The sequence below is a fragment of the Malania oleifera genome, chromosome 9, assembly GCF_029873635.1.
Source record: "Malania oleifera isolate guangnan ecotype guangnan chromosome 9, ASM2987363v1, whole genome shotgun sequence".
NCBI classification, from domain to species: domain Eukaryota; kingdom Viridiplantae; phylum Streptophyta; class Magnoliopsida; order Santalales; family Ximeniaceae; genus Malania; species Malania oleifera.
This window is the reverse complement of record NC_080425.1, coordinates 69,964,551-70,036,639: the sequence shown is the minus strand read 5'-3', so window position 1 is coordinate 70,036,639 and position 72,089 is coordinate 69,964,551. Positions and strand designations below refer to the sequence as shown.

The 72,089-nt window shown below is 34.3% G+C and overlaps 3 protein-coding genes across 5 annotated transcripts; all 3 read left to right on the top strand.

The window, feature by feature from the left end:
• The first annotated feature begins 15,127 nt into the window (after positions 1 to 15,127).
• On the top strand, positions 15,128 to 46,075 carry LOC131164081 (uncharacterized). Of its 3 annotated transcripts, none has more exons than XM_058121037.1 (11): positions 15,128 to 15,283; positions 21,099 to 21,182; positions 38,795 to 38,900; positions 42,057 to 42,274; positions 42,356 to 42,607; positions 42,717 to 42,793; positions 42,894 to 43,132; positions 43,205 to 43,254; positions 44,872 to 44,928; positions 45,274 to 45,332; positions 45,411 to 46,075. In XM_058121037.1, exons 2-11 carry the CDS (start codon positions 21,102 to 21,104, stop codon positions 45,457 to 45,459), a joined length of 1,188 nt encoding a protein of 395 aa, XP_057977020.1. In that variant the 5' UTR covers positions 15,128 to 15,283; positions 21,099 to 21,101; the 3' UTR covers positions 45,460 to 46,075. The 3 variants fall into 3 exon arrangements, with proteins under 3 accessions (XP_057977020.1, XP_057977021.1, XP_057977022.1); XM_058121038.1 differs by having other exon boundaries at positions 44,872 to 44,932; positions 45,411 to 45,500; XM_058121039.1 differs by lacking the exon at positions 21,099 to 21,182.
• Positions 46,076 to 48,663: 2,588 nt separating this feature from the next.
• LOC131164550 (uncharacterized) lies at positions 48,664 to 51,144 on the top strand. Its single transcript, XM_058121824.1, has 3 exons — positions 48,664 to 48,910; positions 49,092 to 49,207; positions 50,294 to 51,144. Exons 1-3 carry the CDS (start codon positions 48,803 to 48,805, stop codon positions 50,790 to 50,792), a joined length of 723 nt encoding a protein of 240 aa, XP_057977807.1. The 5' UTR covers positions 48,664 to 48,802; the 3' UTR covers positions 50,793 to 51,144.
• A 9,259-nt stretch (positions 51,145 to 60,403) lies between these two features.
• On the top strand, positions 60,404 to 68,992 carry LOC131163494 (protein neprosin-like; the record flags this gene model as incomplete). Its single annotated transcript, XM_058120090.1, has 9 exons — positions 60,404 to 60,427; positions 61,539 to 61,580; positions 62,756 to 62,857; positions 62,949 to 63,077; positions 63,551 to 63,706; positions 63,801 to 63,854; positions 63,951 to 64,088; positions 64,219 to 64,576; positions 68,799 to 68,992. Coding segments are annotated over 9 exons (1,197 nt in total), but the record flags the coding sequence as incomplete, so codon positions are not given.
• Between the last annotated feature and the right edge of the window lie 3,097 nt (positions 68,993 to 72,089).

The window sequence follows — 72,089 nt, the reverse complement described above, 5'->3', positions numbered from 1 at the left end:
AAGGAAGAGAATGATTAGTGAGTGAAAGAATTTGTGGTGGAGAGAGAATTTTTGAATAAGTTCTCACTCACCCACTCTTTTCGATCTCATTTCTTAAATATAGTTATTGTGTTCGTAGTACGCGGTAAAAGAAGAAAGTAAGTAAATTTTGATTATGTTAGTTTTTTTTTTATTTAAAATTCATACCCGAGTTTATTTTATAAATAAATTTCAATCATGTTAATTAGTTCCACAAAATTTCCATGAGTTTATTTTTACGCGTATTTGATGATACCAGTTCTATCTTTAATATACTTGCATCTATTTTTGGGTTAAGAAATGTTCTAATCCCCTCGAGTAAATTTTCAGCATTTCTTTCTATTCAAAAATAAAATTATATATATTTTTAACACAAAAAATTGTGTGGCATGAGTTTATTTTTACGTTACATTTTTTATGTAAATATGAGTAAAGATGAGATTTTCACGATATTATTTTAAATTGTATAAATTATAATAAGATGATTTTAAAACCCCTTATGGCAACGAAAGTTCAAAGTTACAGATGTTCGGTACCGCAGCTTAAAGTTTATACAGATCAGAGTGCACCCACACTGTTTACAGAGTGGTTATTTATGTTAGTGGATTTCTCCTGAGTGCACACCTGATTCCGAACCAGGACTTAATAAAAAAAATTTCACTTAAAGTTTACGTACGTTGATTTAGTTTGGTCGGCCAGCCAGCTAAGTCCAGTCTTCGGACCGCACAACCCAGTCATGGGGGTAAATATGACTTACGACAAACAGGCCTAAGGGTGGTTTTTATAATATATGTTTATACATATTTAATTACGTGTACAAAGTTACTGATAATTTGAAGGAAAAATATAAATTTACGTGAAAAGGATCATTTTAGTGCTTAAATGACGATATAAGGAAAACGTATAAGAAAAAGTATATGTATGTTTATCATTAATTATTTTTACAGTTTTAAAGTTAAAAGTTTAATTTAACAAGTTATAGTATATAATTATAAAATTTTACTGTTGTAATTGATGACAAAAGTTTTATACAGAAAATTTTAAATTTATATTTATTCTAAAAGAAATTTTGAAGTTATAGTATTAAATATTATTTTATGAAATTTTTTAAAAAACTCATTTTGACCACACACTAATAATAATCTTATTTACTTACTGAGCGTCGTCTCACTCCAATCATATTTTTATTTTAGATAACTCTGAAAAGCATGTTGAAAATCAAGTTTAACAAGCATGCGAATGGGGATAGAAAAAATAAAAATTTGTTTAGAAATATTAGTATGGTTTCTGATATTTATATTTGTGTAATCTTTCTTCTTTTGAAATAAACGATTGTAATATGGATAATTAACGCTCTGGTTTAATAAAAATTGGGTTTATTTTGCTTACGCTGTAAATCAATAGTAAAAAGTTAATATCCCAAGTCTCTCGGGGTCGGGGTGTTACAAAATTAGTTAATAAAAAATTAGTTAATGGACTGCCTAAGACTAAATTTGTGAAAGATAAAATTTGTGATACATGCCAACTAGGAAAACAAGCAAAGACAAGCTTTAAGAAGAAGAAAGAGATCTCCACTACAAATGTTGCACTTAGACTTATTTGGACCAAATCAAATTCAGAGTTTAGGAGGAAAATCATACGCCTTTATCATGGTTGATGATTTTTCAAGATATACATCGGTACTATTCTTAGGTCACAAAGATGAAGCATGTGAACAATTTATAAACTTAGGCAAGAAAATTCAAAATGAAAAGGGATATACGATCACTAAAATTAGAAGTGATAAAGATAGAGAATTTAAGAATCAAGGCATGGAAGACTATTGTAATTCATTAGGAATTGCCTATAATTTTTAAGCTCCTAGAACACCGCAACAGAATGGTGCAGTTGAAAGGAAAAATAATTCCATACAAGAAATGACCAGAACTATGCATAATGAACATAAACTACCTAAGTACGTCTGGGCTAAGGCAGTGAATACTACCTGCTATGTGCTAAATAGAGTTCTGATTAGACCATCACTTAATAAGACTCCGTATGAGTTATGGAATGGCCATAGACCAAACATATCATATTTTCATGTTTTTGACTATAAATGTTTTGTGCTTAGAGACAATGAACATCTAGGAAAGTTCGATGAGAAATTTGATGAAGGTATTTTTCTAGGGTATGCCTTAGATAGTAAAGCCTATAAAGTATATAACAAACGAACATTGACGGTTATAAAATTTATTCATGTTGTGTTCGATGAGTCAAATCCCTTCTCCAAAAGAACTGATGAAGATGAACTTGAAATCAACAAAGAATTTGAAGAACTATCCATTGAGAATGATTCAGAAAAGAGGAACGAACTTAAGAAACCATCCACTGAAACTAATCAAACTGAAAATGAGGTTAATCAACTACCTAGAGAATGGAAGTGCCTAGAGAATGGAAGTATATAAAGAATAATCCCATAGAACAAATAATAGGTGAACCATTACGTGGAGTAGCCACTCAATCCTCACTTAGGAATATGATTTGTCACACGACATTTCTATCTCAAGAAGAACCTAAGAATATGAGTGAAACTATAGAGGATGAATCATGGGCAAGAAGAGTTAAATCAGTCTGAGAGAAATAAAGTATGGACACTAGTTCCCAGACTTGGGGATAAATCAATCATTGGAACCAAATGGATATATAAGAATAAGAAAGATGAACATGGAGTACTTGTGAGAAATAAGGCTAAATTAGTAGCTCGGGGATATAATCAAGAAGAGGGTATATATTTTGAAGAAACATTTGTACTTGTAGTTAGAATGGAAGTCATTCGAATGCTTTTAACACATGTAACTTTTAAGGATTTTAAGTTATATCAAATGGATGTCAAGAGTGCATTCTTAAATGACTATATAAATGAAGAAGTGTATGTAGAACAACTCCCAGGTTTTGAAAACCACAAGAGTCCAAATCATGTTTATAAATTAACAAAAGCCTTGTATGGTTTAAAGCAAGCTCCTAAAGTTTGGTATGAAAGGCTAAGCAGTTTTCTATTAGAAAATGGATTCATAAGAGGAAAGATAGATACAACTACGTTCATAAAGTCTAAGAAATATGACATTCTCCTCGTTCAAGTATATGTAGACGACATCATATTTGGCGCTATGAATAAAGAATTGTGTGATGAATTTGCCAATACCATGCAAAATGAATTTGAGATGAGCATGATGGGTGAACTAAATTTCTTCCTAGGACTTCAGATCAAACAAGCAAAGCATGGAATATTCATAAATCAATCGAAGTATATTCGAGACCTACTTAAAAAGTTTAATATGGAAGATGGAAAAATACTAGGTACACCTATGAGCACTTCATTGAAATTAGATAAAGATGAATAAGGTATACTAGTAGATGTCAAACTTTTTTGTAGAATGATTGGTAGCTTATTATATGACTACCAGTAGACCTGATATAATGTTTAGCGTATGTTTGTGCGCAAGATTTCAGTCTGCACCAAAAGAGTCACATTTGTTAGTTGTTAAACGAATACTTAGATACCTAATAGAAACTGTGGAAATTGGATTATGGTATCCTAAGTACACATCTTTTGAGATTATCAGTTATTCATATGCTGATTTTGCAAGTAGCAAAGTGGATAGGAAGAGCACGAGTGGTACTAGTCTTTTCTTAGGACATTCCTTAGTCACTTGGTTTTCCAAGAAGCAAAATTTAGTTGCTCTTTCCACAGCTGAGGCTGAATATATAGCGGCAGGAAGTTGTTATGCTCAAACGCTATACATAAAGAAACAACTAAAGGATTTTGGATTAAGTTATGAAACAATCCCTATCAGATGCGACAATACGAGTGTAATAAACATTTCAAAGAATCCCATATTACTTTCACGAACTAAACATATAGAAACAAGACATCATTTTCTTCGTGACCATGTACAAAAAGGGGATGTAACACTTAAGTTTGTATGACTTTAGGACTCATGCATTTCATGAACATTTTTAGGGGAATTATATGGATTTAGAAACCTATTTAAAAACCCCCATAAAAAGTTTTATAAAAGGATAAATAAAGAGAGCAAATCATATTTTGAATTGAGTTTGAAAAATCAGAAGAATAAAAGCTCAAAAGACTGAAGTTTCTGTTCAGAAGCCTGAAGTGGCAACTTCAGATGACTGAACTTTAAGTTCGGCTGACTGAAGAATTACTTCAAACGTCTAAAGAATAAGCTCAGTCATCTGAAGATTTATTGGTGAAAAATAGAAACTGACAGAAACACCTCAGATGACTGAACTTTGACTTCGGTCGTCTGAACTAGATGCTTCAGTCATCTAACCATGTATCCAGGTAATTTTTTTGAAGGATAAAAATGACTTCAATCATCTGAACTTCCTAGAAAGATTAAAATTTTAATTTTTTATTGAGAAAACACGTGAGCTATCTTATAATCCAACGGTCAAGATTGGTTTTAGGGGTTAAACACCTATTTATACTACATATCTAAACCCTAGTATGAAAAAGAGAAAAGAGAAAAGAGAAAAGAGAAACATGAAAAGCTAAGACACACAAGAAGAGAAGAACACATCTTATTGAGAAACTTGAGCTGATTGTGATACAATTGCCTGTACTCCAACCTGTATTCATCTTCTTTGAGCAAATCTACTCAGAAAAGTAAAAGGGATCTCTATTATACATTTTTGTTCAACTTGGTATTGAGGTTTGATTAATCTATTTAGTTTTATCAAGAGATTCTCATATCAACATCTATTTTTTGAACATCTTTAGAGAAGTTTGATATTAAGTTTTATCATTCATATAAAGATTGATTTTGACACGTTCATTATTTTAGAAAGGTTTTAGCTATTGGTTGAATCAAGAGTATATTTATTTTTCATAGAACTTATAATTGCAAAATTTATTTTTGAATATTTGATAAGAGGTTGATTTCGTGTGTGCATATAGCAAATCATTTTTGAGAAGATTACCACTTGAGAAGAGCTTTCGGTATTGATTAAATATTGTTGGTTCAAGTGAGTTTGCATTCAAATAGTTGATTTTTTCAATATAACAAATATACTTATTTGAAGTTCCTTAGTGTTTATAACTATACACATATTGAAGGATATTTTCTGAAAATCATATAGTAAGTGTGTTGATCCTTGGTATTCTCATCATATAGATACATATATATACATTAAGTCAAATATTTCCAAGATCACATTGAGATTGAAATACTTAGAGAAATATTGTTTTGACAAAGTGTGTTTCACATCTTTGCAATCTTCAAAGTTCTTTTTTTAATTAAAGATTTAACCTAAATTCTCCAAAGCATTGAGTTATACAAATATTTTTGAGAGATTTAATAAAAAAGGGTTTTGTGTGTTGAAGCATATCATACATAAACGATTGTATCATTTTATACATTCTGGGCTTCAAATTTCATCATATGGTAAATGTATTAGGATTTTGAATTGTATTTACCAGCTTTGTTTGGAAGCAATTTTGAGTGTTTTACAGATTTCATTGTATTTACGATTCGGTGTGTGAACCTACGCTTGAAGAGAGAGCTATATCTCTTGTAAGCAGCGGAGTAGGAGGGAGTTGTACCTCTTGTAAGGAGCGGATTGTAAGGGAAGCTCCGTCCCAATTTAAGGAGCAGGGATCATAGTGAAAACCTTGAGTGGTTGTTGAAGGCGAGGATGCAAGCCGAGTTAGCTGAACCTTGTAAAAATTGTGTTTGTCTTCTCTCTTCCCTTTACTCTTTACTTTCCGCACTACATTTGATTTATTTGTATTGCATGTGTAGGTTAAATAACGTTGTACACAATTAATTGGGTAAAAAGAACTCATTAGTAAAATAATTTTAATTTTGTAATAAATCCCTGAAATTGATTAATTAAATATACAAATAGGGATTAAGTGGTAAATATGTTTAAAGAATTTTAAAATACCCAATTCACCCCCCTCTTGGGATTACATTTAATTCAACAGATTATTTGAGTTGATTGTTAAGGATAAATTGTACATTTGAATTCAATCAGGTCATTTTTATACAGATATCCTTTTGGGAAATGTTCTATTTTCAAACAACGTACTGCCAAATTTTTTTCCCAAAACCATATTTGTATTTGAATGATAATTACTTTTTTTTGCCTATATACTTAAATATTTATCTAGGCCCTTCTTGTTGTTTCCAAAAGGGGGAGAAGTAGGCAAATGTTTGTCATCATAAAAAATGTGGAGATTGTTGACCCTATGGATCATACCTTATTTTGATTATGATAAATACTTTGGTATTTAATGGTTTTTGAGTGTGTGTGCAAGTTTTCATTGACAAGATCGTATGATGACATATGATGACTTAAAGGCAAAAGAAGACCCAAAAGATTTACTTGTTGTAATTGTATAATAAGTTTAATTTGGGTATGTAATAGTTATATAGGAGCGGTTTATAATAATTAATGCATGACATGCATATAGGAACTAAAGCTCAAGACCGTAGTTTGACATTAGGGATCACCCTTTGGTCGACTGATGCCAGGTTTTTTGGCGTACTTAGAAAAGCCTTAGAAAGACCTTAGGTTCCTAAACAAATGCACAAACAATCCCCATATCACTTACATAATCAAAGGATCAATTGGTTTAAAAATGGACTAAACAGGCAAAATTTTTGAGAGGTCAAGAGACCGAACCTGTCGTGTTCAAAACACCTTGGGCGCCCGAACCACTAAGAAGTCAGCAGGTTGACCAGGTTTTGGGTGACCTAACCTGTAATAAACGTATCACCCTCGAGCGACCGAACCCATGTCAGAGGGTTTTTTCACCAACCTGGGCACCCAAACCTTCACGTTCAAAAAGGCCTTGGGTGATTGAACTTGCTGGTTCGGTTAACCGAACTCAACTTCGGGCACCCAAACCGCGGAAAGAAAGTTTCTGTCTTTGGTTTAGCCAACCGACCTTGACTTCGGGCACCCGAATCTTTAAAAGTTGAATTTTTGACTGAGTCTATTTGGGCACCCAAACCTCAGACCAGGCACCCGAATCTTGCAGGTTAAATTATTTTTTTCCGAGTTAAATTTAATTAAACAGGGTTAATTTTCCTAAACCATTTTAAAATAATTTTAAGAATACCCTACATGTCTCCACAGTTATAATTTTGTTATTCTTTATATATAGGGGCTCATTTGCAAAATTAAGGAGAAATTAGCAGCATAATTAGTGAAAAATTCTCTTAATCTCAAAATCCTATTTTGCCTATAATACTACCATATACTCTCAAACCTTCATTTCCTTGATACATCCTATCCTTGTGAGAGTGTTATATTGTGTTATTGATTAATATAATTTGCTCATACTCCCATTTTTTTGGTTGTTTATTTGATATTGCTTTTGGGGAGTTAAGCAAAGAGTTATCCCACATATTTTACTTGATAAATCTTGTGTTGGGAAAAACTCACTAGCTTGAGGATCTTAACATTTTCATTGCAAGATTTCTTAAAGCTTTATTTGTTTTGTGTGTGCAAAATATTTTACAAAGTTAGATTTCAAACAACTCTTGTTCTAAATACATTTGAGAAAATACTTTTGAATTCGTTTGAATATTATTGCTAGCATCTTTGAAACCCTAATTTGACATTGAGATTTAGTGTATATGGTTTTCAAAGAATAGCTTGTTTGATACACTCTTGTGCTTAATTGTTTATAGACATAACCTTGAGTGTTGGTTGCACACATAGGGCACCGAGCTTATAGTTCTTACATCATTGAGGTGCATTGATTATATTGTGCATAGTGGTAGATATTTGCTTGTGTAAGAAGCATTTCCGTGTACACAAAACTTTAGACACATTGGTTGTATTCCAAGCACCTAAAGAGGGAGACTAGCCCTGTTGAATAGTCCCGAATTGGCTTAGACCCTTTTAGGAAAGTTAGGTGCACCATCCTGATAAGACGTGTTGGTTGAGGTCAGCCTCTTGAATTGACCTGGTTGTAATCAATGCCGCTCTACCTGTTAAGTGAGTCGTAGTGGAATCCTTGTGTTGGTGTAGCCAAGGCGGGGACGTAGGTAGTATTGGCCGAACCCTGATAACATATTGTGTGTGCATTGTTTATCTTTCTACAATTTACATTCCTGCACATATATTTTATAGTTGGTGAATGCTACACATGATTTTAATTTCCGCACGTTATATTTATCTGCGCATTTGGAACTGCATAGACAGACCCTAGGTTGTGAATGTACTACTGCTATTTAGGTCAAACTTAGTAAAAAGTTTTAAATTCCAATTCACCCCCCTCTTGGGAATACACCAAAACTAACATTGATCTTTAGGACAAGGTTTATATACGACTACCACCAAGCTATGCTTATGCTTCTCCAAAAGTTATCATCTTCGTTAAGACCTTTATGGATTGAAACAAACACCTCATGTTTGGTTTTCAAAGTTTAGTTCAACCATTGATCAATTTGGGTACTCCTCCAGTTCTCACAACTCTGCTCTCTTTGTTCATAAAACTAACAGTAGCATGGTTCTTCTTTTATTATATGTCAATGACATGATTATTACAGGTGATGATACTGAAGTCATATCTAGTCTTAAATGTTATTTGCACCAACATTTTGAAATGAAGGATTTGGGAGTTTTGACGTACTTTCCAGGGCTAAAAGTATCTTCGTCCTCTAGTGGCTTTTATCTTTCTCAATCTAAATATGCTTCTGACCTTATTTCCCGTGTTGGTTTGACTGATAACATGACAATGTCTACTCCTCTTAAGAAAAATATTTGGTTTACTCCAATGGATGGAATGCCAATTGAAGATCCTACTTAGCATGAATCCTGTTATTTTAACTGAGAATGTCGTTGCTTATAGCCTTTTAACAATAGCTACACATTGGTTGAGACTCACACGACAGTTGATACTTGGGATTTGCATACCTCACTGTCATATGCCATGATATTTTATATGTTATTTATTTGGTAAGCCCGTTTATGGCTGCTCCCCGTACTACCCATTATACTATTGTTCTTCGGATTATTCGCTATGTTAAGAATACTTTTTCCATGGACTTCACTTTTCTTCTGCTTTATCACTTGATCTTATGGGGTATGTTGATTGGGCTGGAGATCCTACGGATCGTCGATTCACTACTGGTTACTATTTATTCCTTGGTACCTTTTTAATTTCTTGGCAAAGTAAGAAACAAACGGTTGTAGCTAGGTCTAGTATAGAAGTTGAGTATTGGGCTTTGCAGTTGCTGCTTACAAGCTTTTATGGCCTTGATGGGTGTTTGAAGATATGGGTCTTGTTCAAAATTCCACCTCCCATATTTATTCTGATAATATGAGTGTCATTCATATTGCTCACAATGATGTTCTCCATGAACGAACAAAACATATTGAGATTGACTGCCATTTTGTTCGTCAACATCTTGTTTGTGGTCTTTTGAAGCTTATCTTTATGTTCTATTGATCAGACTATTGGCATTTTTACCAAGTCTCACTTTCCTGAACATTTTTAGGACTTGCTATCCAAACTCAAACCATCTTGAGTTTGAGGAAGGAAGGGGCGGTGTAAGCCTTAATTATAGGAGTGATTGTAGTGGGGATTCGATTATATTGTACAATGATTTTTTCTTTCTTTGTATAGCCTCCTTATGCATAAATACCCCTTCTATGGTGATAATATACATCCAATTTTCTCCCATTCTTCTTGATCTAGCAATAGGAAAAGAAAGCTCATCTCCTAGCAACACTAACAATAGATATCTTTGATTTCCCATCATTTTTAAGCACTCTAATCAAATTCAACTCAAAATTATATTACAAATACATTCTAACATATGACACTTTAGGGTTTAAATTGGCATACATATTTATTGGTTTTGCTAATACGTGATTTCCCTATGCCCTATGCATTAAAGGCAATGGAGATTGATATAATTCAAACTCCAGTGGCTGCCTTGTTGAAGGGCTTGTTGCTTTTTTTAAAACGAAGTTTTTTGGTGCTGCAGATTGGATCCAGGGGAAGCGAAGAACATCAAATTATATTTATTTTGTTAAATAGAAATCCTTTTAGAAATCTTCATAATAGTATTAATTAGGGAGATATGAAATATATTTTGCTCATTTTTTGGATTCGAGATGTTGTACTGTCATTTAATATCCATTATTTTGAATATTTCTTTTTCTATTCATATTTTTTTTCCTCTCTTCTTCATCAAAAATTTAAATTTCAGGAGCTTAAAATTCCACAATTGTACCTTATTAATATGTATTGGATCCTCTCAAATATTCGCAATTACAATTTATAACCACGAGTCAGATCATTATAGTGGATAATTTTAATCTATCTAATAATTATTCAAATATCAAATTTCTTAATATTCTTATTCATTTCTTATTAGCTCATGCGATCATTTGTCCTCACTCCATAGCAGGACTATTTGTTAGTTCATTACGAAGTCCCCATATTAATATTTTTAAGTTAAATATGCAAAAAAAAAAAAAAATGCTCAATTTTGACTCTATTACTTGGAAAGACTGTAAAAGGTTTGAGTTTGGTGAAGTAAGTTAGAAATTAAGAAGCTCATGAACTTTGAAAAATGTCCATTGAACAACTTAAAGGCTGTTAATTGGTACTACTGTAAAAAATTATGAAAATGCAAATTAAGAAAAATAAAAATAAAAACTAAGAACAGAAACTAAAAATAAAAAATTAGTAGCTTATTTAGTTAATATTTATAAAGTAAAAACAAATTTAAAACTTAATTAAAAAATATTTACTTTTGTCTTTAAATAAAATAGTGTTATAAAAATATGCTTAAAATAATAGAATTGCAAAAAAATACAAATTAAAAATACAATAATAAAAATAAAATTATTATATTATTATAGTTATTTTACTTAATTGTTATATTTTGAAATTTTACTTTACAATAACAATCTTTTTAGACATAACAATTGAAAAATAATAAAAATATTTGTAATTGACTTTTATTATTTTTAAAATTTTGAGATATATATTAATTATATTAAATTCAGATGATCATTTTATTTTAATTTTAATTGAAAAGTATGTATAAAATGAATGATTTAATTTAAAAAAAAAAATTATTTCTTGATGTGAAAATTTATGACAACATATTGCTAAAATAACTAAAAATCATAAAATTTAGTTTTCGATTTTTTCACAAACAACTTAAAACCAACAATATAAACAATAATTTGTCAACATAAATAAATGTTGACTTTTTGAATCTGATCCCTGTTTTGATGCTGACAAAGCATATGTATCTTACCTGTGCATTGAGCTTATGAACATGGTCAATTCTTTGCACGCATGGATGGTAAAGATACAGTTGACGCCATAAGGAACCCAATGCTTAAACCGTATGATGACATTTGGAGAAGCAAAAGGAATGAAGACCACTATTGTCAATTGTATTTGCATTTAATTTTGTTGGTTTGTAATAATTTCATTTCAAATAGGTCTGTAATAATCATTGCATGTCATGCATATAGGTTTTGCAAGCTCAACATGACCATAGACTGACCATAGGGAACCGAATGTCATTAAGACACCCTTCAGTCGACCTTCGGTCGATCAACACTAGGTTTTTTAGGTTAAATTAAAATAACATTGGCCTTAGAAAGACCTTAGGTCCCAACATCTGTCGACCGACGCTAGACTTTTTAGGTTAAATTAAAATAGCATTGGCCTTAGAAAGACCTTAGATCCTAACATCGGTTGATTGACGCTAGGATTTTTAGGCTAAATTAAAATAGCATTGGCCTTAGAAAGACCTTCGGTCCCAACATTTATGCACAAATAAGTCCCTATTCACATTCACAATCAGGGGATCAACTTAAAATGAAATTAAATATAATAGGCAATATTTGTGAGAGGTCGGGCGACCGAACCCCAAGTGTTCAAAACACCTTAGGCTCTCGAACCGTTGGGAAGTCAGCAGTTTGACTTGGCTTTGGGCGACTGAACAAGAAGTGAACCTACCATCCAGGGGCGATCGAACCCTTTAAAGGGAACTTTTCACCAACTCGAGCCACCAAATATTTGAGTTCAAAATAGGCCCCGGGCGACTGAACTTAGCTTCGGGCACCCAAACTGTGGATATAATGTTTCTGACTTTTGTTCAGCCAACTGAACCTAGACTTGAGCTACCAAACCTTTTAAAATGCCTTTTAGAGTTGAGTCTATCCGGGCGACCGAACCATAGTTCAGCCACCTGAATCATCTCGGGTTACTTAATATTTGACCGTGGTTAAAAAGAATTAAACATGGTTAATTCTATAAATTGATTTAAAACAAATCTAATAATATCCTACATGTCCTAAACGGTCATAATTTGACCTTGGTCTATATATATGGGTTCATTTGTGTGGATTAGAAATTAATTAAGAAAATTATTAGCAAAAAATTCTCTCTATTTTCAAAATCCTACCTTACCCAAATACTCTCAAATCCTCATTCCTTTGATACATCTGAGTAGTATGAGAGCTTATTGATTATGCTTGTGATTACTAGATATTGCTAATACTCCCATAGTATTGATTGATTACTTGATATTCATTTTGGAGAGTTTGGCTAAGGTTTATCTCACATATTTGAATTTTATGAATCTTGTGTTGGGATAAACTAGTAAGCTAAAGAATCTTTGCATTGTCATTGCAAGATTCTCATAACTTTGATTTTGTTGTGTAAAATATTTTTCTATAAGTTATAATATTTTCAAACTACTCTTATGCTTATTTCATTGAAGGAAAATATTTTGAGTTAGTTTGAATATTTGATTAGTATCTTTGAAACCTTAATTTGTTATTGAGATTTGATATAATTTGTTTCAAAGATATAACTTGTTTAGAATACTCTTGAACATTCTAGTGATCACATCTTGTTGAGTGTTGTTTGCATAAAATATTCACATTACTGAACTTACCTTTACCTATACAGTTGATGTACATGTAATTGATTACATTTGGTACATATCTGCTTTACTGAGAAGCATAATCATTATACCAATTATATTGTGAAAAATACTGTTGTATTCTAGGCGTGACCTGATGGAATGGTAATCCAACCTGGTAAGGATTGATTGTAAAAGTTGAGGTCAGCCTTATGTTAATGAACTTGGTTGTAAAGGTTAAGGTCAGCCCTGTGCTAATTGACCTGATTGTTTAGATGCCGCTCCACCCGTTAAGTGAGTCTTATAGTGGTAATCCTTGTACTGGTGAGCCAAGACAGGGACGTAGACAGTATTGGCCGAACCCCGATAACATATCTGGTGTTAATTTATTTTTCGCAATTTACTTTCTGCACCTGTATGTTTATGTTTATTGTTTGAGTACTTGATTGATTTTGCGATTACATAGAAAAACCCTAAGTTTGTGTTATATTGATTGTTGGATTAAGTTAAACTTAGGAAGAATTTTTAAATATCCAATTCACCCCCCCTCTTAGGATTACACTAAAACTAACAATAAATACATTTTTACAATCTATTTTTTCATCGTGTAAAAATAGAAACATAAAAGGGAAAACAATAACGATACTAACACAAACCCTTATTAATTTGCCTTTTTAGTTTTCATTTTGACAAATTATCATTTTTTATTCAAATTTAATGTATGAATCCAAACACATGCAATTGTTGGACATCTATTACCATCAATATAGTCACCAATATGGAGGCACCCAAGCTGCCTCCAATCAAATCCCTATCATATAAAAGGAAGGCGAACCATTTTCAAAGAAGACACTGAGTTGAACCTTTGTCATTGCGATTCATAGTGCTAAATCAAGCATTCCCTTAGTGCAATCATCATGGTCTTCCATTGTCACCTACTCTTTCCAAAAGATAACTTGGTTGATGGGTTGAATATATAGGAACAAACAATTCAAGAGGTTGAGAGAGGAAGGTGAGTAATAGTGCAAAAAGGCAAACCTAATGACGAATTAATAATTCAAATACCTTGGACATACTAGGGATATTCAATTTAACATGAAAAGATTTGAAGGGTATTATTGCCATTACAAAATTCTTTGGGACAATATGAGAATTACATTTTTTTAGTAGGTTTCAAAAGTCAATATGAAACTTGTAACAAGAGGTTTAGTGGGGGTTAATGTTATCAGTTATTCTCTTGAGTAATTGAATATTTTGGTTTATTGTAGCGTTAATCATGAAAAATATTCTTTATTATTTTAAAATTTTCAAAGTATTATAAAAATTAAGCTTATTTTTAAGTTTCAAAAGATTCATATTAAAAGGTAAAAAATAGATAGTTCATTTCAGTATACAAAATAATTTATTTATTTTTTCTACTTTAAAAGAATTACAAAGAATATATATATTTTTATTTTTTTAACTTGTGCAAAATAGTATTTGAGATTATTGATTTTGGATTTTAAATTTGGGCTTGTGTGGACTTGGAAGAAAATTAATATATAATTCATGCAAATTAAAGCTTAAGACCTTAATTTCATGCTCACATTTATAAAGTAAGAGTTAGAAATCTAAAAAATAATAAAAAATATTTTTTAAAATTTTTATATAATTTTGAAAAATTAATGAAAAATTAGAAAATAAGATGGTATTCTCATAATTATTTTAAAAATTTTTAAAAATAAAATAAATTTTTTTTCATAAGCAAATAGTGTAATAACATTTATTATTGTCCATTTATTTCATGCATGTGTTGTTAAAATAAAACTTTTCTTTTAATTATTTAAAAAATAAAAAAAATAAAAAATACTTTTTACTACTAAATAGTTTTTCTCATCTCATACCTGTTTCCAAATCCCAATCTGAATTCTAAAAATAATATTAATTGGAAAGATCCTAAAAATAATAATTGTTAATAAATTTCTGAATGGCAGATGGTCATCGCAAGCTCTACTAATCACCGTTGAAGGTGCAAGTAGGTGGGTCCGACGTAACACTCAATCGTGTGAGTACCGGCGGTTCTGGGATTCCGAAACCCATATGTGACCCTAGCAAAACTGCAAAAACAGTCGCAGACGCGAAATTTTAATTTTTTAAATTTTTATTCGAAAAGAAGAAAATAGATTTGAACAGTATCTCACAAACTACAAAATGCTAAGCAGATCCTGCAACTTGTTTGGGAGCAATAGGGCTTTACGGGAGGACTAGGGCTCTGGGAGTTCCCGTAAGCTTATCAACTCTCAAAGAGACCCCTCTTCTCTGCTTCTCTTTCCCCCACTCCTACCTCTCTCCGTCTCTCTCTCTCTGAGGTATGCTTTCGTTTCTATTGTCCAATTCTCATTGTTCTTATTAAATTTGATATCTTTTAATTCAGCGTTTGTGGAATAATTTGAAGGTTCGGCAATTAGTTATGTTTTTAGCTCGGCAATTGGTGTTGATTACTGTAAATGACGCTGAACTCAGTAAATGAATCAGAATCTCTTTTTACTTTTTCTTTTGGAGTGGCAGTTAGGATTGAATATTAGACAACTAAAGCTGCGGGAGTGTTTTGTTAATTTGAGAAGCAAATTTAATTTTCATAATCAGAAGTGCTGTTCTTTTGCTGAAAATATGGTGGGTGTGATGGTGGTCAGTTTCTTTCTTTTGAAAATTTATGTATTTACGTGGATCTCCAGGGTCTATATTCCAGTGTACGCATGAGACCCTCACATTTAAAGCATTGTGAGATCACGCGGGTAACATTGAACTTCCACATATGCATTTCTTTAGTGGAGTCTGATGTTACTGAACTTCAAGCGGGGTTGTAAAGGCTGAAGATTTATAGGGGCAAAGTGCTTATTTTGTTGGAAATGCTTGTGGGAGTGATAAAATGTCTCACATTGGAATGAGATAACAACATTAAGTTGCTTCTATGCATGACTTGGCTCATAACCTAATGGCTTCAGCTTTTGGGTTATGGTCGGTGTCCAACATGCATATTGGGTCCACATGTGTAAGTGATAAAATGTCCCTTGTAGGAAAGAGATGAGAAAACCAAATTGCTTATATATATGAGTTGACACGTAGCCACGTGGCTTAAAATTTTGGGTTAAGGTTGGTGCCCAACACATTTATATTGAGTCCTTGTGCGTGCTAGCTCCTTGGCATGGGCTACCTCCCCTAACTAGCTATTGGTATTAGAGTCAAAGGTTTTGATATATAGGCTGATGGTTTGGCATGCGCCATGCATTTATGGATGCATAGTGTCAGTGCGGCTCTATACTATGATCACTTGGTGATTAAGAGGTTAGTTAAGAGCAGGAACATGTTGAGTTAGGCATGATATTTTCTTGGTGGTCACTTGAGGGGAGTGCTTGATGTAAAAATTTATGACAACATATTGGTGGTCTGACTTGTTTAGAGTTACTTAGGTCCCAACATCTGTCGACCGACGTTAGGTTTTTTAGGCTAAATTAAAATAGCATTGGCCTTAGAAAGACCTTAGGTCCCAACATCGGTTGACCGACGTTAGGTTTTTTAGGCTAAATTAAAATAGCATTGGCCTTAGAAAGACCTTAGGTCCCAGCATTTATGCTCAAATAAGTCCCCATTCACATTCACAATCAGGGGATCAACTTGAAATGAAAGTGAATAGAATAGGCAATATTTGTGAGAGGTTGGGCAACCGAACCGCTGGGAAGTTAGCGGTTTGACCTGGCTTTGGGCGACCGAACCAGAAGTGAACCTACCGTCCACAGGCGACTGAACCTTTTAAAGGGAACTTTTCACTAACTCGGGCCACCGAATATTTGAGTTCAAAATAGGCCCCGGGCAGGAACATGTTGAGTTAGGCATGATATTTCTTGGTGGTCACTTAAGGGAAGTGCTTGATGCGGTTGAGACTCACATTGGGTGCAAGATTGTTAGAATTGCATGTGATTGGTAAAATGTCCCATGGGCCATGGAAAATACTTTGTTAGCAGACTGGATAGTGAGACTTTGTAGCCAAATATGACTCACTCTAAAAATGAGCAGCGCGAAGGTTATGCCAAGTATAGGAGTTCAGTCGTGTAATAATTAGTACAATGGCCAGATCGTTTCCTTAGGGAATGTAGTTTAATTCCAAATTTTGTGCAAATTCTAAAGAAATTAAGAAAAGAAGAGTTTACAGAACACAGTTCAGATTCAATTTCTTGGATTTTTGAGATTTTTTTGCAACGAGACTTAAACCCTAACTAAAAATTAAACATGCATGAACATAACTAAATGAACGCTAGATTCAGTACCAAAATAACGAAGTAAGTAAACCCTGCAATCATCCAACTGAATAAAAATACTAACTTTGAACACAAACTCAAACGAGACTAAATTCTAACAAAATAGAACCACTAACTCTAATGACAAAACCACCCAAAGAAATATTTAAATTCCAACAAAGACTCCAAATAAGAAAGAAAAAAAAAAACAAACTGAAATTAACAATAAAAGTAATTCAAGCAAGATTTAAATTTAACATGGTATTAAAATAACTATTGAAATAACAACTAAATAAAATAAAAAAACCAAAGATGGGATAGAGAGATGAGAGAAGAGAGTGAACTAATATGATTTAATGACTTTAAATTAAAAGAGCAAATTGACTTTAATAATGAAACTAATCCAACAATATTGAAACTCCAATGATAACATTAAATAAAGAAAAACAACTGAATTTAATAATCCTCAAATGAGTATTAAAATAGCACAAAAAGAGAGAAAAGAGAGAAGAGAGAGAATGAAAAGAAGAAGCAAGCCTTGAGAGAGAAGAAAGTTGCAGCAACAGTTTGGGTTCTTTGCTCCAACCAGCCCCTCTGTGGCGCCGCTCTCTAGGAAAGAAAAGAAAGACTTAAAAAACTATTCTCCAACCCTACTCCAAAAACTTTTAATATATACCCCCTCGGCTGACCAAAGAGACCCAGTGCACGGCTCTGCATGGGCGGGTCACATCAAGCTCCTTTTTCTCCTTTGCTTTTCAAAACCCAGCTTCTCTTTTTTGTTTCCCAGCCCAGCTTCTCTCCAATTCTCCTTGTAGCCCACTCCTATGCTGCCAGCCCACACACGGCCATCATCAGCACAGCCCATGAATGCCTCATGGCCTTGGCTATCACCCACACACACATGTGGTACGATCCAACGCTCACTTGCACAGCTGCTCCTTTACATTAAAATCCAAACTTTATTTTCCAAGCATTCTTTCAGCCCGCTTATGTATGAAATTAGGCCTAAAAAAATTTCTTCGACTTTAATTTCTGAAAGAATTCCCTGCAATAATAAAATACCAAAAAAAACCCTAAATTATCAAATAAAAACCTAAATATTATAAATTGAGCTCAATGTTAAAATATTGAACATAATTAGGTATTTAATTAAAATTATAATCTTTAAAGCATAAATTTAAACACCTAATTATGCAACTTTGACGCGTAATCAAAATAATATAAGATGTTAACTCATAATCTTAGCGCATGTGTTACCTTGATATTCAATTATAAAGTGTGGCTATCTAGTTTGGCAATACTGCAATATTCATGCCCCACATTAGCATGAGATAACAAAAGCAACATTGGGCTTAAGCTTTTGAGTTAATGCGGGTTTCCAATGCATATATATGGTATTACATGTGCGGGCTGCCAAGGATCCCAGCATGGCTGACCCCTGTAGCTGCCAACATATTATAGAGAAAATGTGATGAAAAATTTAGCTTCAGGTTTGGAAGGGATTAGGGTGCGATTGTTTAGCACAACATGTGAACTGATGTGATAAGGTAAGTTTTACCGTGGGCTTTACACGTGAAAGTATCATTGCAATGCATGTTTGATAACCGATTTTGACTATATGCATATTGGTAAGACAAACTTACTGAAGTGATTTTATCAAGGATATGGTGATGAACAAAGACAAAGTCACCTCTTGTGTTAAGAAACTTGATCGACTTGGAGAATATTATACTAATGCGTTGGTTAGTATTCAGTTAATTACTTTGTAGAATTTATATCGGGTCGAGCATGAATTATATTTATGATCCAACTTGGGATAGAGTGTTGTGGATGCTACATGCATGTTTTTGTGGTAGTTTTTTTTGCTCAATAGGGATGCATTTGTTTTGGTTGCTGATTTTTACATTATAGAACTATTGGCAACTATTATTATCCCATCTTATATTTGGATGACAACACCCATTTAATTGGCTAATCATTCAAAAGACCAAATAACCTTTCAAGTAAGGGAAGAAGAATTGAATAAAGGAAATAGATTGGACTTTTGGAATTCTTTTGCGTAATTGTACAAAGGACAGGAGTGAAAGGAAGACTCTGGGCTTTAACATCAATGCAAAATATTCAAACGACTGAAATCTGTTGATTACCATTCAACAAAAAGTGAAGAACGATTCCAAACACCCAAATTTCCTAAAATCCCGTGAGTTAAAAAGCCTTTTAGAGATTTCACCAGAATTCAACTATAAACCTTTTTGATAGATCTCAAGAAGCCCATATGGCAGCTTTTAGTAGAATTACTTATGAAACAAAACCATGTTCAAGTAGATCAGATAAAATTGCAAAAAAAAGAAGAAGAGAAAGCCTGAAAAAGGATTGACAATTCATCATGGTATGGAAGAGTCTCAATTGGCTTTAGTGATATAGGCAATGTAGTTGGCTTGTCGTGGGAATGGCGAAGAATACAGTCAGCATGAAGAAATTGTTAGGAACTGGAGATGGTGGCGAGCATGGGTGTCACGGTGTGTGGGGGAGGAATTTGTGTGGGTATTTATGCCCTTATTTATTTATTTTCTTATGGAGATGGGTTAGCCAGGTTGGATGGATGGGTTTTTGTGGGGGAGGGTGAGTGGGGACTGGCCAGCCATATATCGCATGAATGGGCTAAACTCCCTCTTCCTGGCCAGGTGTGCTGCACAAACATGGGCTAAGGAAACCAAAAGCACCCTAGAAGTGCAGAATAAAGTATTAAAAGATAGTTGCCCCAAGGAGATACAGTTAATCCACATAGTTTTATGTTTTATATTTGTTAACTTTGGTGTCACATGTCCATTCGGAAATGATTTTTCATATGAAGAACCAAGCCATGTGATTTATTTGCAATTAGGCGTCACATCTGCCCACTCAACAATAAGTTCAGCTTCTCAAATTCCAGCATTGTTTGAAGTGGAATGCTGTAGGTATTTTTTGACAAGTAATAAACAACCCCCTTCAAATCACACACAAACACAAAAGCACTTGTAACAGGAATAGTTTTGGACAATTTAGCTAGAATAACTATTCATCATTGGGGGAAGAATGAGTTACAAAGAATAATTATGAATCATCAAAAGGAAGAGACTGATGAAGACAATTGAATTGGTTGAAATTTTAGTGTTGATCTCACCTTTTTTCAGGTAAATATTTTAGACAATAGTAAAAGGGCAGCCCGGTGCACAAAGCTCCTACGTATGCAGGTCTGGGGAAGGGGCAGACCATGATGGGTCTACAATACGCAGCCTTACCTTGCATCTTTGCAAGAAGCTGTTTCCACGCCTGAACCCGTGACCTCCAGGTCATAGGGCGACAACTTTACTATTGCACCAATGCACCTAGGCTCCCCTTCATTTCAGACAACAATGTGAGACATTTGTTGTTCAACAATGAAAAAGAGCATCACTAATTAACATTTTGGCATTGGTTGATACAAGGTTAGAAGATCTCCATTAGTTTTCTTGGGTGTGGAGACAAGTTTGTTGATTAAAAGATAGTCTGTGCATCCAAGGAGGTTGGTTGGGTTTTAGGATGCTTTTGGCAACTAACCAACCAAGTGCCTGTGAAAAATGTCTCTAGCACGTTTGTGGTAGAGAAGTATTGCTTGTGTAAGGTGGTGAAGATTTTGAAGCATGACTGTAGCAGAAGGGATTGGTGGTCTGACTTGTTTAGAGTTAGTTATGGTATTTGTTTGTCAAAGGATATTATGAAAGGCTTTGACTTGTTTAAGCTTTTAATTGGAGATTTTTTTTGGGGAAGTGGAGATTCAGATATAGACTGCTGTATGCATGCGGAGGGTTTTGTTTGTCATCTTGCTGATTGCTTATATTTTTGTAATACATATCTTACTTTCTTTTAGAAGATGAGCCTTGGCCCAATGGTAAAGGTGCTATGCCCAAGTCTGAATGTTCCAACAGCAGAAACAATCTCTCCTAGTGCAGAGGTAAGCATGCTCTTCCCAAACTGCCAATGTGCGGTGGAGCCTTGTGCATTAGGTTTTTGTTCTTTGTGTATCTTTTTTCTTATGCTTGTATATGTAAAGCATGTTGGAGCGTAGTCATTATTCATTTAAAACAATAAAAAGAATTGTTTGATGTCATTTTTTCTATTTCAAACCTTCTACACAGGCTAAGGTGCTTGTGGGGATCTTAGTATGCAAATGTGATAATTTTCACTGTCTTTTTTAGTTTTATGTTACACTAACACAACTGCAATTAAGTGCCCTAGAGGTCTCTTCCTCTTCCCATTCACTTGTGAAATTAGAGAGAGTCCATTAATAGAGATAGAGGTTACAATATGCTTCCTCAAAATCCTCACCCTTAGTTTGAGTCTACCCAACCCATGCACATCCTGCACATCCTTGTCCTTCGCCCAATTAGCTTTTTCTATGCCTTTATAATCTCTTACACAACTCATATAAATAAAGTCACAAAACCCTAAACCCACTTAGACAAGGAATCCTCATTCATGTTTTAAAAAAATGGGCCATTACCATTATGCAATGCCATTGCATAATGGTGTTAGTGCCTTTGGATACCGTTATGGGATGATATCATGAAGCTGTATGACCTGGTATGGCCTGCTATGGTGTCATAACGACTGTTATGGTCTGTTACATGCTGTCACTGCCCACTGCAGGCTTTAATCCTTTAGACCAATTGTGTATTGCTTTAATAATTTTTAACACTAATTTTGTACTTAAAAAAAAAACGTTTCAAGCTTTTAAAACTTGAAGCATAATTTATAAACCATATTCATTTAACTCAAATTAATTGAAGATGCACAAAAGACTAAAAATCATATTTTGAAGTTCTTTCTCCTATTGTTTAGAAACTACATTTGTAACATACATCTACATCCTTCAATTGTTAAAAGAAATCAGATCAAAACCTAAATTTTATGGTAGGTACTCCCTAGTCTTTGTGTCTTATTGCTTATTCTTTGATTTGAACCAATATACAATTTAACATGTTTAGCATATGCCATTCATAACTTGGTTTTAAACTTTGGTATAATTACTTAGGGTCATTTGGAACTACTTATGGAAAAGTACTTTTTTGGATAAAGTACTAAATAATGTTACCTAGAGTGTGAAGTGTTAGGGTTTGTGAAATGAGAACAAGATCACGGTACGTATGTTCTTTGATGTGGAATGTGGGATATATACTTGTGAAAAATGTGTAATGGCATTTGTATATTTTTGGGAGGATGATAATGTTTCTAAATCTGGTACAGTGTTTCTTTGGTGAAAGAGATTAATAATGATTGAAAATAGAATCTCATGTGATGGTTCCTTGCTTTAACTAATAAAAAAATTGTTATTGGAAAATATAGAAGTAAAACTTTGGATGTCAGATTTAGTGTTTTGTAACAAAAATATACCATGTTTTGGAATGTTTGTGTCAATTCGTGGTTTGCTAGTGTGTGGTAGTGTTTTGCTGGTAATAAGTGTTGAAGTATTGGGTAAATTAGAAGACCTAATCACAATGATAGGTCTCTCCCTTTCTTTATGATATATGCCTAGTGCAAAACAGTGACCATGACACCCTTTCTAATTCATGCTTTCTGACATAACAATGACACATATTAATAATGGTAAAGGACCAAAATAACCAGTAACACCCCCCTCAAGCTGGAGCATAGATGTCATATGCTCCTAGCTGATTACAAATGAATTTAACATGAGCAGTTGAGCACTCCCTAAGCCTTTAGTGAATAAATCAACAAGTTGGAATTCAAACTTCGCTTGAGTGGTTGTAATGAGCTTATGTCTTATGGACAAGTTTCTCTTGAACAAAGTGACAATCAACTTTAATGTGTTTTGTCCATTCAAGACTAGATTAGAGGCAATATGAATATCAGCTTGATTATCAGACATCAACTCCATATACTGAGAATATGGAAAACCAAGTTCTTCAACCAAGCAAGTTCACATGTAGTGTGAGCCATGATCCTATACTTTGACTCTACACTTGACTTAGCCACCACATTTTGTTTCTTACTCTTCTACAATACCAAGTTAGCACGAACAAAAACGCAATACCTGTTTGTGGATCCACCATCGGAAGGTGACCCAACCCAATATGCATTTATATACTCCTGAATATAAGTTTGAGCTTGATCCTGATATAAGAGGCCTATCCCAGATGCTCCTTTGAGTTATCTCAAGTTGCGAATTACTGCATCTGAATCAAGAAACTAGCTCACACCACTTGTCACAAAAGAGATACCTAGTCAAGTGATCGTGAGATAATTCAGCTTTTCGACAAATCTTTGATATTGTCCAAGGTTGGGAAACAAAACACCAAATTTTGGCGCTAACTTAAAGTTAGGATCCATAGGTGTACCAACAAGTTTGGATCCCAACATCCTAGTCTCATCTAAAAGATTAGGAACATACTTCCTTCGTGACGAAACAGTTCCATACTTGATCTTGATAACCAAGAAGTATTTCAATGGTCCCAAATATTTGGTTTGAAACTTAGTTTGTAGAAAATGCTTACCACCCTGGATACCTTGATCATCATCGCCACCAATCACAATATCATCCACATATACAATGACTAGAATCCTACCAGTTGGAATATGATGATAAAATATAGAGTGATCTATTGTACACTATTTGAGGCAACTCAAGTGCTACAACATTGAATTGACCAAACCATGCTTTGGGAGATTGCTTTAGGCTATAGAATGATTTCTTAAGCTGCCCACTAAGCTTGTCTCCCTTTGAGGAACAAACCCAGGTGTTGCTATATGTAGACCTCCTTATGAAGATCATCGTGTAGGTAGGCATTCTTCATATCAAACTAATGCAGGGGCAGATGACAGGTGGTGGCTAAGAAGATGAGTGATAAATGAACATATTAAGACAAGTTTGGTGATCGACGATAATGTGTTTGAATAGTCCAAATCATACACCAGAGTGTATCACTTAGCAACATGAAGGGCCTTCCAATGAATCATGGAACTATCACTATTGATTTTCATGGTATATACACATTGACAACCAACCAACCATCACAATCCTTAATAATGGGCCATGGCTTCAAAAATAGATTTAGGAAGGGCTACAAAAGATAAAGTACTAACAATTCAATAATATGAGGGAGACAAGAACTCTTAGCAAATGAAGTTAGAGATGGGATGTTGTGTACATGTGCACTTACCTTTTTGGACAGCATTGAGATGATTAACATTTTGGGAAATGGGGATCATTAGATGAGTAAACCAAAGGCGACAGAAGCTAGAGGGGACTCTCCATTTAGCCATCGTTGTGTATACACCTACAAATTAAGATGATTGAGACGACGAGAAGGGCTCAAACTGCATAAAGATGCTGGTGGATGATTGGTCAGAGATAATAAGCTAGAATTAGAAGGATTAGGTAGAGGAAGAGACTTATTGAGGTCAGAAGTAGTAAAGGACTATAGTAGTATGTTGAGACTCAGTGAAGGTATTATCGGTAGAGAAAAAAAAAAAAACGTAGAGTAGGGTGGTAACGACAATATCCCTTTTGATTAAATGAGTAGCCCAATAAAATACATTTTGTGGCATGAGGATCCTACTTATACAATTCGGAAGTTAACTGATAAGGTAAGGACACGCCTGAATATACGAACAGAAAAGGAGCTTTTGTGTTTCCCTTTGAGCAACGAGAGCAAAGTAAGGAATTTAACCAACAAGAACAGAGGATTGCATTTTGTTGATAAGAGTAGTGTTGAGCATAGTTTACTCAAAATTGAATTAACCGACTGAACCAAGCCAATTCTATTAATTTGATTTGGTTATTATAAGTAATTCAGTTGGTTTGGTTTTTATTATCACAAAAGTTCGGTGTTCGGTTATCAATTGGGTATGCTGGATTGGTCGGTTTACCAAATTAATTGATTATATATGTTAATAATTTATAGATAATATCTATATATTAATAATTTTATTTATATATTAATAATTTGATTTATATAGTAATAATTTATATATAATGAACATTGATAATTTAAATATATAAAATCTATATATTATTAATATAATGTATATATTAATAATTTATATATAATGTATATTAATAATACATGTAAATTGGTTCAAATCGGTTAACCGATTAATCCAAATGCTAATTAGTCGGTTATTGGTTCGGTTAAAAGGTTAATTTGGTTCAGTTTGGTAAACCCAATTTCTTAAATGAATTTTTTTGGTTAATTTGATTAATTTACCGAATTAACCTTTCCAATTGAATGCTCACCTCTAGATATGAGAGCAGGCAATGAGATCAAAGGATGACATTTTACCATTGAGAACATCACTCGAAAACATTTTAGGAGCATGCATAAGATGAAGTAAGGTACGAGTGATTTCAAGGATTTGTCTATTTTTCCTCTCTGCAACCTCATATTTTTCTATAGTGTGGGCATAGGATGACAGATGACTAATACCATGTTGAGTCACATAAGTAGTGAGTTGGCTACTAAAGTACTCCTTTTTAATACAAAGTTTCCCGGATAAATCAAATTGAGTCTTTAATTCAGAACAAAAGGCACAAAAGATATGAAACAACTTAGAGCGATCTTTTATTAAATAGAGCCAAGTCATCCGTGAATAATCATCAGTAAAAGTTACAAAATATTGGAAACTCAACTTGGACACAACCTAACTAGGACCCCAAAGGCTAACATGAAAGGTCTTGCTGTGCATTTGTTGACTTGAGAAACAAATTGATCATGGTGATGCTTTCCCAATTGACAAAACTCTCGCTCAAGAACTAGTTTTTGAACTTTTCTTGTGAAGGATGACCAAGGGGTCAATAGATATGGAGTGTGTAATAGTAGAGCACTGTAGGCGATAAAAGAAGATAACAACTCAAAATGGTAAAAGGCCACTGGCTTCATGTCCTCCATTAATTGTCTTCCTCTTCTCCAAATCTCGAATGACAACAAAATCAGGAAAGAATGTGACAGCAATTCATGGATTTTGTAATCTTGCTGACATAAGATGGAAAGGGAGCTTGGGAAAGAGAACCAGAGGAAGTGGGATTTACTATCCCTATTTATTTAATGGCAATAGTGAAACCATTAGCAAGGGTAGCACAAGGTAAGCTTTTGGAATATTGGAGAGTGGAAAAGAATTTAGTTATACATGTCATGTGATCAGTGGTGGCATCTATAATCCAAGGACTTGTGCGAGAAAGACTGGATGACAGGCGAGTTGTAGGGTTACTTTCTGAGCAAGAGATGCAATGGGAAGATAAGGTTGTTGGGATGCTACTCTTCCTCTAGCATAGGTGTGGTATCCTGATCCTCAATCGAGCCTAAAAGTGTGGAATCTGTGGTTGCTGCCTTGGCAATACGCTGCATTTTACTGTGAAGATCCCTACTGCTCAATTTTATGACCTCCTTGTTCACAATGAGTGGACTTGCGAGGGGGCCTCTACCATGTCCACCCCTTTCACCAGGATCACTTGCACCACCCTGATAACTTTGAGTTCCTACTTGGTTGAAAACCAGAATCACCTTGTGTAATGAAAGCAATCTTCTCAGAGCTATGGATTGAAACACTAGATCAGAGGCTGAGGAATGTGTGCTGGAGGAAGCACGAAGACTCTGAGAATAAATATCAGCAAAGGATGGCAACCCTGCGGTACCAAGAATCTGAAACTGGGGTGCCTGAAGCTCAGGTTTCAAACCTGCTAGGATTCGAAGAATTGTCATTTGCTTCCTTTGCTTTTGCATCTCATGATCAGTTGTCACGGGCTGCACGATAATAAGCTCCTCATGGATGTGCTTCATCTCTGCAAAGTACTTTGTGAGTCTTCGTCTCCCTGTTGTAACTAAAGTACTTCAGGGGTAGATTATACATACGTGTAATGTTACTGGAATATAAGAGCTTGACACGATCCCAAATCTCCTTGGATGCATGCACATCTGTACAATCTGGATCCCATTTGAGTTACTTTATAGGGAGACAATCAATGCATTTTCCTGAATCCATTCGCCTTCCCTTTGTCTTCAGAAGAGTTGGACTCCATCCAAACAGGTGTTCAGATTTACCTAAACCCGTCAAATAGATCTTGTCAGCCTTAGACTGCTGGATGTAATTCTTTCCATCTGAATATCCGGTCGTTATCTGTGGCAACGATGAAGGGAATATATTTGTGGGATTCGTGGGCTCCATTCCAACACTCACAACTGATACCAACAATAAACAAGGTTAAAAGCTGAAACAGCAGAACAACCACAAACAAGGTGAACAACTGAAATGACCACGAATGAGCCACAAACAAGTAATATAACACTGCTACAGCTCCAACAAATGAACACGTGAACACTGCCACCCCAAGACATTAACCAATGACCCTAATAGTACCACACAACCATTAAGAAGGTGCCACGCGTGACTGATGGAAAAAGGATTGGATCTTTGGACAAAATACATGACAAACAAATTGATTTTATGGTGTAGGGAAGTATTCAAGACATTCTGGAGGAAATTGGAGCAAAAACAGACTGGAAAAGCCTCTCATCTGTTGTGTGTGGGGTCAGAGCTGCTGGCTATCAGCCAGTGCATGGGGGGCGCATGAGGCTTACTCTGGCAATGAAATTTCATAGCCCTATAGATCGGATGGTTCTGTGGCTTGTTATGAGGTTGGTTTTGTAAAATTTAAGGGGTTTGCAGGTCCGAAAGGGCCAATCTCCAGGAATTTTTCTGGCAACTGCTGTGTTTTCCATCAATTCCTGGACTTGTTTATGATCTCTAATGGTGCTCTGGATCATCCTAGTTGCAGTTTTGCATTGGATGATTAGATTTAAGGGGTGGTAGGATTTTTCTGTGGTACATGTTGAATTATTGGGTAAATAAGAAGACCTAATCGCAATGATAAGTCTCTCCCTTTAGTTATAATATATGTCACGCTTACTAACATAACAGTAACAAATTAATAATGCTAGAGGACCAAATAACCAGTAACAATAAGTATTGAATTGACAAAATGCTAAAATGGTGTTTGGAAACACACTTTCAATAAGTGTTGTCTGAATATATTAAAATTGATTTATTAAAATATATAGAAAAATAATTTTTGATTCTTAAATTAATGTAATAATAATATTATTAAATAAACAAACATTTTAATTAAATTTTATAATTAATATTTTAAATATTTTATAATTAAAAAATTATTTAATATTTATGTTAATTAACATTTCAGTATTTTCTATTACATAAAACAATATATGATTATTATTTTTCTAATCAACGGTAATATTATTATTAATTTATGTTTATGTATTATTAGTTTTATATAAATTGTTTTTATACTTCATGTTTAATTCCTAATAATAAAATGGGGATTCATTGCCAAGAGATGGAGATTTTGGCCACTGCCTATGTACGGTAATTGCTTGTAAGTGGCAAAAAAGAAATTAGTAATAGCGTCTTCAAAAGTTCTTTTCCTAAAAAAAGTAGTTCTGGAAAGTACTTTTTGTACTAAGTATGTGTTTGTGCAAGCAAACAGTACTTTTAATCATAGACTTATAGTACTTATTTTAAGTGATAACTACTATAGGTGCTTTTTTTTGAAGTGGTTCCAAATGGTATGGCTTTTGTATGCAAGATTCTAGAGTCAAAGCATGAGAATCTTTAACTTTTAACGAGTTTGCTAATTTCATGAACAAATTCACAGAAACAGCATCTTCTATGCGTAATGTAACATCCGAAATGGCTGCGACTGCTACACTGCGACCATTTCTGTTATGTAGACCACCACCATTTTTTAAAACTATGCCTTGGCCAAGTACAAGCAAACTCAAAATTATGAAACTCTCACCCCCCAAGAATCCTTCAAATTAAAAACTTCTAAATTTACAATATAATTCCCTGGTTAATAGGAATTTGAGGCGTATTCAAACATTCACTTATGGCTATCCTTGTGATTTAGGACAAGAAGCAAGACCTTGGGAAGATCCTTGTTGGAGAACAATTAAGAAGATTTAGGTCAAGGGATTGTTGGGTTTGGTTAGTAGTTAATTGTGTGTTTAGTTTAGTTAGTATAGGATTATGTGTATTTGGGGGCCTTGTTTTTGTAGTATTTGTGTATTCTGGTATGTGGACTTGGCAAAGTGGATCGGATTAAATAATCCCTGATGGATTAGGCGGATTATCGGGTAATAAAATCACAATCCATATTCGACTTACAGAAATGGCGGATTAATGGTGGTTTGGGTCGGATAATTCATGGTGGATGGCGGATAATCCGCCGTTGTCAAACATAATGTTGTTATCATTTTATTGACAATTTATTTTGTGTCATAATAATTAAATTTGTTTTTGAAATTTTAATTTGGTAAATTGTAAAAACACTTAGAAACCAATCACAAAGTAAAAACCTATTTTATCTAGTATGGTAACAACATCTTATAGTTTGTCCAATGCCACAACATGTAGTTTGCTTGTGTATTAACATTTTCTAGTAACTAAGTCAATTGTTTCTAATAATTTAACTTCATAAATGTGCATTCATAATTCATGCAAGTAAAATTATACACATTAAAATATAAGAAATTAGTCCCAATCCAAATCAAAATAGAAACTCAAACTAATATGAGTCTCTCTAAAATCTAAACATCATTACTGTTCTCAAATCACGTGAGTCTCTTAAACATAGCTATTCTCAAATGTGTGAATCTCTCAAAACATAACTATTTGCAAACAATACTAAACAAATCTCAATAAACCCCTTAACAACTTCAAACCATATGGCTGTGAATCCATGGTTTTAAATAAAGGCCGCGACCGTTACGTAACACCGTTACGGAAAGGTTTTTTGGGTTACCAATACCGTTACACACCGTGAAATCGGTGGGAAGAAAAATCACGGCCGTAGCGGCCCTTACAGACCGCGACCGTTACGTAAAGGCCGCTACGGCCGTTTCGTAACCGCTACAGGACTGTTACACCAAAAAAATATTTTATTTTTTACTTTTTCTTCTCACTTTTTCTCTCTCTTTCATATATCATTCTCAATATTCCAAGTGGCAAGAGGGGGAAAAGATTATAATGAGGATGACAATGATACAAAATTTACTTTTTCTTTAAATACTCACAATAGATGCATTAATTAACAATTTCAAAATACTAACTTGTTAGGAATTTTTTTTTTTTTAATAATATTAGTAATGTGATATTTATGTTCTTTATTTTTCAACTTCAACCTTCTTTCTTTTCTAGCTATTTTATATTTATATCATTCGTATGGCTTATGTGTCTAATAGATTAATGGAGTGTATAATGTATTTTATTTTATTAATTCATTTAGCACACATAAGAATTTATCACAGATAAGAACAATGAGAAGTATAAATACGTGCACACACGTAATTTTCTATCAATGATGGTTTAAAACAAATGTAAACTTGTTGCCCTTACCAAATAACTTAGTTACTCGAACTAAAGGGTCCAAAATACACTAAAACCCTTTCTAAGAATGGCCAAGAGCTTAAAACATGCAAGTACGCTAATATGCACAAGGTTGTGCGTGCTTCAAAAAAATTCACGGCCGTTACACCTGCTTCCCGTTATGTAACATCCGCTACTCCTGCTTCCCGTTACACCCGTTACCGTTACGTTACGCTACCCGCTACCGCGATTTAAAACCATGTGTGAATCTCTCTGATCAATTGTAATGCTTTCATTCGTGACGTCAAAGCTTCCATCTTCTTCACCTTGTGTGCCTATCATGAAAGAATTTAAAACATAATAAGTCACGTATCATGCAATATAAATAGAACTTATTAATTAGCATCTTGAAAGTTACAAGTCACCAAATTGGGAAAAAAATTTACAAGTAATTTATTTGACACTACAAGTTAAAACAAAAACAACATGCCTAAGCCCTTTATTTTCAAAGATAAATGGAAGTGCTAGTGTTTAACTAAAATCAAATAAAGCAAGATGATACACTGGAGGAGCTATGACTTGCTCTTTCAGCTTGAGCAATATCTTTGCGAAGTTCTTCCCTATCTATAAAATCTTCTACTTCATTCAAAAATTAAAAGATAAAGAAATGAATATTGCATAATACATAGTAATTACAATAACATAGAATTCATATGGTTAAATAAGCATACATCCTTGGCCATACAACCAATCACGAGTTAAAATGATACTTTTAGCATTATCAGGCGTAAGAGAGCTATGTGACATATTTATCACTTTTCCTCCAATACTAAAGGCCGATTCTGATGCAACGGTTGATATTGGAATTGATAAGATATCTCTCTAATCATTCAAGAAAGAATTAGATACTTATATTCATGACTTTTCCAAAAGTCCAAAATATCTAATTCTTTATAACAATCCACCATTCGCTCTCTAAAAAACATTTCTAATTCCAACATTGGAGCTTCTTCTTCTTCCTTAGAAAAAAATTTAAAATCGTAAAAAACAAGTATATGAGAATAGAAATATAAAAAGTTTACAAATCTATAATAAAAGTCAAATAAAAACACATGTTGTAATAGGTGTTGTAGGATCATGACTAGCAGTTGCTTCAAAGGGAGGAATTGGCTTAGAAGTTGAAGGGGAATGGTGCTTCATGTAGTCATCAAAAAGAGATTGCATCTCATGTTTGATGTTGCTTGCTCGTTCTTTTTAGGACATTGGTTGTACTTCTTTCAAACAATAAGATACAAATTGCATCTTTAAACGAGGATCTAGAATAACAGCTATTGCCAAAATTATACTGTAATTTGATCAATATTTGTCGAATTTCCCTTGCATTTCACTAGCCAACACTGTTTAAAAGTAATCATTACCCAATGTTGCATTAAGCAAAGTTACTTGTACCTTCCACACTCCTTCAAAGTAGAAATTTTGCAGTTGGATAAGATGTCCCTAAAAAAAAGATTTCTCATATCATGGAAAACCTTGAAGAAAGCAACAATTTTCTTAATTTCCTTCCTCTCATCCTCATCTGGGCAAAACCTGAAATTCTCTTTACTGAATTTGTATTGGCAAATAGCATCTCTATTATACGATGCACTTTCAATCATGTAAGTAGAATTCCACCTTGTAGGACAATTTTGGCGAAATCCTCTCACACGTGACACCCTCACCTTTTCACTACATTCATGAAATCTTACCTTCTTGTGTTTTATGAATGTTTCACATATTTGATGTAATCTCATATTTAGTTTGCAGCCAAATGAGATAATTTTAGGCCATTTTGAACAATGAGATTTAATATGTGAGTGAAACTATGAACATGAAAAAACTTTCCCTCCCCTATCAAAGCATTTTTCAAGTTAAGTTTTAACTTCAAAAACTCTGCAAAGCAAACATTGGATGTAACATTGTGCAATGTTATGGAAAACATTTTTTGTTTATACCCTAGTTCACCAATATGTCCGTCCATCACCTTGTTATTAAGTGCCAAACCAGTGTACGGAGGAGATATGTTTGAAAAGTTCAACACTTTCTTTTGAAGCTTCCAATTTTTATCCACAAAGTTTGCAGTTAAACATAAATAGCCATCAGTGTTTAATGAAGTCCATAAGCCTGAAGTTAGAGAAACTAGAATTATTCAACAAAAGATCATGAATATACTATTTTTCCTTGGTAAAAATTCTCACAACATCAGTTTTTGCAGTATTTCTCGGCACAGATTTTTCTTTGGATTTAATTCCAAAGCCCAATCATGAATTCCTTCATACTCAACAAAAGAAAAGGGCAAATTGTGTTTCACAATTGCCAACTTTCTACTTTGTGCAGCTTGATCAAGTTTTCTTGCATGTAAAGACAGTTGCCTATCACTTTGACTCATTAGCATTTGTTTCATATCATTGTTTTACTTAACGATACATTTTTTTTTATATGGCGATGTAAGTTTGAGGTCCCAGAGTTCTTGCTGTGATAGAGATACTTCTTAGGACAATACTTTGAGCATAATGTTTATCTCCACTTTCAATCAACCAACAATTAGATGTGTTTTTCCTAGCTCTTTTAGTCTTTGGAGTTGTTTCATTTGTAAAATTTACATTTGATGGATCTAGCAATTGAATTTCTTCTTCACTCATTTCATCATTTTGATCAATCGTGTTTGCTACTGATTCAAACATTTTTCCTAGTGCTAGTAATAAGCTGCAATAAATAGAGAATTGTAAAATCAAACGCAATGATTGTTACTTGACTGAACAAACAAAGGAAGACTGAACAAATAAACTAATCCAAAACCATAGAAATTATATAAGATCCAACAACCACCAATAGTGAACATCATAGAAATTAACAGACCGAGGGAAATTCAGAACTTCAATTGAAGTCATAGACTCATAGACCGAACACATCACTTAAATTTATTAACATCAAGAGGGACAGAACACTCAGAGCTTTGTTTGTGCATGAACAACTTGCATTCTCACTCTTGTTTTTAAAATCCTCCACCAACAATTACCCATAAAACCTCAGGAAAGAAAATGGAGCAAGGATCTCCTTTATTAGACTTGTAACAGCACTATAATCCTCCACACCTTGTTTTGTGTCAGCTCCAACACGTAGACTCAGCCCTCCTCTCTCCAATAATGTTTGAATGTTGTGTTTGATCTTGAGATGTGTGGTCAACCAGCTGGATGGTTTGTTTGTCCATATTTTGGAATTTGGAATGAGTGGACAACCTTCTAAATCAAGAAATTTCATTAAATAATAACTAAGCAAAAGGAGCCTTTGAAAAATAGGGCATCATGAGTTAAGCTAATTTAAATAGTTTGATTAATTATGATGCTAAGGGTTGAAAAGGTTGCTAATTATGATGCTAAGGGTTGGGTTTTTGGATTGAGTTACTTATTTCCTTCGTTTGTAGGTTTTTATTTTTTCTTTGGAGGACTGCTTGTCTTTCTTTTGATTGTATTTATTTCTTCTCTTCCCTAATGAATTTCTTTTGCAATAATAAGTTACCTCAATTTACTCCAAATCTTGAAGGCGTTCTGTTTGTTCACCCTGATCCTACATTTTAACCATTACTGTTACCAGAGTTACTTCAACAAGGCTGCAACTTCCAAGAGTTTTGAGGTCAAACAAAAGTAAAACTACAATGATGAGGAAAACTCTAGTGTCTAAATGTCTTCTCTATGATCAACTGTAATTCTAGAGGAGGCCAAGATAAAATGAAAGCAAACAAAAGCATACATATTATCATAATTGCATTTTACATCAAATGGAAGTCATGTTTTAGCTGTCGACTTTGTCATTCTTGAAAAATTATATCGTATAATTGAAAAGATATATTATTAGATGTCATCCTTGGTTCCTTGCCATCCCCAACAACACTGTAGAAGTGTGTACGCAAAAATTTCAAGCACTGGTTGGAAATGTTGGTCCAAAATCAAGAGATTTTGCTTCTTAGGATTTACACGGAAAAAACAAAAAAAATTCTCGTTTATGCAATTATGCTTCAAAGGCCACAGTCAACCTTTGTCCAGTCACAGTAATAACAAAAGGTAGAAGAAATTTAAAAGTATGTTCCCAAATTTAGGTAGCATCATCTGGGGGTTCTTCTGGTAAAGAGTAAAGGCCATAAGGCTTCTTTTAGATCCTATTTTATCATTTAAGTTATAAGCTTCTTGGAACTCTATATGTTCAGGAAATGGACTTGTAGTTGTTCTTGGGCTAGCTGATCTTACTTGTGAATCTTTTATGTGGCCTTTATGGTATTAAATATTTGATTATTCAATGCTTCTTCTATTCAACTGTTTGTAATTATTGCCCTTCTTTTCCCCCCCTCACCCCCCAAAAAAAAAAATCAGAATCAGTTTTTAAACTTCAAAGGAAATAGAATAAAATTAGCAGGGTCACTGTTCAAGGGCTCAAGTCAAGGGTGTTTTCATGTAACTTGTAGTGGAATTAAAACACACAATCAGTTCACAAAAACACTAGTATTTGAGTTAATGTCTTATTAACTTACACCAAAAGTATACAAATACAACTATACAAGGCCTCACTGTCTAGGTCTTGAAAAAATTCAGCCTTAATTCTCAAGTGGTCACTGTGGCGTAACGGCAGGCTGGCGCTTGGCGGCTGTGGACTGAAGCTCTCTGCACTGTGCAGTGGTGTGACAGTCACCCCCTTAAACCATGTGGCGATGCAGCGGCTGACGTGCACTAGCCATGAGTCAAGGATGGTGATAAGAATGTGTTATGTGAAGTGCAAAGGTTTAATCTTGAAGCACAGAAGCAGTGCAGGCTGCCGTTGTGTGCAAATCGGTAGTAGCAAACAAGCTGTGACCAGTGACTCGTGAGTTGTCTAGCCGTCTAGGATTTCTTTGCTTCCTATGGTCTAATTTATGAATCCTAATGGTAATGGACCTATTCTAATTTGAGTGGTTGGGGTTTGGGAACAATGGGAATTGCCAAACTGGGACTGGGATTTTGGGACTTGGTAGTGGGCTGTGGGAGGCAGGGAGAGGGGCTGAATGAATGGAACCAAAGAGCTTATGGGCATTTCCGCATAGGGCCTAGGCCTTAGCAAGTCAGCAAATCAAGGTTTTGGGCTATGAGGCTATTGGGCAATTGGGCTATGCATAATTTTATGAATCTGGGTTCTTTTTTTTTAAAACGGTTTAGCGGATATCCTCTAGTTCAAACCGATCTGACCCGTTTAGAGGTGGATACAAAATTTTGATACCATATTCAACTCATTTAATGTGCAGGTTGGTTAAGATGCAGTTTAGGCGGGTCAGATTTGGTTCGAAGAGGCTTTCTTATAAATAGTGTGTGAAAGCCATGTTGTAGCAGTTGTTGAATTTGAGTTGAAGTGAACGTGAGTTCCCTCTTGTATCTCCTCTCTCCTCTCTTCCCCTTCCTTCCTCTTTTCAATTTCTTCTAATTTCTCCAATGGTTGCAGATCCTTGATCCTACCTGTGCATCATTTGGTATTAGAGCCCAAAACTGATCCCTGTTCTTCCACTTCAATCCCCCATTTTCCCCTCTCTTCTCCTCTTCTTTTCTTCTTCCTTCTTCTGATCTTTTCTCTGGTTCTGATCCTCTGTTATGCCCCTATTCCCCTACTGCCCAGCAGTATCTGCCCTCTTCTTCTTCTTCTTCTTCTTCTTCTCTCCCATAATTCTCAAATCTCTCTCAGGTTTTAATTTTCTTCCTTTATTCTTTTTCTTTCTCCTTTGTTAGTCTAAAGTTTGCTTCTGCCTTCTTCTATTCTTTTTTATTCTTTCTTCTTCTTGTCTTCTTTCTCTCTGTTTCTTTTTCCTTCATTCTCTCTCTGATTCTTCTCTGCCCTGAAATTTCATTAAAAAAAGGAGAAATTGTTCTGAACAATTTTAAAATTCTGGTTGTGTCCCTTTTTCAAAATCCTAATTTCCATCTAAGATCTTACAAACATCACCCACACCATCAAAAACAGAACCCTGGAAACCCTAGACCCTAAAATTTCTTGCCGTCTGACCATTGGAGGAGCCTGACACACCTTCGAAAACCCTGACCTCCTATGTATTTTTTCATCACACCACCAGCACCATTTAATTCCCCATTCCTCTCCCTTAGCCCAATATCATCACTGGAAAGTCATTGCTGGCGGCTCATGTGCCAGCAATGTGCATGAGAAAAGTTGGCAGAGTCCTCTGTAACTGCCAGTTTTGCAAGAAATTGCCTCTGGCCATGATATTTTTGGGTTTCTTCCACGATATTTTCATCTGTGGCATGATATTTGAATTGAGGACACAATATATTGTAAGCAAGCACAATAATTTGCTGCAAAATTCAAGAAATTATCCTGCCAGCATCAAAAATCAGGTTTTATTGCTGCAGTTTGTAAGTTTTGCAAGTGAATTTGTTTAATTTATTCGTGATATTCAGGAGTAAAGGTGACTTGAAGATAATTCTAGAAAATTGAGAGTGAACTTGTGGTTTTACATGTATAGAATGAGAATTGTGGCCAAATTGTGTTAAGACTTTTGGGTTATGCATAGTTGCAGTGGGGGTATATTCAAATCTGGCAGTAGGTAGACAATTTTTTGGACAAAGGAATGCCATCATACCTTGGGCACAATTTCAAGTTTTTCCACACCTTTCTCAAGTGTGGAGGAAATGTTTGTAAAATCATCATTGATGGAAGATGCCTTGTGAATATAGTTTCTACAAATGGGTTCACTCATATCCAATTTTATCTAGAGCCTCATGCAGAGCCTTATGAGATTTTTTGATTGATAACACCACCTCACATGTTTGTGAAAGATGTTTGGATCCTATCCAAATAGGTAAGTATTTTGATGATGTTTGGTGTGATATCATACCCATGAATATTGGCCATGCATGCCTTTGAATTCTCCTTGGTTGAATGGTTTGGGTGTGAGTGATTGACACGAGAACACACATGTTTTCCACTATAATGGGAAGAAAATCATTTTGAATTCCACTTTATCAATAAATCACGACAAAGAATCAGTCACAAATACTCAACTTGAAGACACTATAAGCATGGAAATGCATGAGTTTGAAGACATAAAGTCTCTCAGACATTCCTATTGTTATGTTTGTCATCCATCATATGTTCTTTGATGCTAATTCTAATTCAAGCCTATGGTGCTGCCAATGAAGCGTGGTTTCTTCTATCACTCAAGCGTTGGCTTTCAAAGAGCCCAAGTTTGCTTCTTACTTGTGATCCTCTGGCATTTCAAATTCGAGGCTGAATTTTTTCTAACTGGGGGAGATTTAATGTAGGGCAAGAAGCAAGATCTTTGGAATATCCTTGTTGGAGAACAATTAAGAAGATTTGGGTCAAGGGATTGTTGGGTTTAGTTAGTAGTTAATTGTGTGTTTAATTTAATTAGTATTGGATTGTGTGTGTTTGGGGCCTTTTTTTTTTTTTTTTTTCTTTCATTTTTTGTAGTATTTGTGTATTTTAGGGGTATGTTTTTAACGTAATGTAGTTTTAGGGGTTTATGTGTCATTCCATATGAAGAGGCATTCTTATAAATATTGTGTGAAAGTCGTGTTGTGGCAGTTTTTGAATTTGAATTGAAATGAACATGGGCTTCCCTCATATCTCCTCTCTTCCTCTTCCTTTCTTTCTTCCCTTTCATCTACTCTCTCCCATGGCTGCAGATCCTTGCTGCCTCTGCATCACCTTGCTTTCTATATTATTTATGTGCTGGTGTTCTATTGGTCTTTGATGAGGAGCTTACAGGCTGTAGAGCGGTACATGCCATTTCTTGTAGGCTTCCATTAATGCATATGTAGTATTAAGAATTTTTTGACTTAATTATGTTGGGCACAGTATGCTATGAAATGTTATGGGGAACTGTTTGAATGTTCCTCAAACTATTATGTATTAATTAAGGTTGATATTTTGTCACCTTTGCTTTTGCTTACTGACTGTTGGTGCTCAGCATATGTTCTGCTTTTCAGCAATAGGGCTTATATATGGTTGTTTTAGTTCCATATTGATGAATTGCAAGGATAGTTAATGCTTATTCTTGTGTAGTGTTAAATCTTACTTGATATTCATTGGGTGCCTAAATTTGCACGCTAACATGCATGTGCTACATATATGACATAGGAGGTCAATAAGGACATGTCTTGTGATACGACTAAGGAAAATGCATCTGTGGTTGATTCGTCATTGACTGAATGGAAACACGAAATGGGGAATCTGGACGATCCAGGTTGTATATGATGCATGTACATTTTCATTTTGTCTTTTGATAATTATTATCATGCTATATGTGAATACCTTTAGCATACAAGTGTGCATTATTATTGTATGATTTCCTCAGTTTTGAGTGCCTTTTTTTTTTTCCCCTCGAGTAGATGATTGGATCGTACATGCACTCCTCCAGAAAAAAAGTACTTGTTTTGCCATTTGGGCCAAAGCCAAGGCTGGAGTTCTTATAGTTCACAAATTTTTATGAAAATAAAAATATTTTTTATGAAGCACTAAAGAAATATTGATTGTTTCTGTCCTGGTTATTGTCTATGTTAGTTCATCTATAACACTGTTTGGTTTATGGAATAGAATTAGAGCAAGAATGGAATTGAAGCAGGCAACTACGAATGCAATTAAAGTAGGAATGAAATGGAGGTCAGAATACAACTACTACATTTGGATACACATGACAAAATTTCTGGAATGGAGAAATAAATACTCCCGTTCCAGAAATACCTTTGAAATTTAAATATCAAATAGAATATAATTAATTAGCCAATATAAAACTTATTATGAAAGACGTTATTGAAAATAATGTATCCCATTATTAGATAAGCAGCCCCTCTTTGCCTCGCTGGAGGAACATTATGATGATCATTCACTGGAAAATTAATACCTTGACCTTGCTGGAATATTACCTTGATGGATTATTACAAATTTGGTTTCACCCATCAGATCAGTGGATAAACAAAATGTGAATGATAATTGGCACTCAACAGCATTGACATTATCAAAAAGATTGGAAAGAAAAAAAAAGTAGCTGCTCTCTGGCCTTTGGTAAGATTGGGTGAAAATGTGAATGAGACTTGGCACTAAACAACAATTGCTATTAGGGATGGATGGGCCACAGCGAGAAAAGGGGTGGTCATGCCCAATGACATAGCTGGAAAAGGGGTACATTGAAATTTAACAAATTATTTGGTTGTATTTTGGTAAAGTAAAAAATTTTGGAACAATTCCAGTGGAATGAATGGCAGTTCCCCTGACTTCCTGCCCATTTGGACTGGAATAGTGATTCCACCACTTGCAAAAACCATGATTCCATTTGGAATTGTATTCTGAATTATTTTTTGAAATCAATCATTGCTCTTTCCTATCAGTTATTTAGGGTTTTGTTTTTGTTTTTATTTTATAATGTTGGCTTTGGTTATTTTGAACTATGCCGAACTCCATAGTTATTTGTACTGCTTCTCACGTAGAAGGTGTAAATAAAAAGACAGTTCAATGTGAAGTATATTTTTTATTTGTTTGTTTATTTATTTATTTTTCCTTTGTGTGATCTCTTGAAATAAAGAAAGAGAAGAATTTTTCAGATTTGGAGATAGGTGTGAAAGTTGCACTGTTAGCTCAGTCTCCTTGTGTTAGTTCTGCATACATGATTTTTAGAGTGACCTGCCTCTACAACTTCCTTGAATCCTGTACCTTTACCTAACATTGAGTTTTTCTTATCCTCAACCTAGTTAGGTGGCTTTGTGCCACGAGCCAAGCTTATTTAGGGCATTATGCTTGCTTGTGACCACTTGCCTTGGGTGCATGGGATGGGCTACCATCATATAGATGGTAGTATATGTTTTATGCTTTGAGTATGTGTAAGCCTTCGTGTACAGCAGGAGTATGATTTTGAGTCCTTGAACAATTTGATGTTCCTTGGTACCAGAGCTAAAATAGTATATAAAGCTCTTTAGGGGAGGGATGAATGTGAACATTCATTAATCTTCTAAAACTCACTAGCTTTTGTAAACATGTTTAGCCTACCTGTCTCCTCACTAAACATGCATTGCTTACGGAGGCGTTGTTAATGAATTATGTTGCTTCAATGTTTACTGCTTGTTTGCCATTTGCTTTCATGAATTGCTTATTGCTTTTGCTTTACATTAAACTGCTGTGAATATGTTCTTGTGGTAAATTGTAGTAATCTTTGGCTGACTAGTTAAGTAAGAGTGCTTTAGTTAGTGTTGCATGACCCTTCGCAAGGTGTGAAATATTCAGCTCATGACATTTTGGAATTCCTCTTATGTTTTGATGCATGGAGCGCAGGGCATCCATGTTCATACACAGACAAGACATACATGCAGGCATGTCTTGAAAAAAAGTTTTTAGTATAGTTGCATGTATGTGTGTAAATATATACATATATTTATTTATGATGTATGTATATGTATATGTAAACGTCTTTGTATGCATGCATGTATGTATGTATGTATATGTATGTATGTATGTATGATGTATGTATGGGCATGTAATGGATATATGAATGTATTTGAGTGCATTATGTTTGTTTGCTTGTTTGGATGCAAGGTGTCTTGAATTTTCAAAATTAATGCCTTCTCACTATGACCAAAGGGTATTTAAAATTTTTCTTTTTGGTTAACTCGGCTAGGCTAGGCTTGGGTAAGCACTATAAACCCATTACATGGCATTAGGCTGGTGGGTCCCTCCTCATGAGCTAGGAGTGGCAAAGGAATAGAAAGACTAGATTGACCTTTGTTGTTTGTTGTTGTTTTTTGTTTTTGGACAACAATCCAAACATGGAATAAGATAATTATAGCTGACAGTGTAGTCCAATACCCTTAAGTTCAGTTCAGTTCCATAAACCTTAGCCCCGAAAAAAAACACATCCATAACAGTAAAATCTTGGTGTTGGAACATTTCTGCAGAAATATAAGGAGTTCATTTCTTTTTCAAGAAAAAAATATGTAATGTTGCTTATTTATTCTATTTCTTATTCTTCATCTTTGGCACCCATATGCTCATGCAGTGGATGTAGTGGGCAAATTAGAATTTTTAGACGTGTAAAGTACAAAGTCACCCCTGACTAAAATATGAGAGAAAACTGATGTGCATTTTAGCTAATTTGTAAATTCAATTTAGTTACTTGAAAATCCAGCTCAATTGGAGCTCTGGTTTACACTTTCAAATCTTGTATTTGAGTATGGGGAATCTTTGCCACCAATTTATATTTTAAAATAACGTGTAATACCATAGGAAGGTCGGCATTTGTTGCTTTCATGGTGTCTATATTAGATATAGCTTCTCTAAAAATTTGAGCGTGCTCCTGCGGTTTTTACATAACTTGCTTTAATGGTGCATAACTAAGTTGAAAATTTCTCATCAGAGAGTTCAAGCTACAAAACAAAAGTGGATGTCCCTAGTGAGCAAGGATATTCTTGTGAACGGGTAGTAAATTCATGTGCAAATACAAAGGGTAAGCTGTACAGTGTTAGATATTTTATCATTAAGAGTTTGAACCATCACAATATCCAACTATCAATCCAGAAAGGGATTTGGGCTACTCAAGTCATGAATGAACCAATTCTGGAAGAAGCCTTTAATGTAAGATCCTCCACAGTGCAATGTTATTTACTGCTTTCTCAATCTTGATGCTTTATGGATAAGCATACGCTTGTCTTGCAGAATTCTGGTAAAGTAATTCTCATATTTAGTGTCAACATGAGTGGTTTCTTCCAAGGGTATGCACAAATGATGTCTTCTGTTGGGTGGAGGAGGGACAATGTCTGGAGTCAAGGAAGTGGGGGAAATAATCCTTGGGGGCGAAGTTTTAAGGTGAAATGGCTGCAGTTATATGACTTGCCTTTCCAAAAGACACTCCATCTCAGGAATCCATTGAATGACTTCAAACCTGTGAAGATTAGTAGAGATTGTCAGGTATCCTTGCTACCTCCCTCCCCTCCCCCCAATATTTTCATTAATCCTTTTCCTGCATTTGCGTCTGAAAGATGGTTTGAATTTTTCTTTGTTTATGCATTTTCCTTAGGAGTTGTCTCAAGAAATCGGAGAGGCTCTATGTGATCTCCTTGATGGAAAGCATAATGTTGAAAGTGAGCTTAAAAGGTACAGCTTCTTCAAAAGCTGAAATGCAATGGGATGTGTTGATGATATAATCATAAATCTTATTTATTTTCATGACTTTATGCAAGAATGATTTTTCCAGGGAAGAGTTCCCTCCAAAAAGGTCCTCCATAGAGCCTTCATGTTCTTTACAAGGTCAAGAGTATAATCTACCTCCAGTGCATGTGCCATGGTCTAGGACACCTGTGCTTTATCCTTCCTTGCTCTATCCATATCAAGTTGAAGCAAGTCAATTCCACTTATCAAACCAGAGATCAACTGGGGCTGTTCCTGAAAATTTTCCTGCCACTTCTGCTGTACTGCTGAAGCAGTCTCGCATTAGTAAGAACTTAACTGAAGTATAAGTGGAGCCAAATCCCTCTTCTTGGTTTGACCTCTGGGGTTTGTCTGCAGATAAAAGCCCTCTCTCTAGCAGCTTAACTGAGGATGATTTTCTTGAAATGGTAATTTAATCTTATTTGAGCTTCTACATTTTAATTAAATGCAATGCCTACAAGGCCAAATTCTATGTTATGTAGTTTTCACTTGCTGCAATGAGACCTAATCATCCATCTTTATGAGATGTATATTATTTTATGGCTGGTTCCTTGCATTATGCAAATTATTGCTGTCCATGTTTAAAATATATTGATTATCTTACATGCTGTACATAATTTATTAGTCACTGTTAGCCATAATACTATTTACACCATGTTTGGTTGTGGAATGGAATGAGGCGGGAATGGAATGGGATGAAAATTTGAATGGAGAGAGTGAAGAAAATCAAGTGATAAATTCAATTCCATTCCATTCCCATGTACCAAACATGCAATTAGTGGAGTTCTATAATCTTTGTGAAATAACTTGTTTTCACTCTACATCTAAATGATTAGAGTTCACTGAGTGAATGGAGTTCTAACTCTGCAACCTCTTTTTTTTTTTTTTATTTCTTTTGAATTATGTCAATTACTTTGTGATGAGAGAGCCAGCTTAACCTTATGTGCATCAATTCTTCCAATATATAATAAAATAAGAAAAGTGAATTGACTTAAAAAAATAGAAAAACCGAGTGTGGCCTCACCTGCAAAGTGATGGCTCTCCAGGAGCTTAATTTCTTAATGTAGCAGATTTTTATCCAATGTAACATTATGTAGCCAATTGAATCATTGATTATCTGCAAACTCATTGAATTGTTTTTGTCTCTTTAAAATGAGGCTTTCCTTGGGAAGTGGAGCTGGATATTTTTGAATCTATTGGCAGCATTTGAGGGATTTTAGCTTTACTTTTAATTCACTTATTTCATTTTTGATTGTTAATGGCATTGTAAAAAAGGAGTATGTTGTCTCTGAAGTGACTCTGTCATTATTGTCATAAAAAAAAAAAAGCTTCATATAAGCCAAGTGGTTAAAAAAAACTTCATATAAGCCAAGTAACTAAGTTCTTTATTTTTTGCCTTTTGTCTTGATTGAAATGATTTTCTTTAACAATTAGCTAGACAAGAATCTTACAGGTAACCATTGGTTTTGTGGATGGAAACTGATGGAAACTTATTGACGTTTGACGCATGAAAGAATATTTATGTCAAATGGCACTTAAATATATTTGAAAGACACACATCCACATGACATGGATATGGTAATGGGAAATGGGTCAGCCTGTCAAGATTTGACATGTCAAAACAACTTTATGTTACATGGGCACACAAAAATATGTGAAGTAGACATATCAAACCTGTGTCACATGGATGTCGTTATGGGGTATGTGTTCAAAGTAGCATTTTGTTGGATATGTATTCATGGGCATGGCAAACAAAGAAAGAGACAGACAAATACATAAAACCTTATTGCATTCTGAATCAGTGGGAAATTATAATTCTTGCATGGTTTTCAATGTTTTGCTGCTGCATAAAGGTTGTAGCATATGAAAACTTGGTAGTATCCTTCTCGATTCTTATTTTGTAGTTTCCATGTCTAAATTCTTTTGACTGTGCAGTGAATGCCTCTTGTCCAGTCATCAGGCGCGGTATGTTTTTATTTATTTATTTTCTTACCCAGTAAATGACTTGCTGTTGATTTTTTCAGTCATATGAAGATTACGTGGAGGTCCATAGCAGAGGCCGCAAACAATTCTGCCGTGCTGTTAGTATAATTCTCTTTCTTTATTCCCATTTAGAGAAATGTGTTTGTAATTAAATACTTGCAAATATAATGATGACTGCAATACTTCTGTTCCCTACAATTAATTAAATTTGTGGTGCATGTAACCCTCTCAAAAAACTTCTTTGGACCTATGAAGGACTACGGAAAAAAAGGCATGTTTTGCATTTTGTGCTAGCCCCTGATTCCATCCATATGGTGTCTGGGGACCTATCAATGCACTAAAAGCCTGTTCTTTTTGCAGCAGTTATGCTTTTATGTTTGACCGTTTATTTTCATGTAATTGTGTCAAACTCAAGGCAAGTTATGTTAAAATGTTAAATACAGGCAGCTTCACCTTCATTAACGGCACATGAGTCATTGACAAGTAAAGAGCATGAAGATTCGTAAGTCCATAGTACTCAAGCTTGAAATGTAGTTGGCTTAAAACTTCAACTAGTTGAAAAAATAAACATGTTTTGCAGATACTCTCATCGCTCACGAAAGAGGACTCATCATTCATCGCAAAGATGACTATTTTCCAACAAAGTTGGCATTCTTTTCTTTGCTATCTAATTGATGCTAAGCCCGTAACTATGGTGGTGGGATTTCTCTAGTCTCCACAAGGCAATTAGTCAAAGAAGCTTCAAGTTGTATTGTTTTAATTGCTAGATTTGGGAACTCTTGTGTTGTAATGTTGTACACATTTTGTACCTTAACAATTGTGGTACAGTATGACTATTAGTTGATTTGTACATAAATTGAACTGGCTGCATTGCCCTGGTTCCAAATTTTTCAGTGTTTCTTTTCAATGGGGGGAGCGGGATGGTGCTTGTACACTGCAGTCGTGAGCCAGTTTTAGACCTTTCATTGCCTCGGCACAGCGTGGACATCCATTATCTGATACAGGCGGTACAAGGTTATCCTCTCAAATTCCTTTGATGAGAAGAGATTGAATGTGTTTTGCTCACCCTCCTGTTGCTGCTGCTGCCGCTGCTTTGTTGGAGGGGTGGGGTGGCTACATTCTCATTGTTAGGTCAATGAAAAGGGAGGGGGCCATATTGAACCTGTAAACAAAGGTGTAACTTTATTTATTTTAGGAGTTCGTCTTTATTCTACTTGGATCAATTGCATAATGTTTTTTTTCCCATGTTCATCCTCATTGAAATTGGGATTGTGACTTGACAATTAGATTTGTGTAGATTTAAATAGTGTTATATAAAATTATATTGAACTTTATTCGAGTTATACAAATTTAAATTCAAATTTAAATGAATGTTCTTAAAACACAACCTTACTGTATTGTGCAGTATAAAATTGTATTAAATTTTATTTAAATCCATACCTAAAGAGGTCCTACTAGTCTGTCATTGATATTCCTTATTTTAAGGTAGATAATCTTAAATCAATTTAAGTAGATACTAAAAATAGATAAAAACAAAAACACAAAAATTAATCATTTATAAAATGAATGAAAATATTTTAAGAAATAACTAATAATTAATTTATAGCTACTAATAACCTTTTTCTTGGGTGTTTGCATTTAGCATTTAAAATTTCATTGTTGAAGAAAGAAAAATAATTCAATTAAGTTATAAAAATAAAAAGATTGAAGAATTAATTAATTTTATGCATAAATTAAATAAAAATATATATTAGATTTGTGTCTCTTGTATCTAAGGGGCAGTAAGAAATCTTTTCTATTTTATATTTCCATTTTATGTTATTTCTATGAAAAAATTGATCGAGTAATAAAAATTTAGCTAATTGAATAATAAAACTATAGTAGCATGAAAAAATTTGCACATCTCCTAACTAAGTTATAACTACACATAAATAACAAATAAATATCTATAATTAAATCGTAATTAGTTCATAAATGCCTATATTTTAATTAGTGCTCTTCTTCTCTTGAACATATAAAATAAGACAAAGTCAGTAAAGTTTAGCTTGTCCCTTATAGCTTTTGAAAATGAGCCTCTAAAAAGAAATTTATGAAAGAAAGTTAATTGAAATTGCTGTAATTTTATTTTTGTCTCATACAAAGAAAAAGTTATGGGGAAAAAAATGCATTTTGAGTTTGGTAAATTTTTTTTTTTTAAATTCTTAAAAATGATTGTATATATTTTTAAGAAATATAATTAGCACATTGATAATTTTATAATGATTTAAGAAAATTAATAACATACATGAACTAGAATAATTTGCTAGAAAAAAAAATAAATAAAAGTTGAAAAGTTTAAAACCCTCGAATCCAACTCCTTCAAAAGTTCCTTATAAAAAGTTAAAAGTTGAAGAAAATCTCATTAGTGAAAGTTTCACATTCAAATTTTTTTGAGCTCATTTGAGCTACTACTATTTACCATACTTGAAAAGTCAAGAAGTTAGTGCAGATATATTATTTTCCCCCTTATTTGGTTTAGAAATCCATTATATTTGATGTTAGGAGCCATATTTTTCTCTTAAGAAAAAGCAAACAAATTCTACTAATTAGCATTTTTTTTTTCTTTGCTTGTAATCTCCTTACGTTTCTTGTGACTATGCTTTTTTTCATCATTAATTTGAAAATGAAAAAAATATGATATATCAAACCCAAAATCCTAGTTTGAGGAGAGTACTATTAGACTTATTTAAGTTCAAGTTCAACATATTTACACAAAAAAATAAGAAAATATTTAAAAATTCAATTTGGCCAAGGATCATGCTCCCTTAGCTCGGACTTAATCAATACCATTTGTACAAATAAGAATCCCCTTCGTGGCATGATTTCTTCTTCATATAGATAGAAATCTGGCCATACACTGATAAGGAATGTATTGGTTCTCGAGAAGAGAGGAGTCGTGGTAACCCCCCTGGACTGCCTAGATCCCACGAGTGAGGATAAAATAGGGAATCAAATGGGCTTTTTTGGTGATAGCAGGACTTGATTATAGCTCCTTTGGGATGTAAAATATTTCTGTTGAATTCACTCAACCCAATAGTACCCATAGTTGATCAAAATGAAGGTTTGCTATTTATATTTTTTTTTTACTTTCTATATTTGTTATCATACATTAAAGAAACAAAACAAAATGCATTTGTTTGTTGTAATAGTTTCTATTTATGTCATAAAAATAAAAATAAAAATATGTGGTTGTCAATTGTTATGATAGTGTGTTACTTTTTTTTTAGGTCAATTAGAAGTCCATATTAAATTTGGACTACATAATAAAAGGTAACTCATCTTGCATCACATATCTCATCCTACCTTTCTCAGGATTTGAACTTGAAACCTCAAATAAGGATGTGTCCAGTTTTAACCAGTAGGGTGTTTCTTTGGAGATTGTAGTTTGTTACTACAACACTTATGAAATATATTTTTTGGATGAAATTATTTTATACATCTATCTTATACATCAATCTTATAATTATTTAAATTCTTTTAAAAATAATAAGTCATTTAAAATAAATATTTCTTTTTGCTGTTGTCCTATACAACAAAATTATTCCTGGTGTACTATGAATTAATTTAAAAACAAAATAGCAAGAAAATAATTATAATTATCTTCATTTTTGTTCTAATATTATCTAATTTATATTTTTTATATTTTTATTATTTTAATTATGGAAAAAATAAATATATGTTTAGTTATACTATTATTTTTAAAAATTTATAAATATTAGCTAAATATGCTAATATTTCTTTTATTTTTTTAGATTTTTTTTTTAATTTTCCTATATTATTTTTCACAGTTCTATAAGATTCCAAAGAAGCTACGAACCCGTATTCCCAAACCGTTGCTGGTGCCGTACATAGTAAGGATATTTCCCTCCGCTTGTGCTTGGCGGGCGCTGGCATTTAACGGCGAAAGCTATAGCTGGGTGCGAGATCTCTGCAATGGAGAGCTGTCACAAGATCAGCCCCGAAGAGGTCATTGCGAAGCTGAAGGACGACGGCGACTTCGACAGGCTCCGCCTCCAAATTGTCCGAAAGCTCAAAGATAACGTATGCATCATGAATAATTTAGGGTTTTCTTCTTCAGTAGTTAAATATTCGTAGAAATTCCAGATATATGATCTCAATTATGATAGCAGTTTCTGTAGAAAAAATTGGTCTCCAAAACTGTTCTTGTAACAAATTTGAACTTCAGTTTCTATTTTTCTCTGAATGAGGCAATGTCGTGCAGGAAGACATGCGTAATACGATTGTTTCTATGGTAAAGCAATCGGAAGCTCTCAATCGGCCAGGTGCGGGAAGTATGAAGCCCAGACAACTTTCTGATGCCATTTATGGTGAGATTGGGTAAGCTTCTAAAGTCTCTACTCTCTAGGTATTTCAGTGGTCGACTGGTCGTTAATTGTAATTGGCTGCTCTTTCAGGTTTTTCTAATTTTAGGGCTCCTTATTTAATCCTTGTTTTTCGGTAAATTAGGGATTGTTTAGTCTTTTTATGTTGTGTTCTATTTTTTGTTATGGTAGAGTGCAAAATATAGGTGATGGCAATATGGATGTACGCTTTGCTAGTTTTTAATTTCTGTTGTTAATCTTACTTTTGCCCCCAGTGCTTTTATATCCATAATTCATTTTTATGGATTATTATGTGCATAATTTTTTAATGAAAAAATTGAAACGAATTTACCAATTACCATGTAAATTTAAAATAAAAGTAAAAATAAAAATGTCCCCTAAAATTTCTACAAATTTGAAAAAGAGATGAAATTCATTCGACATGTATTTTCAGATTTTGCATGCAACACGATGATTGTTGAAGTACTAAAGAGTGGGTATAAAAATATAATAATCATAATTAATTTTTATTTTTACTATAATATCTTTTAATTTGGATTTTGTTGCTTTTTCATTATTCTAAACACATCACTTGTTACTTAACCAGACAAAAATGAACACGCGTTCAATTGGGTTTTTAATTTGTTTTTTAACCTAGAAATTAACGAGATAGATTGCTAATTTTCACTTTTCAATTTCTAGTTCTAGTTTCTTCTTTTTGGTACTCTTTTCCATATCTTTTGACAATGATGCCAAATGGTCCCCTAGATTTTATTTGTTCCCATTTTTTACGATTCCATTTTCTGCCCAATCAAAAACTTGAGGTTTGTTGTGAATAAATTCCGTCTTGGGTGTCATATGGACACATCCAGGAACACAAATTAGAGTACAAGCAGATTAAATTGACATATTGGTGGCAATTTTGTTATTGAATTGGAAGGGGAGCTTAATTATTTTGAGTTTTCATTCTCAAGATCTGTTTCTAATTTGTCTTATGGCTGTGAAGGCCTTGATCTCATATGCTGTGTGGTTAACCTTGTTCTGTGATCAATGGTTGACTGTTTCACAACCAATTTCAGTAGTCTTGTGTTTCTTATTGTAGGGATGAAGTGATGGGCAAGATATCTGCTGGCTTGTGGGAAATAATCAGGTCAGCTGATGGCATGAAAAGCGAAATTACAGAAACAGTACAATCTGTCTACAATAAATTATTGAATCCAAAAGGGAAAGAAGAGGCATCTTCCTCTCCGCAATATCCAATGATAGTGCAGGAGGTTGACAGTAATGGCCCTGTTGCAGTTTCTACCACTGAAATTGACGAGTCATTGTCTGATAATGAACCAAAAGAACCACCAGGTTTTTCTCTTACTGAGCAAAATGAGAACCACCACGATGAGCAACACAAGGAGGAGCTGCACCTATCCTTGCATAATGAAGGAGGGCTCATCAATGAACAGAAGAAACAGCCTTGCCACTCAGAGGATGCATCGAAGCTTGGTGATGCTGATGCTGGTGGACCCCCTGGATTTTCTGCTGTGTTGGAGCAGCAGCCATGTGATGTTAATGATGAGGACCCTGATGTACCTCCAGGGTTTGGTTAACAAGTTATCAAGCAATTTGGTTAGGCATTATGAAACCATATTTTAGAAGTTTCGCCAAGGAGTAGTGCCACACCAGAACATTTCCTTGTTCATCATTGAAGCTCAATCTTAATTTTGGCAATATGCAAAGGATTCCAATGTCCACCCAAGAAGTCAGAATAGAGAGGTCAGATGCTTTAAGCGTGTGTTATTGAAGTCCCTAGTAACCGCTGGTCATTATTATTTAGTCAGAGCTTTTGTTATGATGAGATTGATAAGAGGCTATTGTGCAATGGGTACAATTTCTTCCTTTTCTTCATGTGATAAAACAGTCTAGTAAAATGCATTTTAAAGTATAAAGAACTTTACACCCCTTCTTTGTTTATGGTTAGGAGCTACCAAGTTGTACATGAGTTTATGTGAGATAATTTAGGCGCTACCAAGTTGTACTTGAGCTTATGTGAGATAATTTAGGCAGTTGTACAGCATTTTGGTTGTTTTTCATAAGGGATTTACTGATATTGATAGCATTAGCTTAATGCTCTCTTACTTGCCTTTGAACTCTTTACATTTAGGGTTAAGAACTCCAGTCAAAAAAAGTATGGAGTTACGAAGTTTGTCCAATCAGTTTTCTTTGTAAAATGCCCTTCTCGTTTCTCATCGGCTCTTCGAGATGGACTGCAACGATGTTAGTGAGATGTACTTCTTTACAACTTTCTGTTTTGGACAGGGATCCTTATTTATGCCTTCGAGTTGTTTAATATTGGTTCATCTGGGGAAGGACTGTTGTATCATTCTGCTATAGGAGTAGTTATTGTTGTATTGATCGGGTTTAGGAGGATTACTGTCTTCTGCTTTGTACCGTGATCTGATGCCACCCTGGTGACTGATGAATGAGCTAACGATAAAACTGACTTCAAGAGATTTATGCGCAGTATTTGTATGGTTATAGAAGGCTGTCGTAGTGTGCAATTTTATATTCTGCATGGCAGAAAATGATCCATAAAATGCTTGGGTTGCTTTGGTGACGATGATAGGATTTTTTGTTTTTGGTTTTTCCTGAATTTTGGATGTTTTATGATTTTTGAATTTTAAATAGTTCATCTTTTTTTCCAAATTTTCTATTTTATGACTTTTTTCTTGAAGTTTAAATTTATATTTATTTTTATGCATTTAAAAATATATTATTATTTTCTAAATTTTTAATTTTTTGGATTTTCTTTTTAATCATATAAGTTTTCTATTTTCCTGATTTTTTTTTTCTGTTTTCTATTTTATCTTTTATTGTCTATTTACATTTTATTTCTTTTTTATCATTTATTTTATTTTATTTTATTTTTTCCCATTGTTTCTCTCCTCACTTTGTGTGCACCCTATTATTGTTACAGAACTGTTCTCCCTCTCTTTTCAAGTTCCAAACCTCCCGAACGCATAATGATGTAGTCCGAGAACCGACTATTTGGATGGATCATTTCGGCCCAATTAGGAGGCCTATTTCAAAGAATAGGGTGAATGATTTATTGGGTCCACAACCCAAATGTGCTTAGTTATTTAGTTGTTTAGGTATATGTGTGTAGTTGCTTGTATTAGGATTATTTATGTTGGGAGCTTGTTGTAGTAATTGCGAATTCTAGGGGTACGTTTGTAATGGAATGTAGTTTTAGGAGTATGTGCGTAATTTCATATGTTTAGAGGCTTTCTTATAAATAGTGTGTGAAAGTCATGTTGTAGGTTGTTGATGAATTTGAATTGAAGTTGAAAGTGAGTTTTCTTCGAGTATCTCCTCTTTGTCAGAAAATGTGTAGTCCCAAGAGGGGGAGGGGTGAATTGGGTATTTAAAAATTTAAACTAATGCTTTAACAATTATAACCACAATTTAAGCACGTGATATAAATGAGTAAATGCAATCAATATTTACAACAAATATGAGCAAATAAAAAAGTGCTTAATTTAAAGAGATTAGAGAAGAGAGAATGAAACCCGTATTTTTACAAGGTTCAGCAATCCTTGCCTATATTCTTGCCTCAAGCAACTCACTTGAGCATTCCACTATGTGCTCCTTCAATAGGTGGAGAAACCTCTCTTTCAGTAGGCGGAGAAGCCTTTACAATCCATCATTCAATAGGTGGAGTTACCTCTTTCCTTCACTAGGCGGAGACGCCTCTCTCCTTCACTAGGCAGTCGCCTCTCTTCTTCAATAGGCGGAGATGCCTCTTTCCTTCAACATACGGAGATGCCTTTACAAAGTGGAATCAATAACAATAGATGTACAAATAATGCTCCAAACTTGAGCGGATAAGTACAATAAATATAGCAAGCTAATACACTCTCAAATGATTATGAATGAAGCTTAACGAGTATCTAGAAGGTGAGCACTTGAAAGATAAATAAAGAATTTGCAAAGTCCTTGAGAAAGATTTTCAACCAAGATAAAAAACTTGGATTTTTAAGATGGATGTATATATCTCTTTTCTCTTCTTCCAAAAACAAGTTAAAGTCCTTGTATTTATAGGCAAGATGGTCTACTAGCCGTTTTATGGTCGTTGAGTTCTAAAAATAATTAATCCTTATGAAAACTAGCCATTTTCTAGCCGTTGCGGCTTTCTGCCATAGGGTTCGGTTGACCGAATTGGGGACTCAATTGCCCAAATTTTTGGAGATTTCAGCCGTGATTTTCCTAAAACACCCCTCAATATTTAGGGCATAACTTTTGTTAGAGAACTCCAAAAGGGGAGATCTTGGTATCTATAGAAAGTTAAGAAAATATCCAACAATTTTCGTGTTGAAGATTTTTGAAGATGCGAAGTTATTGATAGAGAAAATTGCATATCAATGCGGTGGTAGAAAAGAAAGAGGGGATTTGGAGAATCTTGATTTGGGGTTTTTCATTCCAGAAATGATTTTAACACTTTGAAATAATTTTTGCACATTTATAAAATGATTTTTAATAAAATATAGAGTGCTTAGGATCCAACTAAGGTCACCTATGAGCTTATTCACATAATCAATGATAGTGTTCTCACATAGGTCCTATTTGCAAAATACATGAAATAAATTCTTTTAATTCTTCAAGATTGGACTTCATGAGCTCTGTAATCATAACCATAGTCTTCAAGCTTGGTCTTTATAAGCTCCATGTTCATAGCCAAATAACATCGTCTTACATGGTTCATGACTTCCAATTTGCATACGTTATTGTGCTTAATACCTTAATTCTTGTAAACACACTTAGTATTACAATTAGATGTCTTGGTTTGTCATTATCAAAATGGGATGAAACCTAGAAAAGCTAACACTCTCTCCTCCCTTCCCCTTCCTTCTTCTCTTCTAATTTCTCCATGGTTGTTGAACCTTGATGCTGCCCCTGCGTCATTTGGTATCAGAGCCCAACAACGATCTTCATTCTTTCATTTTCGACCACCCATTCTCCCTCACTCTTCTCCTTTTCTCTTCATCTTCTCCATTCTCTTGTTATTTCTTCTCTGTTTTCGATCCCTTGTTCTCTTAAATCTCTAATTTCTAAATTTTGTTGTTGTCTCCTCTACTTTAACAGTATGTGTAGAAACTCGAAGAATTATAGAAATTAAGTAAATAAAAGAAAGGAGAGAAAATGATTTTTCGCAAGGGACTCAGTAAGGTCTCGTTGACAAACGAAGGGCCCTCGTCGACGAGCATCCTTCTTAGGCTCGTCGACGTGGACTAGTGTCTCATTGACGAGAACTTACAGAAAGGGGTTTAGTAGAGCCTGAATTTTATCGACGAGGGTTATGAGTTCGTCGACGAACTCCCTTCATGGACTCGTCAACGAATCCGCACCTTATAAATATGCTGAACTTTGGGTTTCAGCGAGAATTTGTCCATTGCTCTTCTTAACTTTCTTCAGCTTCCTAAAAAAATACCTAAATACATAGAATGAGAAGGGAACCCCCAATATTAATGTGAATACATAGATAAATCCATAGAAAAACTACATATGTTGGTACTTATGTATGAATGTATTGATCTACCCAGTATACGTATATCCTATCCTTCAAATGTATCAATCAGGATTCTTCTGATAAAGTAGCACATGTAATTACAAAACAGCAATGCCATTCAAAAATTTGTACTCCTTGCTCTCAGAATGAAGGGTCAATCTAACCAACAATCACATTCCTTCGTAGACAACATATTGGCTTATGAATCAAAACAACATGGAATGCAAAATCAAAAGAAATAAATTTATAATGCAAATTTGACAAAGTGGAAGTTTAATAAAACCAATAAATAAAATGAGAGTTATGAGCACACGGAGAAAAACCTACAATGGACAACCAATCACGGACTCCTGCAAACATGACCACTACAACAAATATTAGTGCACATGTGAAACATAACAAGATCTAAACCAACAACTGCAGATATATGTAATAAAGAACAAATTATCTAAAAAAATTGTAGCTGCCCAACCACTTCCAAAAGGCTTTTTTTTGAGTATAGAAGCTCATTATCATACTGAAATTTCAATTAAGAAAAAAACAGGGGGAGTAGAGAAGCATAAGCTGTAAAGGAAGGAACATACAGAGTGTTTGTGGGAATGACCCCCACAGCTCCCTCTTTCAAAAGTTCAACAACTGGATCCAGTTTCCAACTGTCTGCTCCTGATTGGTCAGCTTCAATGTAAAGCAAGCCATCCTCCTAATATTATTACCTCAACCACAGTAAGCAAAGTGAACCATCGTGACACCTAACATGGCAGCTAAATAAATAATCTAGTATGAAAACCTTTGCATTTGTTTGGTATCATTTATGAATTTTTTTACCCTCTCCACTGTCTCCACTGCCTCCCTCACTGGCCCCTGCGCACCACTGCCGCTGCCGCCATTAACACACCCTTAAAAGGAAAAAAAATCCGAAATATCTAAAGATCAATGCAAATTTTTTTTTTTTTTCAAAAAAACATTATCGATTTTCGAAACGTGTTGAGGGATCTGCGAACCAGTGAATTCAAAACTCTAAGCACGACTTGATAATTTCGCTACAGCCACACGACTCGATCCGCGTCCGAGTCCCGCTGAGTCAGCTCGTTCAGAAACCTCAGCAAACATACGAATCTAACATATCCGAATTCACAATGAAGTAAAGAGGAAATTTGAAAAAAAAATTATGAAGAAGAAACCCTAAAAATAGTCATATCTGATGAAATCTTATCCTTAGAAATATTAACTTCGGAAAACATCTTCACAACTGGTAATCGACGGATCTATCTGATTCAAGAACTCATGAACTTCGTGACGACCTTCGTACCCTCGGACACCGCATGCTTAGCCTATAACGATCCAAAGAATAATGGTATTTAAATAATAAAGAGGGAGATAAATGGAAACAGTAACAGAAGGAGGTAGTCAATGACATCGCACTTTGGGAAAATACCCCATAAATTTATCAGAGCCTCGTTGACGAATATAGGGGATTCGTTGACGAGAGTACAACAGGACCTCGTCGACGAGGGTGAGATTCGTTGACGAGAAAATACCGAGTGAAGAATTTGGGCTACTCTGAATTTCGTTGACGAAGGGTAAGATTCGTTGACGAAATTACTTAAGGACTCGTCGACGAGGTGATGTGTCTCGTCGACAAATCCAATCCTATAAATAGTGAAAACTCGGATTTTTATCACATTTCAGAGCAAAATACTTCCCCCTTTCTCTCTCCTACGACCTCTCCCTCTTCTCTCTTCGATTCTAGTCCCGTCAGTCACCGGATCGACGATCTGAGGCCACCACGACGCTCCTGGCAAAGTTCTCTGTAAGTCTGCCAAAGTAAATCGTTGGTGAAACGTAGTTGGAATTCATCCCAAATTCAGGGTAAAGTCTTTTATTCAGTTTTTGGTCTGTTGACAGTTATAGAAAATGATGTAAGCCAAGAAATATTGATAATTTGTTCTGAGATTTATGATTTTCGGGGTGTTGAGTGGAGAACCCTACAGGTGTTGGACCCGTTATAGTAAGGGGTTTTTAGCAGGAAACAGGTAAGGGAAATATGTTATGCTAGGTAGTTCAAAAATGATTCCAGTATGAAATATATATTTTTACTAGGTTATTTTCACAGCAAGACTTTATACAGTTTATTAATTATGAATATTATGTATAAAATTACTATGTGGCTTGAGAATATGAGTATAGTAAAGAAACATGTTTTACAGTATTTTTAGGTTATGATTTACAGAATATACAGCTAGTGGTTATGTTTTATAATAATTACAGTACCATGATTATACAGTTTATAGTACCATGATTATATAGTTTTCAGTACCATGACTTACAGATTACAGTTCAATTCAGAGATACAAATGATACAGTTACAGTTTATTTCATTGTCATGGTTTATACAGTTACTATAGAATCATGGTAAACAGGTAGTTGTCTATAGAAATCTATTATATAGTATCAGATCCTATTGGACCATACAGTTACAGAGCATGGTACCGTAACTATATACAATTTATAGAGTGCAACCACCTATTCAGATAATACATGGTAGTAGGTCGATCGTATAGTGCCCTAGACATGAACAGACTCCCCATCAAATATGGGTTGAGGAGGGCAGATCAGACCGAGGGAGTATAGTGGTTTACCCTGGTCGGCCAGCCAGGGTAGATCCCGCCTACGGTCCACACAACCTTGTCATGAGGGATTAAATCATAACACACAGTTATTCATAGGGAAGATTTCAGTTATTATTATGTATATACAGATTTCCAGAGACAGAGAATATATTTATGTACATTAGAAGTATTTTAAATAGTAATCTAAAGTACTGATATGTTAAGCAACATGGGAATGGTGATGATTTCTATAACTTGTACTGCTTTTATAGATCCAGTTATACATGATTTTATAGAAACAGATTTTCATAATTTTATAACTCATTTTCCACACACTAGTAATAGCATATTTCGTTTTACTGAGCGTTGGCTCATCCCAGTGTTGAATAATTTTTCAGGTGATCCAAGTAGGCGAACAGACCAGGCTCGCAGATAGAGGGGCTTCAGTATTGTCTTGATAGTGAAGTGAGTATTGTGGGAGTATTTTGGTATAACCTTAGCCAGTTGAGGGTGTTTTGGGAAAACATAAATATATGTATATTTTGAGGATACATTTTAGCACTCTGGTATTGTATATAATTATATATGGATATGTTTATTTGATTTTCACTTCTTATTCCTTAGGTTAACGATTAGGTTTACCCCAGTATGGTATCAGAGCATGTTAAATGTCATATATAAAAAAAAAACATGGAAATTAAGCAGGTCCTTAAATAGCCAACTCGCCAGGTAGAACAAGCCTGACAGCCGTCTGGATCTCGCGAGACGTGATGGTGGGCTTCTTGTTGTAGCGAGTGAGCCGTGAGGCCTCCTGAGCGAACTTCTCGAAGATTTCATTGATGAAGCTGTTCATGATACCCATGGCCACCGGGGATGGCTGGAGAAGCTGTGGGCGGCGGGCGGTGACGGGCAACGCGACGAGGCGGCGATGGGAGGCAACAGGGCGACGCGGTGACGGGTGGAGGCGTTGTGGGCTGCAGCTCGAGACTCAGTGGCGGGAGGACGACGCTACGTGCAGAGAGGAGGAGGGAGTAGCAGGAGGGAGAAGGAGGGAGGAGCAGGAGGGAAGAGGAAGGAGGAGCAGGTCAAGAGGAAGAGGGAGGAGATGGCAGGAGCACGGCCCGGGTAGGAGAAAGGAGGGAATTTAGGAAAAGTCTAGGAAAATATGTCGGGATAAGGAATTTAAGGTTTTGAACATTAGTGACGATTTCAAAACCGTCACTAATACTCTCAAATGAATTTATTTATTTATTTTTAAATAAAAGAAGTATTAGTGACGGTTCTCAAATCCGTCACTATTAAGAGGCTAATAGTGACGAATCTTCAAATTCATCACTAATACTTTGAAATAATTTTTTTTTAAAAATAAAAGAATATTAGTGACGGTTCCCAAATTCGTCATTAATAAGGGGCTAATAGTGACGAATTTTCAAATTCGTCACTAATACTCTAAAATAATTTTCTTTTAATTTTTTTAAAATAAAAGAAGTATTAGTGACGGTTCTTAAATCCGTCACTAATAAGGGGCTAATAGTGACGAATCTTCAAATTCGTCACTAATATTCCAAAATAAATTTTTTATTTTTATTTTAAATAAAAGAAGCATTAGTGACGGTTCCCAAATTCGTACTAATAAGTGGCTAATAGTGACGAATCTTAAAATTCGTCACTAATATTCTGAAATAATATTTTTTATTTTTTTAAATAAAAAATATATTAGTGTCGGTTCCCAAATCTGTCACTAATAAGAGGCTAATAGTGACGAATCTTTAAATTCATCACTAATACTCTGAAATAATTTTTTTTTTAAAATAAAAGAAGTATTAGTGATGGTTCCCAAATCCACCACTAATAAGGGGCTAATAGTGATGAATCTTAAAATTCGTCACTAATAGTCTGAAATAAATTTTTTTTTAAAAAAGAAGTATTAGTAACGGTTTTCAAATCTGTCACTGATAAGAAACTAATAGTGATGAATGTTCAAATTCGTCACTAATACTCAAAAATAAAATTTTTTATTTTTATTTTAAATAAAAAAGTATTAGTAACGGTTCCCAAATCCATCACTAATAAGAGGCTAATAGTGACGAATCTTAAAATCCGTCACTAATACTCTAAAATATATATATATTTTAAATAAAAGAAGTATTAGTAACGGTTTTCAAATCCGTCACTAATAAGAGGCCAATAGTGATGAATCTTCAAATTCGTCACTAATACTCTGAAATAAAATTTTTTATTTTTATTTTAAATAAAAAAGTATTAATAACGGTTCCCAAATCTGTCACTAATAAGGGGCTAATAGTGACGAATCTTAAAATTCGTCACTAATATTCTGAAATAATTTTTTTTTTATTTTTTTAAATAAAAAATGTATTAGTGACGGTTCCCAAATTCGTCACTAATAAGAGGCTAATAGTAATGAATCTTTAAATTCGTCACTAATACTCTAAAATAAATTTTTTTTTTATTTTTTTTAAATAAAAGAAGTATTAGTGACGGTTCCCAAATCCGTCACTAATAAGGGGTTAATAGTGACGAATCTTAAAATTTGTCACTAATACTTTGAAATAATTTTTTTTAAATAAAAGAAGTATTAATGACAGTTCCCAAATCCGTTACTAATAAGGGGCTAATAGTGACGAATCTTCAAATTCGTCACTAATACTCTGAAATAATTTTTTTTTTTATTTTTTTAAATAAAAAAGTATTAGTGACGGTTCCCAAATCCGTCATTAATAAGAGACTAATAGTGACGAATCTTTAAATTCGTCACTAATACTCTAAAATAATTTTTTATTTATTTTAAAATAGTAGTAGTGACGGTTATTTAATCGTTACTAATAAGCTTCTTTTAGTGACGGATTTAATTCGTCGCTAATACTGTAGAAATTGTCTCTAGTATTTTTCCGAGATAATTTCTGTACAAAAAATGTTTTCCCACGATATTTTTCAAATTTTAGTGATAAAACTATTGGTGACGGTTTCAAATTCGTCACTAATAGTGTCGTATTAGTGACGGTTGTTAAAACCGTCACTAATACCCTCTTTTAGTGACGAAATTGAATCCGTTACTAATAGTTTCGTCACTAAAAACCAAGTTTTTTGTAGTGTACCCAGGAAAGCAAACGTGGTAGCTAATGCGTTGAGCACGAAGTCTGCGAGACCAGTGTTAGCAGCTATAGGGATCCCGTATCCGATTATGATGGATTTGGAGAGACTCCGCATAGAGTTGGTAGAGATTGATCCTCCAGTATGTATCGCCAGTTTAGTGGTACAGCCTACGAGAAGTTGATTTTAAAATTATGGGGACTCACCTAATAATGGAGATTAATTTTGTAACTAATCATAAAAATTAGTTAAATTCAAAAGGACTTTATCTAACAATCCATTTTTTTTTAGGGGACTCACGGTCTTAAATTTGAAAAAAGGGTTTTGTTCAGGACGCAAAGTTAGGTCTTTATTATACTGGGTTTTCTTGGGACGATCTGATTAAAATTGAGGTGTCAACATTAGTAATTTTTCATTCATTTTCAACTCTATTAATTTGTTAGTCAAATACATTGTTTCTTGCATTCCTTCCATACTTGGCTTTCTTGGTCATTGTTTTTGCATTCCTACGGTAATTGGCTCTTGGATCAACTATGGTTTTTGCATAAGTGGATTGTATTTAATGGTCACTTCCTCATTGATTCTATTCATTGCACTTAACATGGAGAGAATATGCCAAGTGCATTAGTGGCATGGGCCATAATGTCATTAGTAAAAGTCTCAAAGAGAAAGTAATAAATGACGAGAATATGACTCTACGTTTCCATACTCTATATAAACCATTTCGTTATATTGTTCTTTCTCATTCTTTAATCATTTGAGGCGTTGTTTCTGTGCTGTAATGGATCTTTCACTTGCACATAAATAACAATTTTTTTAGTGTTTTGGTTTTTATGAGAATTTAGAAAACTTTCATTTTGTTTTGCATATTCATTTTTTTTTTTCACATATTGTTGCACCAATTGATATATTTGATATAATTTCTTTGTATATTATAGGTAACATCAATGGATTTAAAAGCTTCCTCTCCAGTCTTTCTAGTCTTACTTCTGTGGCTTTTCCTTCTGAAAAATAATGAGGTTCAAGGTGATAGGCGTTTATCTAGAGAAGAACATTTAGAATTGAACAAGCGACTAAAGCGTGTAAACAAGCCAGCAGTGAAGACAATACGAGTGAAACATCTTATCTCTTATACTTTAAATTTCTTGCACATGTTTTACACATTTTATAGTGAAAATTTAACACGGACTCTAAGGGTTTCGGCACATTGTCAAACTATGTAAATTCACATTCTTCTTCTCCCTTTGATTTTTTGTTGTTGCCTGCATAGTCTTATGGCATAATTTCACAACAATAATTTTTTTTGTATTGTTAGTGCAAGAGTGATTATGCAAAACCAAGAGGCTCTTGGCTTTATGTAATTAATCATATAGATATATAGATATGAAATATTAAGAGCTTGGATAAAATGTTATCACATGGCATTTTCAAGTTATTATTGTTTAAAACCTTACAGAATTAAATGTTAAAAGATGTTCTATATAGTTGTCAAATGTCTATTTGATTTTCTTTAATCAATTGAAATTCCAGAAAAATTTGGACCGCAGAAAGTAAAGTAGTTCATCTCTCGTTTCGCAATACTTCCACCTGTATTCTTAGGAATTTGATTCTTCTTTTAACGATTTAAACATCTAAATTCTAAATTTTAAAATGTAGGAAACCAAGTTAAGGTAAAGATGCATGTACAGAAATTTCAGAACTCTTCCTACTGCCTTCTATTTATTTTTTTTTTAATCTAGAAATTATTTGGGAAGAAAAATGCATACTTCCACTCACGTATGTACACACCCTATTACAGGACAACACTTGTAATTTTGTGCCACTAAAATTTCTTCTTGAAAATAATATTTCCATGATTACTTTTTTACTTGTAAATTTGTACCACTAAAATTTCTTCTTGAAAATAACATTTCCTTGATTATATTTTTAAAAAAAAATATTACAAAAATAAGTTTTATTTATTTTCCTATATTTAAAAGTCATTTTAGACCCCTTCTATATGCATGGTAATCATTTCCTTTGTTAGACGAGCTTTTGACTTTAATTTAACCTATAAGATGCATTAAGATGAAAGACGAAAGGTAAACTTCTAACTTAACGATAAGATATTAGAGTCAAACTTTAAGGTCACAAAATCAAACCTTTTTTTTTTTTTGTTAAAGCATGTCCTCTTTACATCTATTATGCCCTTTTCAAGACTAATGACAAAAAAGTTTTGTGCTTTGAGTTTTGTACATAAGATAGATTGTAATTGATTTGTAAAAAAGTATTTTTTTATCATTGACAGACGGAATATGGTGATATTTATGATTGTATTGATTTCTATAAACAACCAGCATTTGATCACCCCTTATTGAAGAACCACAATTACCATCCTCAGGTTCGTATTGCTTAATATTTTTCTTGTCGAAATCTCCAGCTCATATCTTTGTTGCAAATTCAATTAAAGTTTTTGATGCTTTTCATTATGTTTTGTGTAGATGATGCCTGATTTTGCTCCTGGGAGTAGGAAACATAGATATGTATCAACTCGTAATGAACAACCTTATCTAGCCATCAAAGGAGAAGGATGTGCCGTTGGGACAGTTCCTATTAGGAGAGTTACTAAGGTTGATCTCATTAGAGAGAGACTCATGTTAGAAAGCTTTCCTTCACAAAATCGAAGCCTCACTCAATACATACCCGGAACTCATGTAAGTCCTATATGTTACATGAATTTATTTCTTGTAATAGAAATCATTTTCCACTTGAAGACTTGTAACATAACAAGCGTCTCATTAATTCTTTGCCTAGAATATTTCTAGTTGTTGAGGGTGGGGGTGGGGGGGATTTGTGTTAAAATTATCGTAATTTCTTCCCCAACTATATGAGAACCAAAAAAGTATATACTATATTTACCTCACCTCATTCAAACTATCCGTTCATGTTTAGAATTTTTGGGTGCCTCTTTGGGTGTCTTAAATTACATAAATGCATAATATCAATAAGAAAAAAAGAGCAAGGTGATGAATTTCAAATGATTAAAAGTTTGTATTTGTGATATGCTTATTCGACTAATAGAAGAAGACATTGTATTCAACAGTATGCTGTCGTTCGGACGAAAAGAATACCAAATAAAAGTTACAATGGGGCAGGATTTATTGTCACTGTTTTCAATCCAGACGTTGATGTAAACCAATATAGCTCAGGTCAAATAAAGATTCAAAATGGTCGTGACATTATATCAGCGGGTTGGACAGTAAGTTTGTTTGTGGCTTTTGAAATTCTTATACCCACTCAAGTTAATTAGTCGCTTATTTAGTGTTTTATACAAATGTTTATTTGCTTTCTAGGTGAATCCATCAGCATTTGGTGACTCTAGAACTCGGGCATTTTTCTATTTCCAGGTAAGCATCCTTGCTGCTAGCTTTATGTGCACAATACACTTTTGGTTGATGAGTTAAATGACTTGCTAAATTTTCAACTATTTCACTTATCAACAGGCTAGTGGTAGATCAGGTTGTTTCAATACGCGGTGCAGTGGCTTTGTTATTACTAATAACACTATACATCTTGATAGAGTCCTGCAACCTTCCATAATTAATAAAGAATATTATTCAACGGAGCTCAAGATACACAGGGTAAGTCCATCTATATACATGTATGTATGTATATAAAAGAGTTGACTGATCCCGTCTTCTCCACTCTCCTAACTTATATGTGTCTGTGTGTAAAAGATCTAACTCTTGTATGTTCATAAATGTCGTATAGAATGCTGCCGGAGACTGGTGGCTTCTAGTTGGGGCAGACCATATACCAGTTGGGTTTTATCCAGCAAAACTCTTCACTCAGCTATCAGAGAAAGCTAATTATATTGAATGGGGAGGAGAGGTTCATGGTCCAACAGACTTGCCCAGCCCTCCGATGGGAAGTTCTCGACTGTTGTCCGAAATCGGCAGGTTCGATGCACTCTGTAAGGAAGTCACGGTGTTTAATGAGCTTCGACAAGAAGTGGATCCCGGGGACGACATAGAAACCTATTGTGACACTGCTGCTAGATACTATGGCGTTGCAGACATAGGAAACATGGGGAGTGGGCTTGGACGCTGTGTGTACTTTGGGGGCCAGGGTGGGATGCTTGGAAATTAACATTCCTCAAATAGCTAGCAGTGATGGAGCAGATGCAGCCACCTGAGTTGTCCTCATTTCAAAGGAAAGAATTAATAAAATTCTAGTTTCTCCATGTATTCTACCATAGAGATATTATGTTTCTGTCTAGTGCATGCACATATATATATATATATATACACACAAACATAGTGGAGATTCCGTGCTATGCACCGATATTGAATAATTTAAAATTTGTGATCATTCAATACATTACTTAATTTTAAGACTTTGATAGTAAAAAGAAAAAGAAAAATTTAAATGGACATAATATAAAGTGAGTAAAAATTACAAAATTTAATTTCAATAATAGTTTTGTGAAACTCAACCCCAAAATTTATCTATTGTCTAAGGATTTAGCAATACACAGATGACTTATGTTATTATTATTTTTTCAATATATATATATATATATATATATTCAAAAATATCCAATAAAATAGAAAACCTAAAAATTCTTTCAAATAAAGTTTTAACTCATAATTTAAGAAATTTTAAAAAAATTATGTTTAAAGAAAGTTCATTGTTACCTTTTATTTTTTAAACTTATTGAATTTTCAAATTATTTAGTTTTTAAAATTGACTTGATTTCCCATCAAATTTAGCACTATATAGTCGAATTATACTATTTTTAGAAGAAAACAAAGACACATGTAATAATAAGTAGTCAAATATAATAGAAAAATAAAAATATCAGCAAAAAATATTTAATTTTTTTTATAAAAAATCAAAGAATTCTCTTATTTAAGAAAGATCATAACTACTTTAATTTTTCAAATTAACTCAAACCTTGAAATCATTCAATTTTTAAAATTGACTTAATTGTCCATCAAAATTTTAGCACCATACATGTGGAATTATATTATTATTATTATTATTATTATTATTATTATTATTAGTCAAAATAATCATAGACAAAAAGTCAGAAAAATAAAATTTAATTAGAAATTTCAAAAATCTATAGTAGTACATAGAAATCATTCAATATAATCGCACTACATGGTTTGAATTATAGCACTATCATTACTACATAGTTTGAATTATAGCACTATCATTTAAAAAACAACACACACACACATACAAAAGTAAATAAAAATATTCAATGGAGTAACTTAAAATCTAGCCAATACAATTTAAATTCAAAATTTGAAAATTCAAAATATTCTGGTTTGTATAAATTTAGCTTTTGAATTTAACTTGTTTTTTCTTTGGTGAAATGTCAGTATATTATTTAACGTTTAATAATAGTTTTTGAATTTAACTTGATTCATATGGACTAACTTTCACAATTGACTTGATTCTTGATCGAATTTTATTTGTCCTACATAGTTAGAATTATATTATTATTTTTTTAAAAATGCATGTAAATATTAACCAAGATAATTCAAAAAATTAAAAAAATTCTTCCAATAAAAATTTAATTTAAAATTTATGTTTAGCTAAGAAATTTAATTTTGGATTTCTTCATTATTCCTTCATGTTATTACTATCATTCTTTTTTTTTTTTTTCTGAATATTAGATGTTTTTTTTCTTTTTCTATATATTATCATACTAAATTCAAAGATTGTATGTATTTTTTAAATATTTCAAGGCATATAAAATTGTTGAGAATTCTACTTGTGAGTTTGTCCCATATTGAAAAATTTGAGTGAATGATGGGTGCATATATGCATGGTTGGGCCAAAGACCGAATATGCTTAAGTTTTAAGGTCAAGTTGGTGTTCATTCATGTGAATCAAACCCACCGTGGACTTCTCCGATCCTGGCAAGTGGTATCAGAGCCGACGGTTTGTAACTTTGGGTGAGCGACATCATAAAAGTAGAGACATGAAGCTAATTCTCCTAACGTGCTAATAGTTGGAAGACCAAGTGTATGGCCGAGGCCAATAAGGATTATCTAGACTTGGGATGGAGCCGAATAGGGTTAAAACGAAAGAGGTTGGATTGGTTCGGCTGCACGTGGAATGCAATCCGAAACACATAAGATGTCAGTGGTAAGAGCCTCTTGAGCAACTGTTGGGAAATTGGGCAATTCATACCTGAGGGGGAAATTGTTGAAAATTCTACTTTTGAGTTTGTCTCATATTGAAAAATTTATGTGGATAATGTGTGCTTATATATATGGTTAAATCCAAAACCTAATAATTGAGATGCATCACTTGTAGGTGTCCCATACTTATTGGCACTTGGGTCATTGCTGACATTGAGATGTTGCTAGTCTTGTTAACTTGTTAAATTTGATAAAGCTTCTTGAGGAAAAAACATAACGTAGCCAACTCAATAAATAAGTGAAAATAGTATAACAATAAAGTAAAATACATTGAGAAATTTTAACAAACACATTGCCTGCGAAATTCATTGCCCACGAAAGCAGTCATAATAAATAAATATAATAAAAACTCAACTAACCATACCTGTCGCTGAAGAAGCTTGGGCATTAGGATGACTTTGAGAGAGAGAGAGAGAGAGAGAGAGAGAGAGCTTTCGCATTTCATGCTCATCCATTGACTGCTCTGTCGTTTAAAACATTTCCAACCATCACATCATCTCTCTCTCATGAGTGGTAGCATGGTTGTCCGATTTTTTTTTCGGATTATCTTTTAAAATATATATATATATATATTAAATAATACCTCTTTCTGGAAAATATTTCTCAGAATGACTCTGACGTAATCTCGCTACTTGGAGTAGCAAGATTTGTCACGTGTTGACATTAAACAAATCTCACTACTTGGAGTAGGGAGATTTTGCTGCCACGCGTCTCTGCGAGAACTTAGCCTGGCGTTTAAATCTCGCTACTTGGAGTAGCGAGATTTGCTTAATTTACAATTTGTAATTTAGTTAAAAATGTAATATATAACAGTCATACACTATAAATATATAGTAATTATATTTAATTAAATAGGAAAATCTTTATATATTATATTATTGAGTAGGAAATATTTAAATGTTAACATGTTCCATTTATTGCCGCTATCTCTGCACAAAGAGAGTCGATGATCCATCAATTTATCATACGGTTTTTTTGATCGAAAAGTAAATATATTGATCAAAATGAGTATTTACATGGAACATTGGGCAGATATAGGGGGGAGCTAGAATGGTCGAGGTCCCATTCCTCAAAAAGTTGAAGCACTGCATCCAGGTGGTTGGCACATCTTGACATAATCTGGTTCTTAATTCCAATGAGCTTTTTGTATAGTGGGGATTCATCATTTTTTATCCTGGCCTCCCATAGACTTGAACCTTTCAGGTAGATTTGATTGACACATTTGGACCAGAGAGAGTCTTTTTTAGAGTGGATATTCCAGAGTGTTTTTGTGAGCAAGGAAAGATTCCAGGCTTTCAGATCCAGCACACCTAGACCATCTATCATTTCACAGTCTCTCTCCTTTCATTTAGTAGTAGTTGCAAGTCACCATCCAAGGGATTCTCGTGCAGTTTCTGTTGTGAGCTCGATCACATCATTCCTAGCCTTCTCTGCTCTAGCCGAAATGTGGGAGAAATGGGATGCATTAAGAGCCTTTAGAGGTTTTTTTAGCCCTGAAGTCTCCTCACCAATTTGAATTGCTCAAAGCCTTGGACCTGCGCATCCCAACCTTATTTGATAATGTCTAGAAAATTATGGTTTAGAGTCCACATGTTGAAAATTTTTAAAGATTGTCTTCCCAGACACCCCTCTTCAAACAGGGAAATGAGGCACACTAAGTGATCAAAGAGAATCCCAGGGAAAAGGAATTCAACCTTAGCCCTCAGATCCTCCAGAATTCATCTTTGATTAGCAACCACCCTATCCAGTTTGCTCCAAACCGTACCATTTGTCCAAGTAAGGAAACACCCTAATGATCTTAGATAAGATAGAATAGAGTTAAAGAAGCAATCACCCATATCTCTAGTATCATAATCAGAGACAGGCCAACCATTCTCCTTCTCAGCAACTGAAAGGACACAGTTGAAATCCCCCAGTAGAAGCCAATAGCTTATAATTACTAAATTTATAACTTGCCTAGGATTGAAATCATGTGATCTGTGACATTTATTTTGAATTTTGACCGTCACCTTCAAATCTTAACATTTTCTTCATTACCCCTCTAATGACTACTACAATTATACTTATCGAGTCTTCTGTTCATTTCAAAACTTATTGTTCTTGATGTTGGGAATTAACATGAAATTCCCCAAGTGCCAGCGAGGAAGAAAGTATCAAGGGCTGCAGCACACAAAAAGTCGTTAATTGTTACAGAGATATCTGATGGGGAAGATGAAAACGATGATTTCAGCGATGAAGATTTTAAGGTGGAGGTGGAAGTGGGAAAGAATGGGGGTAGAAGAAAACAAGCAGTAACAAATGCCAAATCGGCAGTGGCAGCAACATGAAAGAAGAGAGGACAAAATAATAAGCAGTAGCCTCAACTAGTAGGGTAGAAGCTACTAACGGACATTTTGAAGCCTGCAGAGAATCCAGGGATTTCACTAGAGAAGAAGAGTATTTTAGTGTTCGGCAGGGTAAGTGGTAATGAAGAGAAGGCAGCGAGTAGTTGAGAGAAGCTGAATTCTGATTTTGCTTCTCCTTCAGACGACAATCCCCCCTTGGATTGTCTTTACATTTCCGACTGTTAAAACCCTTTCACCAAATGAATCGTACAAAATTTAGAGATTTGTAAATTATTTCCTTCTTCTATGTTATTAACATGTTCTAGCATATATAGTTGGAACAACATTGTCCTGGATTTAATGTTTTTTAACTTTGATTTCTTCATCATATATGCCTCCATTTTCGATAGGAGTTGATAGAACTTCCTCCTTTACAGATCGCAGGTTATTATTTCCATTTGGCTCATGTTTAACTTTCTACATTTTGGATTGTCATTACATTTATGATTTTATGATTGGTTCTATTGTGCCTTTACTTGGCAATTGGTTTGTGCATTCAACGATTTCAAAGTATTCCAATGTTTGCCCTCGTTTGGTTCAAATTCCATTATCGAGAATAAAGATTTTTCATTGAAGCTATTCATTCATATCTAGATTCGCAACTTGGTAATAATTACCAAGAATTATGAAGTGACAAAAAATATTAAATTATATTTAAAAAAATAAGACATACCCTCCTTTCCATATCAATCTTATTATCAAGAAAAGATTAATGCTCCATGCCAAAGAATCTATTAGCAATATTTTTGTGATCAAAACATTAAAATTCTTATGTTCATGAAAATTTTGTATCTTGAGTAACACAATTCTCAAGCATCCGAAAGTGGAAGGCGACAATGATGCCACAAACCAAATGTTGTAGAAATACAAATGGCTCGGCATGCACTTTTTAGGATTTTATTTTTTTTGGGTAGTTCTAAAGATAAATCATCATATCATACACCTCTTTTACACATTTCCACCTTATTCAAGTTGAATTGCACCTAATTGAATTCTTTGCTTTTTCCTCAGGGCCCGTTTGGTGTTACTTTCAATACTGTGAAAATAAAAGTAGAAATAAAACCTAAAAAGCATAAATAGAGAGACTAAGTTATATTTCACAACGTTACATTTACGATATTTGTATACATTCAACTCATCAAAACACTATACTAATTTCGGCAGAGTCCTGTTTACAAATTGAGCATATCCATCGACGCACCTGTGAAAAGAAAACATTCTTCAAATACAATTGATACCAGTATGTTCACAATGTTACATTTATAAGATTCGTATACATTCAACCTATCAAATTACTAATACTAATTTCGGCAGAGTCCTATTTACAAATTGAGCATATCCATCCACGCACCTATGTAAAGAAAACATTCTTCAAATACAATTGATACCAGTATGTTCACAACGTTACATTTACGAGATTCGTATACATTCAACCTATCAAATTACTAATACTAATTTCGACAGAGTCCTGTTTACAAATTGAGCATATCTATCCACGCACTTGTGCAAAGAAAACATTCTTTAAATACAATTGATACCAGTATGTTCATAACGTTACATTTACGAGATTCGTATACATTCAACCTATCAAAACACTATACTAATTTCGGCAGAGTCCTGTTTACTAATTGAGCATATCCACCCACGCACCTGTGCAAAGAAAACATTCTTCAAGTTTAATGGAACCAGTATGTTCACAACGTTACATTCACAAGATTCGTATACATTCAACATATCAAATTACTATACTAAATGATACCTACTTGGCACTTTACCTAGGGGTGCTTTATAGATTCAAAATTAAGAACAATTACATTATGTACAAATGATATATTCTAAACAAATACATTATGTACAAATGATATATTCTAAACAAATACATGCTGTACAAATGAAGTAATGAATAAATACATTATGCACAAATGAAGTAATAAATAAATACATTATGCACAAATGAAGTAATGAATAAATACATTATGTACAAATGAAGTTGTAAACATATATCTGATGTATAAATGAAAGAATGAAGTAATTAACAAATACATATATCACCTACAAGGTGCCGCATGGAGGTCGTCTCCGGTGTCGGGGTGGCTGCCGTCTGCATCTGCCCTCACCTGGCTGCTCGTTCGCGTCTGGCGTCTGGTCACGTTGAGGGGCAGCATATCTGTCGTCTCCACCCATAGGTATTGGATAATCTATCTCTAGGTGAAGCGGACGGGGAGCTATGTCGTATGTAGTCTTTGGACGAGTCCGAGGTGGCATCCCGGGTGCGTCCACCTCCTCCTCATCGAGAGGGTCGTCTAGTAAGTACGACATCGACGGGGTCGCGGCAGAGTCAAATCGATAATCCGCCGGTCGACTGGAGGGTCCCGCAATATCAGCAGCTATCGATGGGGCATACAGTGCGGACGGCCCAAATACGTACTTGTCATGTACAATGGGCGGTGAGAAGGCCGGACTCGATGGACGGTTGGAGGTAGCTACTCGACCACCTCGTACTGGAGCTGCTCGACCACCTCGTGGTTCCAGGGGCCGGCATGGAGTAGGGATCCGTCGTCCTTCCTCATAGACAATGTCCAAACCAGCTCTCGCTAAATCACTCACAGCGGGGTCTGATGATAGCAAGTCGACCTGGTGTAATACGTTAGCCTGCAGCATACGAAAATAGTGGTTACTACATTAAATTGCTAATGTAAACGGTAACAAATTAGATATACATTTGAGTAAGCGTACGAGGCTCATGTAGACTGGCGCCTCCCTCCGATTATCAAAGGCTTTGGATGAAATAAAATTAATTTAAAAATTTATGCACCAAACATTGAAAATATAACTTACCCCATCTCGAGTTTATATAGCTCTTGGTTTGAAGCCCGCAACGGTCACCTGCGCTCTGGAGTCTCCTTCAACAGTAACCTGCGCTCGGCTCTGCAAAGGTACTGACTGTCTATTGGCACAAGGAAGGAGGAAGAATGGGCGAGGTTAGTTTGAAGCAAATCTTGCTATTTGGAGTAGCGAGATTTACCTCGCGTCAAACAGC

Coding starts and splice junctions, on each gene's coding strand:
- LOC131164081 (XM_058121037.1), top strand. CDS start 21,102: ATGAGCCTTGGCCCAATGGTAAAGGTGCTATGCCCAAGTCTGAATGTT. Junction 42,608..42,716: donor AGATTAGTAGAGATTGTCAG/GTATCCTTGCTA, acceptor CATTTTCCTTAG/GAGTTGTCTCAAGAAATCGG. Junction 44,929..45,273: donor GCAAACAATTCTGCCGTGCT/GTTAGTATAATT, acceptor TGTTAAATACAG/GCAGCTTCACCTTCATTAAC.
- LOC131164550 (XM_058121824.1), top strand. CDS start 48,803: ATGGAGAGCTGTCACAAGATCAGCCCCGAAGAGGTCATTGCGAAGCTG. Junction 48,911..49,091: donor TCCGAAAGCTCAAAGATAAC/GTATGCATCATG, acceptor AATGTCGTGCAG/GAAGACATGCGTAATACGAT. Junction 49,208..50,293: donor GCCATTTATGGTGAGATTGG/GTAAGCTTCTAA, acceptor TTCTTATTGTAG/GGATGAAGTGATGGGCAAGA.